This window comes from Eucyclogobius newberryi, unplaced genomic scaffold (assembly GCF_026437365.1).
Source record: "Eucyclogobius newberryi isolate DKJ021-1_F unplaced genomic scaffold, fEucNew1.0.hap1 SCAF_11, whole genome shotgun sequence".
NCBI classification, from domain to species: Eukaryota; Metazoa; Chordata; class Actinopteri; order Gobiiformes; family Gobiidae; genus Eucyclogobius; species Eucyclogobius newberryi.
This window is the reverse complement of record NW_027315735.1, coordinates 9026590-9098678: the sequence shown is the minus strand read 5'-3', so window position 1 is coordinate 9098678 and position 72089 is coordinate 9026590. Positions and strand designations below refer to the sequence as shown.

The 72089-nt window shown below is 44.1% G+C and overlaps 3 protein-coding genes across 4 annotated transcripts in view; all 3 read right to left on the bottom strand.

Annotated features, from left to right (window-relative positions):
- Positions 1-16610, bottom strand: part of enpp6 (ectonucleotide pyrophosphatase/phosphodiesterase 6) — a 34134-nt gene extending 17524 nt beyond the window's left edge. The window contains exon 1 of the mRNA XM_072435591.1: positions 16318-16610. Within this exon, the coding sequence (XP_072291692.1) occupies positions 16318-16555 (238 nt within the window). The 5' untranslated portion in view covers positions 16556-16610. The remainder of the gene's footprint in view (positions 1-16317) is intronic.
- A 1777-nt stretch (positions 16611-18387) lies between these two features.
- LOC140349225 (storkhead-box protein 2-like) lies at positions 18388-49195 on the bottom strand. Of its 2 annotated transcripts, none has more exons than XM_072435503.1 (5): positions 48297-49195; positions 34329-34481; positions 24695-26951; positions 24500-24622; positions 18388-22228 (listed from the first exon to the last, which is right to left on the bottom strand). In XM_072435503.1, the coding sequence occupies exons 1-5, from the start codon at positions 48634-48636 to the stop codon at positions 22027-22029; spliced, it is 3075 nt and encodes a 1024-aa protein (XP_072291604.1). In that variant the 5' UTR covers positions 48637-49195; the 3' UTR covers positions 18388-22026. The 2 variants fall into 2 exon arrangements, with proteins under 2 accessions (XP_072291604.1, XP_072291611.1); XM_072435510.1 differs by lacking the exon at positions 48297-49195 and adding an exon at positions 39004-39388.
- A 384-nt stretch (positions 49196-49579) lies between these two features.
- LOC140349394 (serine protease inhibitor Kazal-type 1-like) lies at positions 49580-54481 on the bottom strand. Its single transcript, XM_072435708.1, has 4 exons — positions 54336-54481; positions 52932-52996; positions 51713-51822; positions 49580-49691 (listed from the first exon to the last, which is right to left on the bottom strand). Exons 1-4 carry the CDS (start codon positions 54382-54384, stop codon positions 49643-49645), a joined length of 273 nt encoding a protein of 90 aa, XP_072291809.1. The 5' UTR covers positions 54385-54481; the 3' UTR covers positions 49580-49642.
- Between the last annotated feature and the right edge of the window lie 17608 nt (positions 54482-72089).

Genomic DNA, 72089 nt, shown 5'->3' with positions numbered 1-72089 from the left:
AGACTCCTGTTTTCGTTGGCACCCCGACAACTCTGGGGTTTCCCTTTGGCCGAATATAGATTTTGTTCCAAAGGTGATTTTGTCGGAGGGGCACAACCGCCCGCTACAACTTGCACGTTTTGGTGCGGGATCTGCCGCCGAACAGCTGTGTCCTGTCCGTGCGCTTGAGGCATATGTGCGTGCTACAGCGTTGATACGCAAATCTGAGAGCCTGTTTGTTTGTTTTGCCGGCCCGCGCAAGGGCCAGGCTCTGTCCAAACAGCGTCTCGCGCGCTGGATTGTTGATGTAATCACGGAAGCCTATACTCGACAAGGGCGACCGTTGCCGTCCGGGGTGAGGTGCCACTCCACAAGGGGGCTCTCAACTTCGTGGGCCGCTATGAACGGGGTGTCCTTGGACGTGATCTGTGCGGCGGCCTCTTGGACATCCCCGAATACATTTGCAAGATTCTACAGAGTGAATGTGGTTTCTCCACAACCGCTGGAAGAGGTTCTCCGGCAACACTCTTCTGCGTCCCATTGAGGTATGGTTTTGTCTATTCCTCGGGACTCTGCTGGTATTCGTCATCCAGTGCTTTATGCACCGCCTCTGGCGGTCAGTAGGGATGAAATAGAACGAAAGTTACGACTGTAACTACGGTTCTATGAATCGCGGATGACCGCCAGAGCATCCGGTCCCTCGGAATTCTCGTGCTTTGCGAGAAGGTTTCCAGGGATTGAGCTCCCGGTGTCACGTGACTATATAGACTCACGTGAGCCACCGGGGGGGTCAAAGGTGACTTTTTTGTTATTAATTCTCGACCTGTGTATGCGCAAGGATGATCATCCAGTGCTTTATGCACCGCCTCTGGCGGTCATCCGGGATTCATAGAACCGTAGTTACAGTCGTAACTTTCGTTCTATCCCTTATGTGTCTGGCCTGTCGGAAAAACTGCAGAGAATTTTTAGACAACACGAAGTCCCTGTTTATTTTAAACCAGGAAACACTTTAAGACAAAAACTGGTTCACCCTAAGGACAGAGCAATGTAGTTTATTCGATCCAATGCAGTGAAGAAAGCTGTAAAGAACGGTATATAGGTGAGACAAAACAGCCTCTACACAAGAGGCTTTATCAGCACAGAAGAAATACAAGTTCAGGACCTCAGAGTGCCGTGCATCTCCATCTTGAAGCCTCTAATCACTCGTTTGAAGACGGTGAGGTGAAGGTTTTAAGCAGGGAGAAAAGATGGTTTGAAAGAGGAGTCAAGGAAGCTATTTTTGTTAAAAAAGAAAGACCTTCTTTAAACAGAAATGGAGGGCTAAGGTTTAATCTTCCTGTTATTTATAATGGGTTACTGAACCCCTGGAAAGGTAGAGGACCAGGACAAGGACATTCAGATGCTAATCAGGTACTCAGGGTGGTTGAGCCAGGGTCTCACAAAGACAAAGAGGATTCTAATAGCCCATTAAGATTCTGAATAGGCTAGCTCGGTAGATACAAGGGGGGAGTTTCTGTTGAAACAAACAACTCTTTCTACTTCAGGAAGGCTCCTCCCAATGGGTGGGTCTTACCACAGAACAGTATTAATATCGGAGTTCTCGATCTAAATTCGTTTATTGACAATGACTCTTGGATGAGAGTCGAAACGTCTATTTTTTCAAACTGAGTCCAGATGACTACAACTGAAGCTTTTTCTAATATATCTTATATATAAACGGGAAATCAAACAATGTTATTGCTCAATTTTTTCGTTGCCTGGATAGGAGCATGGATGTATTATGGATATGAGGATATGACCGCAAAAATCTCCCACAGAGGTGGTCCTTTTGAAAGCCCCAGTTATCAGTCATATGGTGATAGTGTTTGAACCAATAAGGACTGGCACCATCCCATTCCTTATATCCTTTCCCCCTGTATCTACTGCGTTGTAACACCGAAATTTCCCCATGTGTGGACAATAAAGGATTATCTTATCTTATTCCAGCCTCCAGCGGCGAAGTCTAGCCTCTTTACGACAGCATTAAAAACTGGAAAAGACTACCATTAACGCTACCTCCGGAGGCAAAATATGGCCCTAAATCTCAAATATGTGCCGTAAGGTGCAAAAATCTCATCATATACCAACCAGTTCAAGATTTTAATATATTTTTTGTTAACAAATTTTGTTAGTTAATAATTTTGTTTGTTTTTCCAGGTCATAAGCACAGATTTCACCCAAAGATTCTCCACATGACCCGTTTGTTATTTGCCAGTAAGGCCTGTACAGGCACAATATCACTCTTAATATTTTCCATTGAGCTTCATGTTCTGGGACACACCAGTACAGCAACGCTCTGATTTGAGCTGAAATAAAGAAATATTTCAGACAAAGTAAACCCCTACCTCTTTTTTCCTTTTGATAATTATAAAAATTTGAACCGAATATGGGGTATTTTGCATTGCCATATGAATCTTGAAAATCTTGATTGTCCAGATTTGACCAGTGGAATAAGTCTGTAATGGATATAGAACATATTTTGTTATAGTTTCAATCCTTAGACTTAAGTATGGGATAAGAGGAATGTTATTAAGATCTTTTTTTAGCAGTAAAGAGGGGGGTGTATTTTTTCTCCAAATTTGATCTTTATGGAGGACCACACCTAAATATCCATTTGTTGGCCATTTAAACCAGGCACAGCCCTGTCTCACCCTTCTTTTCAGAGTCAGTGGATCTGTCAGATGACGGTTGATGTCAATTCTTTATGTTGGACCATTGTAAAGAACCCAAATATTTTGATAATGAAATTGTCTATTAGAAATGTATTTAGCACTTTAAATAAATATAGCCAGCCAACAGAAACAAAAGCCTTCTTGGAATCAAAACTAATTATTACAGCTCAATTTTCTTAAAAAAATCTTGTTTGATCATTATGGATTAAGTTTGTGAGTATTTGTTACATTATTTTAGACATAATTGATATGCATATACCACATTCAGAACAGAAATGGGCCTATATGAGGCACAATCAAGTTGGTCCTTCCCCTCTTCAAGTATGAGAGATATGATGGCTTCTTTCGATTTAGGTGAGGTCTGAGTTTTTTAAAGTGCCCTGTCAAAAGCTGTTAAGAGCAGAGAAGTGTGTCTTTTAGAGCTTTTTTTTACCACTCTGAGGTGAACCCATCACTCCCCAGAGATTTATTTTTCTTTTGATTGCATTTTGTATTTCCGACACGGTTATTTCAGCTCCTGATTTTTCACTTAGCTCTTCTGACATAACAGGGAAATTGAGGGTGTCCAGAAAAGAATTTATATCATGCTCTTCATCTCCTGAAATTTTAGAGATTTTTTTTATATAAAAGGATTCAAATGCTGATTGAATTTGGTCTTTTTTGGTTAAGATTGCATTACTTTGCCTGTCCCATATTTTCCCCCTTCTTTCAGCTTGTTGTTTTCTAAGGGTAAAAATTTCAGGGTAAATTTTTTTAACATTTTGATTCACCCTCTACTTTGTTTGGTAAAGAGCATTTTCTTAACTATTTCATGTGAGGTCAGGTAATTTATTTCTCCTTTTATCTTTTTTGATTTCCTGTAGCATTTGAGGACTCCCCTTCTTGGCATGATTTAACTCCAGCAATTTTTGTTTTTTTTCCCTTTGTTACTTTTTTGCAGAGGCTATGGCTATATCTTTTCCACTCATAACTTCTTTAGCAGCATCCTAAATAGGCCATAGGCTGTAGCCTGTATCGTTCAAGTTCGCTACACCTGTCACAAGACTAAAAAAATACTTCAAATATAAAATTATCATTGTACCATTAGCTCATGACAAAAAGTTCTTCACTCGGATCGCGCCAGTTTTTTTACGGCGATAACTTAAATGCGGAACTATATTCTCAGCCTGATAGCGCAATATCCCTACGCCTGAATCATTCCGCCTCTGAATCAGCCAATCAGGTGAGAGTTACAACAACAACATAAAAAATGGCTGCTCCCGTGGAGCGGCATGTTGTCTCTCGAGCCGATAGAAAACGCCATGAAAGTATGGATTACACGTGCATCACACACATTTCATCGGTAGAAAAAGAACAAACACAGCCACAGACTGTTGTCCGCTGGAGGAAGCTGGTGACTTGTGCTCAGAAGTGAATAGAAATCGATGGAATAGACCGCGCGTTAGCGGCAGCTGTTTGTGTACACAATGATGACTTCGCCAAACAAAACTATCCTACGTCTTCTGTGGCTTCTTCGGACGGAAATCTTTCTCATTTTCTGGAAAGTAACAAGCCAGGCTTTCACCCTACATGCTATAGACGTTTCACCCTACATGCTATAGACGTTTCACCCTACATGCTATAGACGTTTCACCCTACATGCTATAGACGTTTCACCCTACATGCTATAGACGTTTCACCCTACATGCTATAGACGTTTCACCCTACATGCTATAGACGTTTCACCCTACATGCTATAGAAAAGCAAAACAGTCGGTATGTGGGCAGCATGGCGAGGGTGAGAAGGTGAATCTACCACATCAACTCTGCCACCTTCTCCCAAACGACTGAGATCTACCACAGATGCAAAGACAAAATCATCTAAAAAGTCAAGCGATGTACTTCCTGCAGTTTGCATAATTTGCAGAAGGTTGATCGCTGTATCAAAGAGGCTCACAAGACAAAGAAAGATAAATTGGTCCAAGCTGAAACTTTAACTGCTGGTGAGTAGATTATATATTGATTCTTGCATGTGTGTTTTCTCTTGCTCGTGGTAAATAGGACTAATCACAGTGAAATAAGTTGGCCAAAATATACATATATAAGATAAGATAAGATAATCCTTTATTGTCCCACATGGGGACATTTCATTGATGCAACGCAGGAAGATCCAGAGGTAGATACAGAAGAAAAGAACAGATCTCTATAGGAATATGTGCCTAGTTTATTACATGTAGGTGTAGATGTAATGTACGTAAGACTGTATGATGATGTGAGTTGAATAAAAGGGCAATACAACTTTGGCGATTGTTTACTGATTGTGCTCACTCTTGATTGAAATTCTTTTACTTATCCTTTACTAGGAAGTTTGGTCAAAGCAGCTGAATCAAGAGCAGATGAATCCATCCTGATGTGTACCAGAGGTAAAAATTGTGTTGCCATTGAAGGCACCTCTATCACAAGAGGTGTTACAAAGAATACACAAGCTTTCTGACAAAGAAGACTAGTGATGAAAGGTAACATTTTGGTAATCAAATAAAATATATATATTTCCATATATTTAGATAAATTCATAATTTAATTGAAAATGATTGTAATGACTACACGATAATTTTAACCTGTTACCACCCACCTATTTTCGCCCTGTGCACAATGGTTGGACATACCCAAATGGCATTGCTTATTAAAAGAGGATCTTATGTTCCACATGCAAGTGTGATGCATAATTAGAAAGCTTAGGCCTTCTAGTTTCTGCAGATGTGCACATGAACACTGTCAGGGCTTCAGAACTTACACTACAGAGGCCCAAACATAAACAAAACATCCTTTTTTAGTCTCGCCTGAATATTGTCAATTTGTAATGGTCCTGAGCATGACATACTTCATTGTGTGCATATGCTGTTCACTGTACATGATGTTTATCTTGTTGACAACAACTGTGTAAAGTTTCAGATCTCTAGGAACAGGCATTTTGGTGCTGTTGACCTTTTTGTATCAAAAAGTATATTCGGAACAAGTGATCCAAATATGTGCCAACTGTGCCAAACTGTTTTATTACAATTTTAGCTCCTCTATGATCATAAAACATACATTTTGATGTTTTGTAGGCCACTAATAGAAATTATAACCGCTAAAAAAAAAATGTGAAAATGTGTAAATATGAGTTTACCCATGAATTTCCCATATAGAGGTAAAAAAAAAAAAAAAAAATTATATTTTTATTTTATTTTTGTATTGGTATAATAATACATACATCTCACAAAATGCACGTCCAAAAGGCTAATAAAATCAGAAAACGTTATGCGCAAAATCCTGCCGAGAAATCTGGCTCTTTACAGCCTTCCCGGAGCCTTACGCACGTGAACAGGGAGAATTCTGTGTAAATAAACCCTTTGTCCCGCCTATCAGGAAAAAGGTCTCCTGACTGGCTAGAATAATATGTCACTCAAAGTCTCCTGCGTGCCTGCTAGCAGAAGCTAAGGGCTAAAAACAAAGATGGACGCGCGCTTCGGAAGAGCCGAATTTTTTTCCTCCGGAGGCTGTAGCAAACAAACCCGGTGACAGAAAAATTCGTGGATGGTCTCATTCTGTAGGAAACAGTCTAAGGAAGAGATTGATGTCAAACACTATCGTATAAGTCAAACAGGTCATTTGTTATGGACGGAGAAATGCGGCGGACAAGCGCATTCTCGTCCGGTGAGAAACGAAGAAAAGTTTGTTTACTTGACAATATCTCGAAATCGGATAACTTCAGGAAAAATACAAGTGGATATTGTTTTTCAATGATTCCTTACGGACAGACTGAGTACAAGGATGTACAGAATTAAAGCCGTTTCGTCCGTCATAAACAGCAAACAGGTAGGACATGCGTTTGTAAAAGTTGAGACTTTCTCACAAACTATTGGCAATTGCTTCTTGGGGCATATTATTCAATGTAAATCAATGACATATTCGTTTTGTTGAGAAAATAAGCTTTAAAATGATGTATGGCTTGCTGGTATTGACCACGGAAATAAGTGATGATGTAAGAGAATATTGGAGATATAGAAAATGTTCGCCGGCGGACAGGTGGGTGGTAACAGGTTAAAGACGTTTGAATCAAAGCAAATTTCTGTTTGTAGTGAGCTAGTATATTTCAATCACTGACCAATCACTGCATTTCCTTGCTTTATACAGGTGACTTAAAGTCTGGGAGTATGGCGATGCATATACAGCATTCTGTGACACTGTCATCCGGACACGACTGATTGAAAACCAGGAAATCCTCAGAATGAAGAAGCTCTTGTCCCTGTTCCAGAAATTCATCAAAAAACACCCTGGTCATGGAAGTTACCGGTAATTAAATTATTCTTATTGTTTATGAAAGAAAACAATAGAAGATCAGATAAACATCACAGCTATGTTTATTCATGAAATCTCATTCAAGATCAAACCAATCCTGTTAGCTACAGGAGTCTACATATTTCCATTCATTTTGTTTATTTATACAGGGAAAACCCAGTGAGAAAAGTGGTTACCCTGTTAAAACACAACACAAAATAAACAACAAACATAGGATACTAAAACACAAATAAAATAATAATTCTAAAACTAAAACACAAATAAAATAGTAATCTATCAATACTTATGAATTTCTATTCCTTGTCTAATTTTTACAGATCCGATCTTCTGAAGAAGAGATTACAGCGAGACTTCCCACAGCTGAATTTCCACAAACCACCAAGAAGAAACCTGAGTGAAATGGTTTCCACAGAGACGACAGGACTTCTCCACCAGGATTTTTCAACTGAAACTGATGTCAGTTTCTGAGATGTCATGTAGTGATGGAGAAATGGTGCCAGAAAGTGGTAAAGATGCAGCACTGTGAGAGCTCTCAAGGACAGTTTACAGTGCAGGTGTATTACTGAAACAAGCGGTCAAGAGTGCCCCTAGTATCACTGAAACAAGCGGTCAAGAGTGCCCCTAGTATCACTGAAACAAGCGGTCAAGAGTGCCCCTAGTATGGATGAAACAAGCGGTCAAGAGTGCCCCTAGTATCACTGAAACAAGCGGTCAAAAGTGCCCCTAGTATGGATGAAACAAGCGGTCAAGAGTGCCCCTAGTATCACTGAAACAAGCGGTCAAAAGTGCCCCTCGTATCACTGAAACAAGCGGTCAAAAGTGCCCCTAGTATGGATGAAACAAGCGGTCAAGAGTGCCCCTAGTATCACTGAAACAAGCGGTCAAAAGTGCCCCTAGTATCACTGAAACAAGCGGTCAAAAGTGCCCCTAGTATGGATGAAACAAGCGGTCAAAAGTGCCCCTAGGATGGATGTAAATTGGCCTCCTACATCAGAGGATCTAAATGTTTCCTCTGCCAGAAAGATTGTGCCAATTGAACTTTATAACTTACTAGCTTGGTGTGTAGGTGCTAGTGATAAATTGACATTGTCTAACATGGCAAATGTATCCGAGGAGGTTGATCTTTGTTTACTGTCAATTTGCCAAGATATATATTTGTCCTCAAAAGGTAAAAATCAAACCAGTCCAATGTCATGGCCTCATGTTAATGTTGTACTTACACATTTTGACAATCATACTTATATCATTCCTCTGTTTGTATGTATATCCTATTCTGCAGAAAGTTTGCCTTATACTAGATCGAAAGATACACATGTTAATTAGCCTGTTTATCACGATGTAAATACTGCTTTTATGATTGTAATTATTCATATTGTTCATATTGTAAATACATTACATAAAATTATATCCGTTCTATAGAATAAAACCTTTACCAATAGCCTGTTTTCTTTCTTCAAATGGGCAACTGGTGTTGAAAGGGTTAAAATACTACTTTTAGATTATGTTTTTATAGTGTAGTATGAATCAAGACTAGAGAATTTGTAATTGTTGAAGCATTCAGTTGAATACTAAATGGTGAGTAAGAGTTTTCAAGTGCGTAACGATAACATGCAAAATTGTTAAAACTGTTTTTTTAACTTACATTTGCACAAAAACTGAAGCACCCAGAGTCTCACCACTTTACATCCTTCAAGAAAGTAGTTATGTCTCTGAGAATCTGAATTTCTGAAGTAATCAATCAAAGAATGAAAAAAATAAGAAGGTATGAAGATGGGTGTACAGCCCAATTTGTCACATATTTGGGTAAACTGGCAACTTCGACACCTATTTTCTCAAATACTGGCCGAAATCATGCGGAGAACTTTTTCCCCCAGCTCAAGTATATCTTTGAGATTGGAAAACCATCCATCCATCCATTTTCTACCGCTTGTTCCCTTTTTGGGGTCGCGGAGAGAGATTGGAAAACCACTTTTGAAAAGTAGTCTTGATGTGGTGGAGCGAAATTCATTTTCTAGCCACATTCTGAGTTACAGCCTATGGCCTAAAAGGTTGGGCGGGGAAGTTTCCCTATTATTATTCTCCACCAGGTAAGTCTTAAAGTGTTTTGATATTTTTTCCTTAGACAAAGGGTCATCAAGCAGACTGGCATTGAACGTCTAAAGTGTTGGCTTTCTTAAAGTCTACATTAATTAAGATAAGATAACCTTTATTTGTCCCACAATGGCGAAATTCACAGATTAGGTACAGAAACAGATTAGGCACAGAAGTATAATAATAAAAAAACAGATAATTTATAAAAGGCCGTGGCTGGAGTGCCGCAGCGCGGTCAAATTGCCGCGCAGTTTCAGGGACCGCGGCATTTCCCTTATAGCCCATTATAGCCTCATGGCTAACCCTAACCCCAACCCTAACCTTAACCCTAAGATTAACCCTAACCTTAACGCGGCGCGGTCTAAAACAGCGCTATAACGCGGTCAAATAATTTCAGGAGCCGCGGCGTGCGGCCAGCACAAAAATAACATGGCTTTTTCGGCCGCGCCGCGGCACTGCAGACACTCCCTTTATAAAAACTCTTGATAAAGGCTCTTGAAGAAAAACCTCTTATACTCTTAATAAAATAACACTCTTATTTACAGCTGTTATATGGCTGTTATTGCACTTTTTGGAAAAATTATTAAATTAACAAAACATGCATATTTGCAATTAGCCATCAAATCTACCCAATCAGAGCACAGTTGTCTGACAGCCCTAAAATAACAAACTTCTACTCAGCAATGACAAGCTGCAAGAACTGCAGAACAAGTGCTGAAACAAAATGTTGTTCTTCTTGCTTCATATGAAGTATGAATGGACCTTTAATCTTGGATTACATTATTACTTTCCAACCATCAATTCTATACGGAGGGCAGTGGAGAACATGTTGGCAGCATTTATAGTCTGTGTGGTTCATGTCAGTAATCGCTGATGTAAAATACAAGCCTGATTGTGCGCAGACCAGGCTTTGCACTGCCCTGCATAATAATTCTCTTTGTGCAAAGTGATATTTCCTAAATTTAAATTGTATGAAATGAATGTAACAGTAAACCATGAGACTGAAGAACAGCTTCTTAGACAAATAAAATACTGCGGACATGAGATGGACAAGAGAAAAGAGGGACACGCTGACCTCGAGCGCCCCCTGTTGTGTGCGGGAGAGAGCTGCAGAGAAGGGAGAGCATGAAGGATCTGTGACACTGAGGGAGGGTGTAGGAACGGATTTCATTTCAAGAACTGGTCCCCAAGAGGTCTGTTTCAGAAAGTATTTTAAATATATTTTATATAAGTTACAGCCTTGGCTCACTACCAAACACTCTTTCACACCGCACTAGGATCATACCGTGTTCTAGCACAGGCCCTTCTCTGCAGCACATGCACAGTACAGCACTGTTGTGTGGCTGTTATGTCTGGCTGCTCTCAGGGTCAGCGCCAGCCAGTGGATAAGTGACACGCTCCGAATGACAAACTGCTGAGTGAGATATTGTTGAGATAAGAGTCCAGCACATGACAGTCTGCTGCCATAACAGACTCGCCACTTTACAAGCACAGGGTTTTGCAACTGCAACAACAGGCCCCTGTATCTAGTGGGCCCTGTGTGACAGTTGGCCCCTACTTGACAACATGAAAAGCAAATGCAGTGTTGGGAAGTAACTAATTATACCTAACAAATATACTTATCAAGAGTAAGACTAATTTTGAGTAACTGTTCATAAGATAAGATAAGAGAAGACTTATTTGTCCCAAAATCGGAAAATTCCAGTGTTGCAACACATATTAGACAGAGTAGGAGCAGAAGTATAATAATAAAAACAGATAACTCTTTTAATCTTAATATTATAATGTATTATGATCATGATCATAATAATGATAATAATAATAACACTTATTTACAGTGCAGAAAATATTGCACCAGGATGATTGACATTATGTCACAGTATTGCACATGATTATGAAGATGAATGACACATGTTCAGGGCTAACAGTGTTTGTTGTAGAGTCTGACAGTAGCAGAAGGAAAGACTTGTGAAACGTCTCCTTCACACAGCGAGGGTGGATCAGTCTGTCACTGAAGCTGCTCTCCTGTGTCCTGCAGGGGGCGACACTCATAGTCCAGCATAGATGTGAGTTTACCCAAGACCCTTCTGTCCCCCACCTCGTGCACCGAGTCCAGAGTGCAGCCCAGGACGGAGCTGGAGCTTGATGACCCAGTTTCTTCCTCTCCCTCTCTGTGATGCTGCTACGCCAGCAGGCCACACCGTACAGGAGGGCTGATGCCACCACAGAGTCGTAGAAGGTCTTCAGGAGTGGCCCTGTCACTCCAAAAGACCTGAGTCTCCTCAGGAGGTAGAGCCGACTCTGGCTCTTCCTGTCCAGTCCAGTTTGTGGTTCAGATGAACACCCATACAGAACAAATGTAATAACAATGCACAACGAATTAGCCTGGTTGACGGTCAAAAGCAGACAGAAGTACTATTTATTAACATTGATAAGACATGTCGTTATAACCAAAATTCCAGCAGTAATTTATGATGAACTGACCTTTTTCTCAGATACTCACAATTATGAAACTCAACAAAGTAGAAATATAAGCTGTGTGCTGCCTGTTTGCAAAACCAATAGAATGCAGTACACTGTTGTTAATCGGGTCATGGATGCATGGAATGCATTACCTGTTTTTTGTTGCTTGAAAATAACAAAAAGTTATTTCAAAAGAAGTTAAAGCTTTTCCTTTTTACACAATGATGCGCTTCAGGGATGGAGTCAAGATTTGATTACTAATTATGGTAATGATAGTGGTAGTATAACTAATAATAATATAATGTAATTGTTATTTTTCTTGTTTTAATGAATGAGCTATTTAGTGCTTTTTTCTTTTTCACTCTGTATGTATACAGGGCCAAGCCTTCACGGGGCCCTGAGCGAAAACAAATTTGGGGGCCCCTCACCACGTTATCAGAATCAGTCTTATTGCCATTGTCAGTGAACAATTCACATATGGGAACTTTCTTCAACGCAAACAAAGCGCACCAAAACGCCAGGGCATCCGTTTGCCATCTAGGTATATTCTCAGCACCTCACAAGCTCAAATATTGCTAACTTAAATCCAACAATGCAACTTGGTATTCTGCTGACAACACCTCTACTCCTTGTACAAATAACACATGTTTTTGTGTGTATTTGTGGGTGTTAAGGGTCTACATTCACATTAGCAGTTTAAATGAATGAACAGGGGGGTCTGGGGGCCCTCCCCCAGAGATTTTCAGACCTTTTTCGTGTATTCTGGTGCATTTTAATGTGGTCCAGCCGGCTAAAGTAAGAGTCAAATGTTGAAGTTGTAATGCTATAAAATGATGATGAGATGAAACTGTGCCAGGAGAAAGTGACTAAAGCCAGTTATTAATACATTAGTGTACTCAATTACTCAATACAATATTGGCTATGAAAAATGATTATGGTCAAATTGTTTTCATAAGAAAATAAATGTACCTTAAACATAACTTTATTGAACATCTATTTGTTGAATACCAAGTTAAATACCATAACGAACTATGAACCACTGGAGGGTCACATTGAATTTGTTAATACTAATTAACATTAATAACTAATGTTCTTATTAGACAATTACAGCAATCACCACTTAACATGGAGGAATGGACTGCAATAGCGTTCACTCATCATAACATAACACAAGGAAGGTCAAGTACAAACTGACCAAACATCAGCAGAACTACAAATATGACATAATTGATATAAGTTAAAATGTACATTCTCTCTTTAACTGAAAATGTAAAAGTAATTCTTATCCTTACTAATTTTTCTTTTACTGCTCCCAACTGTTCCTTCTTGCCAAAGTGACAAAACAAGTTATGTTAAATTAAACAAATGGCATAAGCATTGCTTGATTTACAATTAACACTCATAAAACTACAGAGTGCAAAAATGTTAATTCCCAAAGAATGAACAGAACGAGAAGTGAAGAGACTGTATTTCAAGATAAGATAAGCCTTTATTGTCCACACTTGGGGAAATTTTGGTGTTACAGCGCAAGTAGATACAGGGGGAAAGGACAGATAACTTATAGGAAGTTTAAAAAACACTCTTAATAGAAGAACTCTTATGAACAAAAACAACTCATTGTGCAATTCTGTCATATGTGCAATTGCTGTTGGAATTCATGTGCAATTACTGTGAAATTCATGTGCAATCTATGTGCTGTCGTGACACACATTCATGTGCAATTACTGTCGGGATCACATGCAATAGTATTTATTTATTTATTTATTTATTTATTTGTCTATGGGAGTTTTTATTTGTTTATAGGAGATCTTCTACTGAAAGTGTTTTTCAGACTTCCTATAAGTGATCTGTTCTTCTGTATCTACCTTTGTATCTACCTGCGTTGCACCAATGAAATTTCCCCATGTGGGACAATAAAGGAATATCTTATCTTATCTTATCTTAAAAACTCTTATTAACAAAACTCCTGTAAACAGGACCTCTCATATCTGCAACTTTGCCACTTTTATATAAAAATATATTATTATATGACAGACCTAATTATAATATGTCTGGCTATTTTTCACTATCAATTTATTATAATTTATAACAAATAGTCTAATGATGCTTTTTAAATAAATTGAAATATTTTATTGCTCTATTAAAAGTTAATTACAATATAAATGTTTGTTCTGATCAGAACATCACACACTGGATTCTGACTATCCTCTGCGTGAAACAATGCTGCGATGTGATTGGCTGATGGACCTTACGTGCATAAACCTTTACGTTCCTCTTATTGCAAGTTAAGAAGTCAAAGTAAAACAGACATCATGAGTCACGATTGATCTCACACATGGTGATGTACGGGCAGCGTGTGTTTGGAGAGGGAGAGAGAGAGAGAGAGAGAGAGAGAGAGAGAGAGAGAGAGAGAGAGAGAGAGAGAGAGAGAGAGAGAGAGAGAGAGAGAGAGAGAGAGAGAGAGAGAGAGAGAGAGAGAGAGAGAGAGAGAGAGAGAGAGAGAGAGAGAGAGAGAGAGAGAGAGAGAGAGAGAGAGAGAGAGAGAGAGAGAGAGAGAGAGAGAGAGAGAGAGAGAGAGAGAGAGAGGGGACGCAAACTCAAAAGTTAAATTGAAACAATTTCTTAAAACCCGCTCATCTCTAACTGAGGCTGCACTGTCTGTGTGACTGAGGGTCGCGACCTCACCGGCCTCACCTGCAGCTAACACTACCGGGCGTAAATGTTAAGCTTAATATCTTTCATTCAGACATATTATGCGCGGTGCTCGCTAAGAGCTCTCATCTCGCCGCCAGCCTGAGCGAACTAACATGACAGACTCATGTACTTTGAAACAGCAGCATTAACCGTCTCTTTGTAAAATAAGTTCAGTACCTTGAGCAGTGACTCCAGCCTCACATCAAGCTACAAATGTTGGCCATTTTTTGGATTGATGAGGTTTTAATTTGGGGAATTAATAATATTAATGATTTAACTACTCTCTCATAATGGATAGACTTTTCATTAAGATTGTGCATTAGAGATTCGATTAATTACTAATCAACCTTTTAAAGCAAGAGTGAGTAGTTTACACACTGTTCATCACCAGAACAAGTTCTTATGTTTGTGAATTTTGTTTATTGACAATGGCAATAAACTTTATTTTGATTCTGATTCTGACACGGTCACAAATCATAAACTGAAGTTTTGTTTGAACCACTGTACTGCACTGTTTGTAGACTGTACTACTTGTATCACATGCATACAGTAGGCTGTAGTAGTTGTGTCACAGGCATACAGTAGGCTGTAGTAGTTGTATCACATGCATACAGTAGGCTGTAGTAGTTGTATCACATGCATATAGTAGGCTGTAGTAGTTGTGTCACAGGCATACAGTAGGCTGTAGTAGTTGTATCACATGCATACAGTAGGCTGTAGTAGTTGTGTCACAGGCATACAGTAGGTTGTAGTAGTTGTATCACATGCATACAGTAGGCTGTAGTAGTTGTGTCACAGGCATACAGTAGGCTGTAGTAGTTGTATCACATGCATACAGTAGGCTGTAGTAGTTGTGTCACAGGCATACAGAAGGCTGTAGTAGTTGTATCACATGCATACAGTAGGCTGTAGTAGTTGTGTCACAGGCATACAGTAGGCTGTAGTAGTTGTATCACATGCATACAGTAGGCTGTAGTAGTTGTGTCACAGGCATACAGTAGGCTGTAGTAGTTGTATCACATGCATACAGTAGGCTGTAGTAGTTGTGTCACAGGCATACAGTAGGCTGTAGTAGTTGTATCACATGCATACAGTAGGCTGTAGTAGTTGTGTCACAGGCATACAGTAGGTTGTAGTAGTTGTATCACATGCATACAGTAGGCTGTAGTAGTTGTGTCACAGGCATACAGTAGGCTGTAGTAGTTGTATCACATGCATACAGTAGGCTGTAGTAGTTGTGTCACAGGCATACAGAAGGCTGTAGTAGTTGTATCACATGCATACAGTAGGCTGTAGTAGTCCCTGTACCACAGGCATAGAATAGGCTGTAGTAGTTATATCACAGGCATACAGTAGGCTGTAGTAGTTGTATCACAGGCATACAGTAGGCTGTAGTAGTTGTATCACAGGCATACAGTAGGCTGTAGTAGTCCCTGTACCACAGGCATACAATAGGCTGTAGTAGTTGTATCACATGCATACAGTAGGCTGTAGTAGTTGTATCACAGGCATACAGTAGGCTGTAGTAGTTGTATCACATGCATACAGTAGGCTGTAGTAGTTGTGTCACAGGCATACAGTAGGCTGTAGTAGTTGTGTCACATGCATACAGTAGGCTGTAGTAGTTGTGTCACAGGCATACAGTAGGCTGTAGTAGTTGTATCACATGCATACAGTAGGCTGTAGTAGTTGTGTCACAGGCATACAGTAGGCTGTAGTAGTTGTATCACAGGCATACAGTAGGCTGTAGTAGTTGTGTCACAGGCATACAGTAGGCTGTAGTAGTTGTATCACAGGCATACAGTAGGCTGTAGTAGTTGTATCACATGCATACAGTAGGCTGTAGTAGTTGTATCACAGGCATACAGTAGGCTGTAGTAGTTGTATCACATGCATATAGTAGGCTGTAGTAGTTGTATCACATGCATACAGTAGGCTGTAGTCGGCCCTCAAAGGCGACTGTTGTGATTTTGGGCCTTACAAAAGTAAATTGATTTGATTTAGTAGTTGTACTACATGCAGTAGGCTGTAGGCTGTAGTAGTTGTATCACAGGCCTACCTGTCATCAGGCTGTAGTAGTTTGGGTACGAAAGACTGGGGAAGTCAGGAGTCATGTAGTCCACGGTGACCCCGCGGCGCAGCAGTTCCCTGAAGCCTGGAAGCGCGTCCGGTGCGTCCATGTAGTCATAACGGAACCCGTCAATAAGGAACACGAGCAAAGGGCGAGACGCGGCGCACAGAGCATCCCGGGACAGCAGCAGCAGCAGGAGCAGGGCGCGGGAGCAGGCCGTACTCATGGTGAGTCTGGACCGGCTGTTTAGCCTGTGGCTCTGGCCTAAAGATCACCGCTCAGGGGCCCGGCCCCAGTACACACCGTCAGTACACACAGTGTGAGCGCACGGGCCAATCAGCGACAACTTTGACCAACCATTAAAGGATGTTTATACTTCAAAACTACGCGGAAGTGCTGCACACCTCCCCGAAGCACTGCAGCCAATCAGAACACTTGCCGTGCCCCTTCGTGCTCCTTCGTGCAAAACTCACTTCGCGTCGAGGTGCCGTGGACTGCAAGGGCTGTGATTGGTTGATCCACACGGACAGAAACCTTATTAAATACAGCTTAGAATTGCTGAGGTTTGGCACGGATATGTTTGCACAGGAGCCTAATGTGATATTATTGTGCCAGTAAATATATACATGTAAAATAAAACAGTTTAATTCAAAGCTTCAGGGAGGTCTGCATGGATTTGACTGAGAAGCATAAACCAGCTTGTAGCCTGCACTGCTCCGCGCTCTGGGCCCGACTCTGCAAAGGCTCTAGGCACTGCTTTTTGGCATGAAGCAATGGACTGCAATGGCATTGAGACCCGCCGGGATTCCCGTGGGACCAGTGTAGCACCATTGTGTCACCAGTGTGGGATCAGTGTGGGATCAGTGTGGGATCAGTGTAGGACCAGTGTGGACTCAGATCGGTCCCCTACAGTTCCATCACAGATCACAACCTCCTGTGTGAAAGTACGAAGACATCTAGTGCTCACCAATGAAATCACTTCTCCAAACACAATCAATTCCAGAATTGAAGTGGAAAATATTTAAGAGTCAAAATATAGTTACTCCAATAAGCACATTTTTTTTGTAAATGAGCTCCATCCACCTCTGAGTGGACTGTAATGTGAGTTCATGGAGGGACTGGAATTAAGTCCAGGTGGTTTTGTCAGAAAAAAAAACATGCTAACATGCAAATGTTTAAACATATTTGGATTGTTATGGCATTTGTTAATCTAATTATGAGAAACACTAAAAAAAATTGATCACACAAAATCCTTTTTGGTTTTACTGGAGAAACCCTCAAAAATCTTCAGCCAACATAGTTTTTTATTTTATCTACAGATATATTACATACCTTACACCATAATGTGAAGCTCAAATACAATTTTGATGCAAGGAAAGTGTTTTTGTAATCCCATGAAGTTGAAAAGCACACAAACTCACATTTCTACCCTGAATTGTTGTTATGAAGAAATATGAACAACATTACAGTGATAATGTTCAAAGACACTGGAGAACCAAGTTGTAGCCAAACATTATTTTATTATCTTAAAAAGTACACAGTTCCCATAGGGCATCACGTACACTACAACAGTAACACCAGTACTACACATCAAAGGGACTCTCAGATATTATAGACAGTTAAAAATCCCTCTTCTGTTTTTTTAAGTATTTGACTAGGCATGACATAAACATCATTTACAGTATGACAGAGTGTCGCCTTCAGAAACAATGTTATTGTCCAACCTCCAATGTTAAACCACTGCCAATGTGCAGGGAAGACATCTGAGCGGCTGTGACAGGACGGGCAGGGGCGGGCTCAGGGACAAGTGGAGCAGGACTGCTAATGTAGGGGGTGAGACTCTGGAGTGTTTGACCATGTTTGGACTGGCCCTGATCCCCCAGACCAGTTCACTTTGGAGCGCTTTGGAACGGTTCTGTTAATGATGGTGTCTGTGTTCAGTAAATTTTCTTAATAAATCAAACCTAAATTACACTTTTTAGTCATGAGGCTGATCTCAGAATTACTAAACGTCTTTTTCTGAATTGCTAAGTTTGTGGTGCTGTGAAACGGGGCTACAGCTCAAGTAAACCGGAAACAAATTCTGGTTTATCCTCAGCTTTTACAATAACTATTTCCCCTCTTTTCAACGCCTCTACGCCACATTTTAATATCTATGTTATGCATTGGGTTTGGATCATGTCAGATGCATTATGAACTCTTGACACAAGTGCTGTGAAACCAAAGGTGTTGCTAATGTGCGTTAGCGTTGTTGTGCTGAGTCTGTGGGCTAAACCTATAAAGATCGCATCACTGGAAATATGACACTTTCTCAAAAGATCAAGTAATGTAACCAATGATTATTTTCTGTTTGTGTTCTCTCTTATCGAATCATCTCGATCAAAATCGTTCTTGGAGCCAAAAGAGAACCAGACCACTTAGGAAGCTAGTACTTTTCAGGGTCTGCTTTGGGTTCCTTTTGGACCATCCCGCACAAAAGTGAACCAGTCGAAACGTGACTGTACTGTAGGGGTCTGGGTTTAGGACGAGCAGGACTGGTAGGACAGGTAATGTAGGGGTCTGTCGGACGAGTAACGGACGGGAGATCATGAGTGACAGTCGCTGACATTTCCACAAATCAGCACGCGTCAGTTCGTAGAAGGCCTACTCAGATCATTTACTGTGTTTTTTTTAAACTGGTCGCGCCAAATAAAATGACACACAAAAAGGATCTCGTTTTTAATTCTCGGCCACAATGTTCGGCCCAGCATGAAGTGAAGAGTGGCTCTCTGTGGAAAGGAGCTCTGAAATGCAGCAGGACTCGTGTAGTGGCACACCCCCTGTTAGTGGTTCAAATGTAAACTTAATGTAAACACTTCTCTAAAATAATACAACTTTACAAATATCTCTTTTAGTACCGGCAGCATTGGATAAGGCTCAACAGACTCGAATCCTTATGTAGAGGTAGTACTGATACAGAAAGGACTACATCCGGGTTTGTGAGCTTTATAGTACAACGACGAGCCAGAAGATATTCCAAACCTTTACGTCGCAAGTACACACAGGAGACAGTGCAAGTGAGAGCATGAGCATTCAGTCCAAAGAGCTAAAATAAATAGTACACAGACTTCAAGACAAAAGCCAGTCTGTCTCACTGTGAGCGAGGAGCGCACTGCTGGGACTTATTGCAAGGCTCAGGCCAATTCAAACCAGATAAACCAGAATAGTGCTTTTATCAGTCCTGGAGCTTCACATGTGGTGTTTCTTGTACAGATGAACAAAATATGCAAGGTTATGGGGGTGAGAAAAGATTGGAGACGACGAAGGCAAACTGCAGTGTAGTTGAAGTAGGGTTCAGATGATTGGGATCCTCGCTGGGGTCATGGACAGAAGAAAGAACGGTATAGGCCCTATGTGCTGGGACATTCACAGGCTGAGGCTGATGACAGCGTGCTTTTTGCATGTGTAGAGGTAGTTACAGTGTAGGGACGCATGGAGAACTCCTCACACATACACCGCCCAGTGCCTTCTGTCACTTCTCGCATGTCAACTGTACGTTTCACTTCACAAATGTGGACGGGGAAGGCCAGTGCACTCACCCTGGGCAGAGCTTTGTGGCTGTTTTTCAATCAAAAGCTTATCATTTTGTTCTTGCTAAACTTTGTGTGACATTCTATGATACTGTTCTGTCAAATTACAACCTACAGTTCATTAATACTGAGACCTCGATTTTCAATTCAATCCCATTTATTTTTGTAAAATTAGCATTTGCCTCGAAGGACCTAGCCTAAGTTCTGACCACAATGTAATACTAATGTAGCTACTCTAGTGTGGTTTTGCCCTGATTGGAGAACTTTACTTGGGGATGGATAAAAGAATTGCCAGCAAGACTTATCCATATTTAGTATGTGTTCAAATGAGCAGTGGTGGAAGAAGTACTTCATTTTGTGACTTAAGCAAAAATACAGATACAAGAGCAAAAAAAAGTTTCACACAGATTGAGAACTGCTTAAGTATTAAATGTAGTGATTTTGATAAAGAATTGTGCTAATCTTTGGCCAACAAAAGTGTATTTAAGTCAATTTCTTTTTTTCCAAGTTAATTTTATGTAAAAATGTTTGTTTGCTCAAAGCTCGGGCTTAAACTCAAAACCTTTTGGCAAGCTGCTGGTGTGCCGTCTGCATCTAATTAAAGAGCATTTTATTCTCTCTGAAGCAGGAAGTGCACTTTTAGTATGCCAATTGTTGTTAGATTTACTGACTGGCAACAGAAAGTTGTGAAAAGTGCCTATAAACTAATTAATTCAGAATTGGGTTGCTCAGAATGCATTAGTTAATTGAGAAATACATATGGACTGCTGCGGAGTTCAAAATGAACCATTTCTCTTTTACTGAACTCTTGAAGGATGGAACGTGAGATTGACAGTGGGATTGGTGCAGCGTCTGCAGTGATGCAGTCGCTGTATCGCACTGTTGTGATGAGTCGAAAGACAAAGCTTTCGATTTACCAGTCACAATATGTTCTACTCTCACTCTATGGTCATGAGCTTTGGGCAATGACCGAAAGGACAAGCACACAAGCGGTCAAAATTAGATTCCCCGCTGGGTTGCTCAGAGCTCAGAGTAGAGCCCTTGCACCTCGAGAGGCTATTGAAATCAGCGGTGCAAACGGGCGATCAATCAAGATGAAGTAGCGTTTACTTTGGCTCACACATTGGACTCACTTCTTCTGAAACCACCTCGCAATGACAGGCATGGTCAGGAAATTTAAAGCAATGTCACAACATCAGACAAAGAAGAAAGTCCTGTCTCCGAAACATGTCAGGTATATGAGCTTTCGCCTGTTTAACACTGTTGTATTAGAAGAAAAGGGAAATTTGATTTTGATTCATTTTCCAAACAGAGAGAAGCCAGCTGAGGTGGATGGCTCCCTGGGGAGGTGTTGAGGCATTGGAAGAGAAAGGAAAGTCTGGGCCTCACTGCTCAGACTGCTGCCCCGCAACCTGGCCCCAGATAAGCGGAAGAAAATAGATTAATGGATGGATCGATAGTTCTGTTTTTCACATTTTTATGACGGTAAAAATCAGGTCCAGCACCTTTAAGTACAGTTTTTTACTCTTCTACTGTACTTTCCACCACTGAAAATGAGGCTCTCTCTGCTTTGTAAACATGTACTGAGCACTGGTCACACCATACTCAGAGTGACCCCATACCTTGGACTGGACCAATGCAGTGCGATGCCAGCTCCGCATAAAGGATCACAGCTCAGTGATACAATGAAAGCCCTTTGTGCCCACTTCTAGCTTTGAATGTAATTAAATAAAGTCAAATCTTAGGAAGCTCAAAGCACGACCTTCAGCATGATAAAAACATCTGTCACTAACAGCGGCGACACAGCAGTGTTAGGCTAGGTAGTCTAGTGAGTGAAATGAACCCAGCCCAGGAGAAGTGAAGCAGCTGAAAAGGAAGGACAGTTGACCTGAGACTATGGACACACATGGCCCACACGTGGCTCACACACGGCTCACACACGGCCCATTCATGGCCCACACAGACTTCACATCGCAGTGTGCAGAGGTGAGCATGGCCTGACCCCAGTGTGTGTGTGTGTGTGTGTGTGTGTGTATGTGTGTGCGTGGGGGGGGGGGCGGCTGGGCTGAGGGGCCGTGTGGCAGCTCTGTGGTTCTCTGAAGCTCCAACAGTCCTCGCCGTACTGGGGTCAGACACTGGTAATGGAGGCCAGGCAGGCACTGGGCTTCTGGAGCTTGTCGGCCTGGGCTCCTGCAGACTCCGAGATGGCACGGAAGGAGAAGGGCGGTCCCGCTGCAGTCAGGCCCAAGTGCCCCGGGCTCAGGGCCAGATTGTGTCTGCGGTTGCTCTCTACGATAGAAGAAGTGTTGGATGCCAGGCTCTCCCGTGTTCTGTTCAGGAGAAAAAGAGGATCATTAAGGGTTGCACTGTATACAGAATAAGAATTCAAACAACGTTCTTTTCATCATTATTGGGTATTGTTTGTAGAATTTTGAGGCAGATCATAAATGTAATAAATTTTGGAATAAGGCTGTAACATACCAAAAATGGAGAAAAAAAATGAAGCACCGGGAATACATTCCAAATGCACTGTATTTTGAACACAAGGTAGCACCAAGAATCAATCTCACTGTGGTAAAGAAGAAAAGCAGCATCAACCTTTTATTTAAATGTTCTTTGTATGAATTACACAATACCTGTTATGATTAGAACTTAGCACTGCTTCCTGTAATTTGTATTTTTCAAAATGTCTTCACAACTATGATAAATATTTATCAGAAGTGCCACCCTACCAAACTCATAATTAGAAAAACAGGAAAACCTGTCATATAGTCTTTAATTTATACAAATTAGAACATTCAAAGGAGAATAATGTCTAAATTATATAATCTGGACAACCATTTAAATGTGTCAAAAATAAATGGGAAAGACCGATGTTTTGACCGATGAAGAATAGGAAAATATATGTACATCCCAATGGTCGACCACAAAATGTATAATGTTTGGAGTTCTGTTGAAAAAGGTGCTCACTATTCCTAAGGAAATACTAACTGCTGGATAAACTTTGGTTGCCAGGAGGCTCACTATTACTTGTTCTTTGGGACTGTCCTGTTGCTCAGAAATATTGGACATGAATGAAAAAAAGCATTACAAACCATCTTTGCCACAGGCATCCCACTGGACTTCAGAACTACAGTATGTATTTAAATTCAATTCAATTCTATTTATTTTTGTAACGCCCAAAATCACAACAGTTGCCTCTGAGGGCGACAGTAAAAAATGAATAAAACAATGTCTGTGGTGGCGAGGGACGATGTCCTAGAGTCCTCTGTCCTTAGACCCTCCTTCTCAGCCAGGAAAAACTACAAAAAACCTCCTTGGGAAAAGTAGAAACCTGGAGGAGTTCCAGAGTGAAGGAGAGATGTGACTCTCACAGACGGACAATCTGTATCTGGACCTTGAAACTCCTGCCATGGACACAATACCTTTGGAGCACACTTATGGCAGCGGGGAAGAAGGCCATCACCAAACACACAAACTGAGCCAACAATCAAAGACACAGTAATACACATTTGACAAATGGAAAGAACGACATTCCAATTGAATTTGAAAATTTACATATTTGATAGACTTCGGACTAATTGGGACATATATACTAGACTAAATTTTTAGTACTATTTTAGATGTCAATGACTGTATGATACAATTGTATGTTCCCTGGTCCATGTACTATGAAATTAAATCAATTGATTTTCAATTTAAAAGAAAAAAAAGAGGTTCATGTAACAAACTAACTTGGCTTTATTCATTTTGCGAGACTCGGACGTTGATTTTATGGGGCATTATATATATATATATATATATATATATATATATATATATATATATATATATATATATATATATATATATATATATATATATATATATATATATATATATATATATATATATATATATATATATATATATATATTGGATAATGAACTTTCCACATTGGGTGACCACTATCACAGAGGGCTCCAGAAGCCTGGCACCGGAACAGCAATGAGCCACTCACTCGTGTGACTGTGCTGTTGCTTGACCCGGGAGACTGGGGATTTCTTAAACAAATACTGTGCACAAGCTCCTAACCTTACAATACCGCATAGAGCTTGACAAGCAACTGCGATCAAGTTAGTTTCACATAAGAACAGTGGAAGCATCTCCTGACTGTGCCACATCTGCTATAGCATGGTGCAAGGGGGGTGCTCTCTGAAGTGCCACCGTCTGGCTTTTCTCTAGTGACTGGCCACAGTGATTTCACAGATTTTCACAGCACATTTCCGGGTCACATAATATTAATATAAGTTAGAATAAGTTATATTAGGTAATTAATCCACATTCAGATCCTCGTTTTGAATTTTGTATTTTTAAACCAAAGATCAAATGAAAAATCAAATCTCTTGTTTCCCCTTATCTTCATGTTCTGTTTTGTTTATATATTATAAAAGTTAATATTGTGAGGGCGCCCGCCTCTCAACAAATCTGACCTGTAACTTTGACCGATGGCATCACCTGCTTGTCTCCAGCGATAACATGCCCATGGTGACAAGCAGGTGGCAGAGCCTCCAGTAGAAAAGTTATAGGATGCACCGTTCAGTGAAAGTCCAGATTCTTACCGTGGAGAGTTGAATCCACTGTCCACTGTCACAGAGCTGGAGTCCATGCTGTCCAGCCTGGCCGAGTGCGCCGACTGCTGGTTGGGACCAGGTTCTTGGAGGTTGTCTTTAGCACCAGGGAAGGTGAGCCTGGCCGAGTGCGCCGACTGCTGGTTGGGACCAGGTTCTTGGAGGTTGTCTTTAGCACCAGGGAAGGTGAGAGTTCGTTCAAATCTCCTCTGTAGGTCTCGCTCTTTCTCTCGGTCCAGGAGCCACTGCATGGTCCCTGTGCCTCCCACCTTGCCCACACCTCCCTCCCCAGCTTTCTCTGTTGCTCCTCTGCCTTTAGCTCCACTCTCGTCCAGCTCATCATCGTCCGACACATTATAGTAGTCAAAAGACGCCTCTGCTGCACTAGGGGTGGTCTCAGGACCCTGCGGGGGGGCCGAGGTGGTGGCCACCAGTGGCTTGGGGGCATCATACGCCTCCTGCGAGTCCAAAGCTTCACATGATGACGACAGAGTGGTGGAGGCCAGGGCCACAGGTTTCCTTAAAGAACTATAGCCAGGCAGAGGCAGACTGGGAGGGGGTTTAAAAAGAGTGTCTTTACTAAAGATATCTTTACGTTTGTCTGGACCAGAAGAGGCACTGTGGGAGAGTCTCCCATTTGTGAGAGGGGACTCAGGAACTGACAGAGGGATTGGGGGCAAGCTGCCTCCTTTAGGTCCAACCTTTGTCAAGTCCTCTTTCATTTCTGACAGGTGTGGTGTCTGTCTTTCCAACTGTCTTTCAGAACTGCTTATTTTCAAGCCATCATGGCTGCTTTTGCCTAGAGTTCCCAGAGGATTGAGTGATGTGACAGCATCAGAGGAGCCAGAACACTGGAAGTAGTCATCGGGGGCCACAGAGGTCACCAGAGTTTTTGGTGAGTAAGCCGGCAGACTGTCTCTGCTCTTACTCTTCTCCAAGCTTCGGGCTATGTCCATCCCCAGAGCCTCAGCAGAGGCTTTAGCTGAAGGAGGCGTGGTCCGGGAGTAGTGTGAAACGCTCTGATTGGCTCTCAGCGTGCCATCATCAGTGTAATAACGACTCCTGTCATCAAAATAGTTCGGAGGTCCTATGAGCCCCGCGCCAAGGGGCCCTTTGGAGTTGTCCATGGAGCGCGAGCGCTCCTTGGCCTTGTCGCTGCGTTCGTGCCTAGACTTCCTCTCCTGGGTATGGGAGTGGGAGCGGTGGACTTTGGACGGTTGTGCGGACGGGCCGTGGCTCGGCTCAGGAAAAGGCATCTCTGTTCTTCTTTTGGCCAGCTCTCCTGACACGTCCCATTCGGGCGTGATGGGCATATGAGAGGCCTCCAGGATGTTGGGGTTGCTGTGGGCAAGGTGAAGCCGAGCTCGCTGGCGTTCCATGGCCAGGGCGTGCTCTCGTGGTGATCGTGCCAACGATGAGGAGAAAGCCCGGTAGTCTCTGTCCACCATTCCCAGATGAGAGCCGTCGCTAGGCTCTCCTCGTGATCCTCTGGTCTTACTGTGGGACCGGCTAGCTTTGGTTTGCGTTTGTTTTCGGTGCCGGCCGCCACTGCGGCGGCTCCGTGAGCTGTGATTGGCCGAAGACACTTTACTCCTCTGAGCGCGCTCCTCCTCCAGCCTTTTCATTACAGCCGTGTGGCGGGCTAGATTCTCTACTGTGAGGTCAGGGTTGATTCGACGAATGATCTCCATCTCCACATGGCGGGGCAGCTGGGTCGGCACCTCTTCGTCTCGCAGGGGCCACTCTTCTGGAGGAAACTGTGCTGAGAACGTAGCTAGCTGCTTTGTTTTGTCCTTTTTAAAGCTCAGACGGAATAACTTCAAACCAAACTTGCGACTCCCCATGTTTCCCGTTGTTCCAGATTTCTCAGTGTCCCCTAGCGTAGCACTAGCCGCGCCGCCTCCGCTCGCAGCCCGGTGTTTAGTCAGCGTATCGGTTTTGAAGGGGAAGCTTAAGGTGGCCCTGCTCTTTTCAGGGGCCCCTGACTGCTGCGGAGGGGTCTGTGGGGAGTGAGGCGAGTGTGGAGAGGGGTGAGAGGGGTAGTCGCGGTGCTCCTTGGGCGAGCGCCGCTGCAGAGTGGTATGGTGACTGGGAGGCTCGTCTCCTCTGTAGTTGTAGAAGCAATCGTTGTGGTTCTGGCCTGACTTGGCGTGTGTGCGCTCTCTGACGCCCCCTGCTGTGGATGGGGTGATGGTGCCGGACAGTGGAGAGGTGCACTGGGTTTGCTGGTGCTGCTGGTGACTCTGCAGCTGCTGGGCCTGGTGCCGCTCAGCGCGTTCGTCCAGGTGGTACCACTTGGAGCTGGTCCGGATCAAACTGGGAGTGATGAAGTAGGTCTGAGGAGTCACAATGAAATATCCATCCTGCGTCGGGTAGATCTTCCGGTCACGGACAAGCATGCTCAGCGTGTGGTGCAGCACCTCCTCTGTGGGAGTTGGAACCCCTGGGGAAACAGAAAGAGAAACACAAGTTTTATTGATAAAGCACTCTCATGACTATACAGCGCTAATGGCAGTTGTTATTTCTCTTAAAGCAGCTTCATTGTGCTACAATTGTATTATACTTTGTACAGAGCAACATCCAAAAATAAAAAATGAGTTAGTATTTTCTTTTTGTGAAAAATCCAGGGGTGACCATGGGTATTTTTTTTTTAATATCAGGACTAATGTGGTGTCCCTGCTTCTCTTCAATAGCTGCTCTTAAGTATTACTGCCAGTTACATCATGAATGCCTTTCAGGGTGAGCAGAATGATGCAAGCACATGCAGACAGACGAGAGGCTGATGGAGAGGCTCACACAGCGTCTGTGCAGGATCACATCTTAGGCCTGGACTCATCCATCGCTGTTGGGATGTATCATGACCAACCTCTGGCCGTTACAGGTATTGTTTCTTTTGTAAGGTAAACTAAACTTTCTATTCTAGTTTAAACCTCCTGCAGTTCAACAGACTGAAAATGTAAATATTAAAACGTTTGATTTCAAAAAGCTGTGACAGTATTTTTTTAATCAGGCAATAATCAGGGATATTTCGTTAAATTCTGATGTTACTTCTCACAATGATTGAAACTCTAAAATTGAATAGAGTGAGATCCCTTTTACAAACATATTGCAATATGTTTCCGATCAGGTGATTGGCCGTGTTATCATCACTACTCAACACTGTTCTTCAGCTAAATAAAAAAATTAAAAACATGGGTCTTTTTTATAAAATTGCACCGGGATGTGTATCTTGTCTGTGTTTGGGATATGAATATGAATAAATACTTCTGACTCATAGATACAAACTACCTACAAAAGTGTTTTTACTGCAATATTAATTTATTGGGCTGCAATAAATTAATATTGCAGTAAAATCACTTGTGTTTTGTACCAGAATTTTATATTTAGTATATTTTGGGGGGGAAATCCTGCTTTAAGAATATTGTGTCAATGGCATTAATTAGTTTTTCTATTAATTTATTGTTTGTCTTTATAATTATCAGCAATTTACTTCATAATGTGTTAAAGTGGCAGGGCTTGTGCTGCATGCCTTCAATTTTGTTGCAATTAAAGATTTTATATAATATCTAAATTCATATTGTAGTGCATTTTTAAAATCTTCTTAATCTCATAGCCCTACTTTTTAGATAATCTTGCCCGAGTAGAACACTGGACTTGTGTACAATGTGCTATTTCATTGGGAGCTTGAACGTTTGGAAATCTGAAACCTGTTAAAGCAGTGGATAGGAAATGATTAAGCAGTATTTTGATACACTTTGCCATTGTTAGCAACCCCATATTGGCTGCAGTACAGGCATCTGTCCAACAGATGGCACTGTGCACCTCCTGTCCCACAGTAAGTGCAAGAAATAAAATGTCTTGTTTACAACTTGGGGCAAGTGGTTTTCTGCTCACGTGTTGTGTTGTTTATTTGTGAAAGTTGTAGCTATGTAAAGCCACTTAGAGTTTGAAATTACATTTGGTTTTGCTGACTAAAATAAAAGGCAAGGCAAGACTAGTTGTAGAACACAATTCGTACACAAGGCAATTCAAAGTGCTTCACATGACAGGAAAACGCATTCAAATCCCAAAACAGATAAGAGACATAAAATAGAAGAGTGCAAATAAAATCGTTTGTCATGTGCACAGCTAAACAAAACTGTTTTAGCTTAGATTTGAACATCGTCAGAGTAGAACCTGTCTCACATCTTCAGGAAGATTTTAGCTGCATAAAACTGAAACGTAGATTCTCCACATTTAGTCCCGACTCCAGCACCAGCAGGAGGCCGGTCCATGCTTAGTACCGACTCTGGAACCAGCAGGAGGCCGGTCCATGTTTAGTCCCGAATCTGGAACCAGCAGGAGGCCGGTCCATGTTTAGTCCCGACTCTGGCACCAGCAGGAGGCCGGTCCATGTTTAGTCCCGACTCTGGCACCAGCAGGAGGCCCAGATTTCTACCTTGATGCGTGGGGTTTAGAGTGGAGGTGACCGCTAAGACCTTCTCTTTGTTTCTGTGGCCAAAGACGATGATTTCAGTCTTGTCCGAGTTCAGCTGGAGAAAGTCATTTTGATTTGTTCTGGTAAATTACCACCAGAGGACGCTCAGAGTCAGAGTATTGGAAGAAATACCAACATGGTGGCAGCCAAGGCAGTTTTTAGACTACATTTGTAGGAAGAGAGCCAAGAAAATGAGGTGAAAGTAGCATTTATTTGTGACCTGTTAAATGTGAGTGAGTGGTGCTAACAAACTGACTTTAGCAATCTGGTGGGTAACACATCGGGGCGTGTGGATGGATAGTTTTGTCAGTTACAGGTGCAAAGTGAGTTTAGCGCCTAAGGCTCTAGGTGGTTTTAGGGTTTTTATTTGCACAGGCATGTGGAATTTATAGCCGTTTGATGCCCTGAACCTTGTCATAAAAGAATAATGCAAACTCATTACACTTGAATGTGGAAAAAATGAAGACATACAGTATATGAGACAGCAAAATGAACATTGTCATGTCATCAACGGAAAATCATTTAAAGCCCTCTGCAGATTACTTTATTCTTAAGATGAGTTCACAGCGCTGCGTCCAAATCCGCACTGGACGCCCGTACATTTGAAGGCATCTGCCGCAAAAAAGTTCAGCATTATCCAACTTCTCTGCGTCTGCCGCACGTCCAAAACGTTCAAAACGCCCGACACTCAAACGCCCCAGATGCGTCCAACGCTCAAAACGCAGGAATCGCACCGCAAAAGCGCTGGACGCCCAAGACCCACGTCCACATAGACTTTGAATGTAAACTGGACGCTTTGACAGGGCGGTATGACCGGCCTTTAGGAAGATTCACTGCCACAGTGCATGCACATGTACTGTGGCAACACTCCTAAATGCACATTTCTTATATAAGATAAGATAATCCTTTATTGTCCCACATGGGGAAATTTCATTGGTGCAACGCAGGTAATTATTAGGAACGTCTTTAAATTCCTTTCCTCATTGGGCTCTGTACATCTTTTGCAGCTTAACACACAGATTTAGATTAATTTATTTAAAAAGGGACAGTGCATATTAATGGCCATACAATGTAAATATGCCAGAAGACTTTCCATCTGTCGTCCCTGGCAGGTCAGGACGGAAACAATATATAACATGAAACACATACACAGCACAAATGAAATGTGCTTAATATCAAGACTGTCTCTGAGAGCAGCTGGGATGCTGTTCCAAGTCTCTGTGACTTACAGCACTTGCCTTGAGTGAAGGCAGTGGGTCTCAAATGAAGGCACTGTTACTTGTTCCAGATATGATTAATAAACTTATTCTGGAGTGGCAGAGAAAGAGCACGTAAACTTTTTTATAAATTAAAGACGCAAATTTGAATTTTTTTGGAATTGTCAAATCTTAGATTATTATTTTTGACCATTTTGTAATGGAATATTAAAAAACAGAGCAAAAAAAACATTTTCGCAGCATCTTCTTAAAATTACGAATATTTTTATTTTTTTGAAGTCCGAAAGTCACAACAAGATACTTGAATTAATTTACAATTTGAGTCTTTGAGAGTGGCTTTACTGTTGGGCGTTTTGAAAATACCACAGTAACAGTCTTGTTAGAGTCAGACGACATGACTTTCTGAGCCACTCGTCAGTACAAGTCACTACTGCTGTCAGTTGTTCAGAGAGTTCAACATAAAAAGTACAGCACCGTCTGCATAAAGCTGAGTATTAATATGTGGACAAATGTTTGGCAAGTTATAGATCATTTAGCCTTGTTTCCTATTTGTAATTACTAGGGCTGGGTATCATGGCCAATTTCCTAAATCGATTCGATTTCGATTCATAACGTCCTGAATCGATTAATCACGATTCGATTCAATTCAATCTGCTCTTAAATAATGAAAATGGCTCAACTGTGTTACAAAATACAAATGTACTTTATTTTTTCTTTTCACTATAAACTGGTTTTAAGTACAAACTTGTAAATTGAACAGTTTAAACTTCAGCTGTAAACAAAACTGTCTCAAGTCTCAAAAGTAAAATTTTGAAATATAAAGTAGTTTTTAGACCTGCTTGTGAGGCTCAGTTCAGTGTGTTCGACGTGCATCAGCTGCATTATCTCCACTGCACCAACCATTATTTGTAGCGTTGTCCGTCACGACTGCTGGGTCTTTGCTGGTCAGCCCCCACTCCTGTATGGCCCCCGTCAACATATTAGCTATATTATTAGGGAGTGTCTACAGAGCCGCGGCGCGCGGCCGAAACTGCCATGTTATTTTGTGCCGCGGCTCCTGAAACTGCAGCGCTATTTGACCGCGCCATTTTAGACCGCGCCGAGTTAAGGTTAGGGTTATGGTCAGGGTCAGGGTTAAGGTTAGGGTTAGCCATGAGGCTATATGGCAGTGCCGCAATTCCTGAAACTGCTGGGCCATTTGACCGCGCCGCGGCTCTGCAGCCACGGCCATATTATTAGCGGTGTGGCTCGTCAGGAGTACGGGTGCGTAAATCTTTGCAGGCAAAAGTTGCGACAGCTTCTGTTATCTTTATGACCCGCGGAGAATCGGCTGTAAGTGATTCCCTCAGTTTCATTTTGTTTTGCCCCGGACGGCTTGTTGTCGGAAGCTAACGTTAGCGTAGTGTGATACCTGGTCAAGTGGTTTCTGAGGTTTGTAGTATTTCCACAATAACTGACCTCCGCGTCGCAGATTTTGCAAACCACTTTGGTTTTATCCGGCTCTTTGTTTTAAATCCGAAATGGTTCCAGACGTCAGACTTGAGTTGGGACGGCTCGCCGAGCCGAGTTTTACCTGCGTCTTGCACGCTTGACAGGCGGACGTAAACGCACCACTGCTGCACCACGCACAAGACTTGATGGGGAAAAATCGATCTCATGCCGTATGAATCGATATTGCAAAATTTGAATTACACCGATTTTTTTACCCGGCCCTAGTAATTACACAATTGCGCAACCAGATGGTGCTCATGTGCCCTCATGCAATAGTGACATCTTAGTCTGGGTGGACAAAGTTAGCTGGTGCTGCTCGGTGGTCGAGTGGTTAAGGCACAACACACATATAACAGGCTCCAAGTGCAGCAGGCTGCAGTGTCATAGTTCGATTCCCGAGTCCAACAATTTACTGCGTGTCCTCCCCTCTCGTTCATCCCCCATTTCGCTCTCCTGTCTAATAAAGCCCAAAAAAGGCCACAAAATCTTTTTTTTTTTTTTAATAAAATAAAATAGGCTCGAGTATAGAGACTTGGGGTACTCCAACTTGACATCCTAGATGTGGAGAATTAATATCACTGATTGACACAATGAGATTGGTCTAGGCTCCTCCCCGTGTTGGGCTCCTGTGTTTGGAGCAAGCAAGGTGGTGAGGAAGCAAGTGAGAGGGTGAATGCAAAGGAAAGACGCAGTTCATTTCAAATTTGGAAAAAACGCATCACTTAAAACCTACTCATCACAAACGAGAGGATGTACTGCTGCGTTCTACGAAAATGAGGGGCTTACATGGTACAAGAAAAGGTTTCGTGTCCGAAATTTAGTTCCGGACAAGACGGCGTTTGACGCAAAACAGACAGTGGAGCTGGAACCACTCAGGAGGAGAACCAGTTCTTCAGGAGGAGAACCAGTTCTTCAGGAGGAGAACCAGTTCTTCAGGAGGAGAACCAGTTCTTCAGGAGGAGAACCAGTTCTTCAGGAGGAGAACCAGTTCTTCAGGAGGAGAACCAGTTCTTCTTCGTGCCAGATGAAGAACCGTTCATATGGCGTAGAGACAGTTTCTCCAGGCAGGTGTATTGAGAGATTTTTAATTTTAGTCAACTAATCAATGCACAGAGCATGGCTGTACCTGCTTATCAATGCCCAATCTTGTCAGCTCTCTGAAGCTAAGCAGGACAGGGCCTGGAGTGCTTGGTTGGAAGACCATTGGAACACCAGGTGCCACAGTGAGGAGCAAGAGCAAATGTCTTTGCTTCCTTAGGCAAGACACTTGCGCTTTGAGTGGTGTGAAGGTGGAAAAGCACTATATAATATATATATAACACTGTCTTTAGTTGATAAAGAATGACTACAGTTGTGATGCAGCACATCCTGATCAACACAAATGCTTACTGATGGATTAAAGTTTCCTTAGCTGGAGGATTTGTCCAAAGACATGCATGTATTAGGTAAAATAGACAACTCTAAATTGAACAGATGTTGAAAATTTGCATATTCTGCTATAACACTTAAAACATTGCATCTGGTTCGTCCAATGTAAATGCTATGTCCATATTAAATAAATAAACATGACCTATGGTGCATGTTTCAGGGATAATGGGGGAAACTCACCCTGACACAGCGAGAAACATGCAAACTCTGCACATAGTCAAACCCAGGACCTTCCTGCTGTGAGGCGAGAGTCCTAGCCACTCTGATTCCTAAATATTTTGTCCCTTTGACTTCTTCAATCATTCCATCATTTATGTACACTTTAAAAGGGCTATCTGAACAATGTACAGATAGAAAAACAAATGGCAACAATGTTCTTAACGTTTGGGTCAAGTGGGATTGCTCCAATTTGGGTCATGCCAGAATTAATTGAGTTCTAAACATTTATCAATCTTCAGAGGCTCCCGCTGAAAGCGGAGGAATAAAAACGTAAGGTTATGACAAATATTTGAATCTGATTAGTCAAATCATAATACAAGCCAAAAAATTTAACTTGTTGTTGAATCCAGAAAAGCACAGACTTCTCCAAAGTGCTTCTAAGTGCATGTTTCTAAAAAACTATAGTGTCCTTAAATCTGCTAAAATAGACCAAAATACATCTGTCAGCATCATCATGTTTGTGTAGATTTGTCCTTTTGACCAGATCAAGAGTTTGTGAATATCGTGGGAATTCATCTGGCTGGCCAGGTTAGGATTTATCAAGCCAATCGGATTGATACCCCATCTTTTCAAATGAGGATTTTCAATGGACGAGTCCTGTGGTCGTAAAAGTACTGTATTTTCCGTATATATATATAGCCGCACCTTTTTTCATAATTTTGGCCGGGGTGAGACTTCTACTTATATATATACACTTTTACTCTGGAGCGACTTATATGTGATAGTATTTGTTATTTTCAACTGCATTTAATACTGGTGCGAGTTATAGTCCGGAAAATACGGTATGTGGTTTGCACTAATTCAGTCAATGGTCATGAAGTTAAGATTTAAAGCCAAATGTATTTGTTTTGAATAAACTGATCTGAAAACTGTGCTCAATCAAAAAAAGTTTAAAAAGTGCCAACTTGTCTGCCGTGCCACCTTGCCCAGTGCCCTGTGCAGTTCTGGGCTTTCTTCCTCCATAAAAAGGTGATGATGACGAGCTTACCTGGGAAGCATGTCTGGAGGTGTTCGGTCAGGGCCTCCTGAGTCACAGGTTTGTGGGCGGAGTTCATAGCCGAGATAGCCAATAACAGTACTTCTCCCAAAGGGATGAACTGTGATTGGCTGATGGGGGACATACTGATGGGCGACACATCACCTGATAAAGACAGAAGAGAAGGGAAAGGGGTGAAAAGACCGCAGGCTGATACTTCGCTGAGTGGGACAAGAGCAAGCATATACTACCTGTACTGATATTAATGATAAGGGCCTTGGAAATGCCATCAAACACCAAAGATATTTGTGATTTCATTCATACATTAACAGTAGTTATTTACAAAACAACACACAGAAACACAACCAGAAAGAAAGACAAGAGAGAAAAACCATCAACAATAGTAATAAATTATAAAGAAAACACAAACGGCACAGCATGATAAAACAAATGAAATGACAGCACATTATTTACCTTTTTCAGATATTTAAATACACCTGACTGAACAGAAAAACTCACAATTTGAACTTGTTGAATCACGAGCGACAGTGTCTCAGTGGTTAGAGAAATTGTCTTTTTGATTTTATATTAGGTTATTTTTTTCATTGTTCATAGTTCAAAGCAACTTCCTACGTTTGTGAATTCTGTTCATTCATGGGCAATGGCAATAAACCTTTTCTGATTCCGATTTGTCCACTAACCGAAGCTCCAGAGGTTCGATTTCCGCTCAAACCAAATCATATAATTGTGTCTTTAAACAAGACACTTAACCCTCAGTGCCCAAGTATGAGCGAGTGGATGAAAGAAGAATGACAAGCCTGTAAAGACTTATCACCATGTCCAAACACATCCCGCTGTGAGCTTCAGTCAGTCCTCACTTTGACAAAAAACAAACAGTATTCAGATTTGTGTTTTCACAATACTACAATTTCAAACTCAATTTCAATGCCAAGGAATATACTCAATTCTTGATACTATATATACACTGAAATAATAAAACATTTTCTTTAAAAGGTTATGGTTGAGCTTTTGTCCAACTTTACACAAGACTCAACACAAAATACCTTTATTAAACCTTATGGTCTTCTTTGCATTATTTTAAAGTCTTATTCTGCTTCTGATAAAGCCCAGGCTCATTCTAAAGCTGCATTCAATTCGCGCCCAACGCAGGAGTTCGACACCTGCACATTTTAAGGCAAACGCCTCGCACATCCAAAAAATAAACTCACAAAAAAAAAAAAAAGGGTGTCCGAGGCGTCCAGTGCACATGTGCAGTGGAGGGGTTGTTGTGTTTCCCTGTGTAGCTGTGCGATGGCACAACAGGTGGAGAAGGTGGAGAAGGTGTATTTATTTTACGTATTTACTGGTGTATTTCATTTACTAAGTCCAAAAACTGAGGCGATGGGCTAAAACGCAGGACGCCCAAGACGCGCGTCCACATGAGACTTTTCAATGTGAACTGGACGCCGCGGTGTGAATGCTGCTTTAGGCTCATTTATGCCCCATAATAAAACTGGATATTTTGTCATTTGCTATAGCAGTTTGCTAATGACGCTCAATAAAATTGATATTTCGATTTAATTGGTTATTGATCATGTTGATTAGTTTGGCCAGAATAAAAACATAGCAAAAAATGTATAATCGTGACAATTTTAGAAGCAATAATAAGTAATTTCAATTCCATGATACTTTGAACGATAAGCTTTACTTATCAATTAGAAAGTTTGATTTGATAAAGCTGGTCACATACAGGAGGAATTGTAATGTCAATAGACAATGTGAATGAAAGGATTTACAATAATTATAACACTAACATTTTATCCTCTGGCATTTCTAACTGTGACGTCTCTTCTGATTATGAAGAATTGGTGGCAAAATAGTTGAGAAAGCACAGGGCCGGCCCAGCCTATAAGCGAACTAAGCAGCCGCGTAGGGCCCCGAGGCGTTAATAGGGCCCCCAATTTGGCAACCCGTCTTATGCGAAGTGCAAACGCAGCGTGTGCCACTAGTGTAGTAGCGCTGCTGGCGCGGCAGCGCACACAGCTGTAACATAACGCACAAACCGCATTTATTTGTAATGACAATCTGGCAACCAAGACACCAAACCTGCGCTGATTGGGCAACTTCATTGTGCGCGAGCAGAAGAGCAAAACATAAACACAACACAACGTGGTCCTCATGTCCAGAGGAATATACCCCGATGCCGAAAAACGAAAGAAGAAACTTCTTGACGATGTAAAGAAACTGCAAACTCAACAACACTCTCCAGGTATTGAACTTCTCTTACAAAGAGACGGTTAATGCTGCTGTTTGAAACAACACGATTCTGTCACGTTAGTTCGCTCAGGCTGGAGGCGACGAGAGCTCTGCCCCGCGCATAATATGTCTGAATGAAAGATAATAAGCTTAACATTTACACCAGCCCGGTAGTGTCAGCTGCAGGTGAGGCCGGTGAGGGGCGTCTATGGTCCGGGTCACTAAGAGGCGGAGATCCGGTCCGGACGAGCGCCGTCTCGTCCAGAACCTCTGATGTGAGACTTTGGAGTGAACAGTGTGCGGCCCCTGTCCCGGGCCCCTGTGCAGCCTCAGTTAGAGATGAGCAGGTTTGAGTTTGCGTCCCTCTCTCTCACATCACCATGTGTGAGATCAATCGTGACTCGTGATGTCTGTTTTACTTTGACTTCTTAACTTGCAATAAGAGGAACGTAAAGGTTTATGCACATGCAATCACATCGCAGCATTGTTTCATGCAGGAGTCCAGTGTGTGACGTTCAGATCAGATCAAACATTTATATTGTAATTCACTTTTAATAGAGCAACAAAACATTTAAATTTATTTAAAAAGCATCATTAGACTATTTGTTATAAATTAGTAATAATAAAATAATAAATTGATAGTGAAAAATAACCAGACATATTATGATTACGTCTGTTATAGAATAATACTATATATTTTTATACAAAAGTGGCAAAGTTGCAGAAACGCAGTCTCTTCACTATAGCGAGGTTTGGACCTTCACTTAGTTCTGTTCATTCTCTGGGAATAACATTTTTGCACTGTTTTATCAGTGTTAATTGTTAATCAAGCAATGCTTATGCCATTTGTATAATTTAATATAACTTGTTTTTTGTCACTTTGGCAAGAAGGAACAGTTGGGAGCTGTAAAAGATAAATTAGTAAGGATAACTATTACTTTTACATTTTCAGTTAAAATGAATCAATTTGATCATAATTATTTTTCATAGCCAATATTGTATTGAGTAATTAAGTACACTAATGTATTAATAACTGGCTTTAGTCATTTTCTCCTGGCACAGTTTCATCACATCATCATTTTATAGCATTACAACCTCAACATTTTACTCATACTTTAGCCGGCTGGACCACATTAAAATGCACCAGAATACACGAAAAAAAAGGTCTGAAAATCTCTGGGGTAAAGCCCCCAGACCCCCCTGTTCATTAATTTAAACTAATGTGCTAATGTGGCTGCCGACCCTTAACGGCCACAAATACGCCCAAAAACATATCTGGGACGTGTGGTATTTGTACAGGGAGTAGAGGTGATGTCAGCGGAATACCAAGTTGCATTGTGGGATTTAAGTTATCAATATTTGAGCTTGTGAGGTGCTGAGAATAAACTAACTGACAAACGGATGCCCTGGAGTTTTGGTGCGCTTTGTTTGCGTTGAAGAAAGTTCCCATATGTGAATTGTTTACTGACAATGGCAATAAAACTGATTCTGATGACGTGGTGAGGGGCCCCCAAAAATGTTTTCGCTTAGGGCCCCCTGAAGGCTTGGGCCGGCCCTGAGAAAGCATGGAGAGAGTTAGCTGGAGTTTTAGTGGTTTAATTTGTCTTTACACTCGCTCAGATAATTTTCATCATACCTCTGTACATTTTTGTCTTAGCTTAAGATCCAAATCATTTTGAGAGCTTCTGAAATTAATTCATTAATTGCCCCATTTCAGCGGGTCAGCTCAAAAGACAGCAAAAACTACAACTTCAAGCAGACAACTACTGTTGACTGCTTGAAATTGTGACGGGGCTGTTTGGCCCCGTGTCACCTCCCAGTCAGAGCCAGACCACAGCACGCACACACATACACAGCACGCGCGCGCGCGCGCACACACACACACACACACACACAGCACGTACACAGCGTGCGCGCGTGCACACACACACACATCACATACACAGCACGCGCGCGCACGCTGTGTACGGGCTGTGTGTGTGTGCGCGCGCGTGCACACACACACATCACATACACAGCACGCGCGCGCACACACACATCACAAACACATCACGCACACAAACAAACACACCAACACATCACACACGTACACACACACACACACACACTGCAGTGGTAGTAAACAATCAGCCAGTCAGTCCCCTTTGTCCACACACTAAACCACACCCCCTCCTTTTGTCATGCTCTCCCCTCTGCTCCTCCATGTCTGCTGCCTCTGCTCAACAAACGCTCTTTAACTTTGAAACCACTGTCTCGCCACACGCCTGCGCCACATCTGCTCCTCACACTCTGCTCGTGCACTACGCGCTGCTACACTGTGCTTTATGCTGTGCCTAATGGTGTAACGTTGTGCTGCTAAAGCTAACTAGCAGCAGCTAACAAGCTAAGGCTTCCCGTAGCAGAGATGCAGAAGAACAGCTGTACTCTGTACCTTAGCAGACAGTTCCCTCTGTTCTAGACAAAAGTGTGGTCCGGTTGTGATCCGACTGGCCTCTGGTTTGGGTCCGGTCCTCTCTTTTTGCAGCTCTCTCTCTGTCCTTTCTCTCTTGAGCACTCCTCCTCCCTCTCACACTCAGGCGTCGTCGTCCTCCTCCGTTCTCTCTCACACACACACACACACACACACAAATGAGGATTGAGCCAAGGCCTTCCCACAATCCCTTGCAGCACACAAAGACAAGGGGGTGTGACCAATCACAAGCTTTAGACTTCCCATCTCTACGATGTCTCCTCCCTCCTGGAGTAATGGCCACTGGTCCTTGTGGCAAACTGCTGGAGGGGTTGCCATGACAATGTGCACCTCATGTATGATCCTGGAGGTTTCTCTGTGTCTGTGTGCATCTGTCTGTGTGCGTTTGTGTGCGTATGTCTGTATGCGTTTGTGTGCGTATGTCTGTGTGCGTTTGTGTGCGTCTATGTGCATATGTCTGTGTGCGTCTGTGTGCATCTGTCTGTGTGCGTTTGTGTTTATCTGTCTGCATCTGTCTGTGTGCGTTTGTGTGCATCTGTGTGCGTTTGTGCATGTCTGTGTGCGTTTGTGCATGTCTGTGTGCATCTGTCTGTGTGCGTTTGTGCATGTCTGTGTGCGTTTGTGCATGTCTGTGTGCATCTGTCTGTGTGCGTTTGTGCATGTCTGTGTGCGTGCATTTGTGCATGTCTGTGTGAACATGTGTGTGTGAATCTGTCTGTGTGCGTTTGTGCATGTCTGTGTGCGTTTGTGCATGTCTGTGTGAACCTGTGTGTGTGCATCCGTCTGTGTGCGTTTGTGCATGTCTGTGTGAACCTGTGTGTGTGCATCTGTCTGTGTGCGTTTGTGCATGTCTGTGTGCGTGCATTTGTGCATGTCTGTGTGAACCCGTGTGTGTGCATCTGTCTGTGTGCGTTTGTGCATGTCTGTGTGCGTTTGTGCATGTCTGTGTGCGTTTGTGCATGTCTGTGTGCGTTTGTGCATGTCTGTGTGCGTCTTTGCGTTTGTGCATGTTTGTGTACATCTGTCTGTGTGCGTTTGTGCATGTCTGTGTGCGTGCATTTGTGCACGTCTGTGTGAACATGTGTGTGTGCATCTGTCTGTGTGCGTTTGTGTATGTCTGTGTGCGTTTGTGCATGTCTGTGTGAACCTGTTTGTGTGCATCCGTCTGTGTGCGTTTGTGCATGTCTGTGTGAACCTGTGTGTGTGCATCTGTCTGTGTGCGTTTGTGCATGTCTGTGTGCGTGCATTTGTGCATGTCTGTGTGAACCTGTGTGTGTGCATCTGTCTGTGTGCGTTTGTGCATGTCTGTGTGCGTGCATTTGTGCATGTCTGTGTGAACCTGTGTGTGTGCATCTGTCTGTGTGCGTTTGTGCATGTCTCTGTACATTTGTGCATGTCTGTGTGCGTTTGTGCATGTCTGTGTGCGTTTGTGCATGTCTGTGTGCGTTTGTGCATGTCTGTGTGAACCCGTGTGTGTGCATCTGTCTGTGTGCGTTTGTGCATGTCTGTGTGCGTTTGTGCATGTCTGTGTGCGTCTTTGCGTTTGTGCATGTTTGTGTCCGTCTTTGCGTTTGTGCATGTCTGTGTGAACCTGTGTGTGTGCATCCGAGTGCGTGCATTTGTGCATGTCTGTGTGAACCTATCTGTGTGCGTTTGTGCATGTCTGTGTGCGTTTGTGCATGTGTGTGTGCATTTGTGCATGTCTGTGTGCGTGCATTTGTGCATGTCTTAGTGAACCCGAGTGTTTGTGTTTGTGCATGTCTGTGAGCGACGGAGTGTGAGCGTTTGTGCATGTCTGTGTGCGTCTGAGTGTGTGCGTTTGTGCATGTCTGTGTACATTTGTGCATGTCTGTGTGCGTCTAAGTGTGTGCATTTGTGCACGTTTGTGTGCATCTGTGTATGTGCATTTGTGCATGTCTGTGTGCGTCTGAGTGTGTGTATTTGTGCATGTCTTTGTGCATCTGTGTGTGTGCATTTGTGCATGTCTGTGTGCGTCTGAGTGTGTGTATTTGTGCATGTCTTTGTGCGTCTGTGTGTGTGCATTTGTGCATGTCTGTGTGCGTCTGAGTGTGTGTATTTGTGCATGTCTTTGTGCGTCTGTGTGTGTGCATTTGTGCATGTCTGTGTGCGTCTGAGTGTGTGTATTTGTGCATGTCTTTGTGCGTCTGTGTGTGTGCATTTGTGCATGTCTGTGTGCGTCTGAGTGTGGGTATTTGTGCATGTCTGTGTGCGTCTGAGTGTGTGTATTTGTGTATGTCTTTGTGCGTCTGTGTGTGTGCATTTGTGCATGTCTGTGTGCGTCTGAGTGTGTGTATTTGTGTATGTCTTTGTGCGTCTGTGTGTGTGCATTTGTGCATGTCTGTGTGCGTCTGAGTGTGGGTATTTGTGCATGTCTGTGTGCGTCTGAGTGTGTGCAATTGTGCATTTCTGTGTGCGTCCACCCCGTCTCTCCCTGTGCCCCTCAAAGATCCCAATGGGGTGAAGTTGGCGTGTAGTCCTAACTGCATGTAACAGTGTCCCGTCTACAGCAGGTCAAAAGAACCGATTAAGTGCACGTGGCAGCTGAGAGACAGAGATGTATAGTTTTTTAGAGTTAGCACAGAAAATGTAAAGCTGTAATTCCTAAATCTATAACCACACTTTTGGCAAACGGATAAGCTAGATAAGTCAGCATTTGATTTGATGAGGAACTAAGTATTTTTTTCTCCGCAGCACAAACGAATTGAAGCTCTGTTAGTTTTAACTTGACTGTAGCAGACTAAAACATAAGCACATGTGGGAAGCCTGAGTGTAGTTTGTCTTTTCTGCTGGTATTTGTCTGCTTCTTCCCTGGTGCAGGTGCCTCTCCTGGTCTGCTCCCAGTGTGATGGGACTGCACTGTTACATGCAGCAGGAACAACACTACACACACACACACTGCTGCACATGTGTTATTTGGGATGAGGTATTCAAACCAAGACGCTTCATTGATACTTCCTGGGTTTACATGCATTTTGAAAAATCAGTTTGGACTAGGCCAGTTATCTGGTTTTCCTGCCATGCATGTAAACATGATTGTTGTAGTAAAAGATTCAGTTATCATCTGGAGTGTTTTTAGAAAAACTACTATCTATCTATCTATAACTATTCAACACCAGGGATGTCAAAACTACAGCCCGGGGGCCAAATGTGGCCCTCAGACCAATTTTTGTTGGCCCTCCGGCGTCCCGCCAAGCTGGTCCAAACCACAAAAAGCACTTTTGACTGTAAAATTGGAGACAAAAAAGACCATTGTTTTAAGTCTTATTAAAAGGTGTGGAGGCTTCAAAAAAATGTCAAATGCAAAATTTCAAATGATTCACCTCGACATTGTCGGGTTGTTTGTGGCCCTCTGCTCCGTGTAAGTTTCAAAATGCGGCCCTCTGTGAAAAAAAGTTTGGACACCCCTGGATTACACCGACTTAGTGAGTGTGTTAGTTTGTGCTGCGGAGAGCGAGGACGCACTTCCTCATGTCTGAAAACCTAATGCTCACTGTGTATGTTTGTTTGCCAAACATGTGTATGACATGACATGTATGACATGTATGACATGTATGACATGTACGACTGCTATTTTATTAGCAATGGAGCTGCAACATTTTAGATTTACTGCTAAATTACTAGAGACCCCTCTCTCACTCCCTCTCACTCCTTGTCTCACTCCCCGTCTGTCTCACTCCCTTTATCACCCCATCTCTCACTCCCTGTCTTACTCCCTGTCTCAATCCCTTTATCACCCCCTCTCTCACTCCCTGTCTTAATCCCTGTCTCAATCCCTTTATCACCCCCTCTCTCACTCCCTGTCTTACTCCCTGTCTCAATCCCTTTATCACCCCCTCTCTCACTCCCTGTCTTAATCCCTGTCTCAATCCCTTTATCACCCCCTCTCTCACTCCCTGTCTTAATCCCTGTCTCAATCCCTTTATCACCCCCTCTCTCACTCCCTGTCTTACTCCCCGTCTCAATCCCTTTATCACCCCCTCTCTCACTCCCTGTCTCAATCCCTTTATCACCCCCTCTCTCACTCCCTGTCTTACTCCCTGTCTCAATCCCTTTATCACCCCCTCTCTCACTCCCTGTCTCAATCCCTTTATCACACCCTCTCTCACTCCTTGTCTTACTCCCCCTGTTTCTCTCACCCCATGTCTCTCTCCCCTTGTCGCTCTCTCTCATATCTCTCCCTTTCTCTTTCTCTTTCTCCCTCCCTCTCTCCTACCCCATCTATCTCTCCCTTGCTCTCTGTCTCTTTTCTCTCCCTCCCTGTTCCCTGTCTCCCTCTCTCTCCTGCCTTTCCTTCCCCGTCTCCCTTCATTTCTTGCTCTGTTTCAGTCTCTATCTCCCCATGTCTCTATCTCTCTCCCCCTGTCTCTCTCCCCCCTGCCTCTCTACCCCTCTCTCCCTTGCTCTTTCTCCATCTCCCTCGCTCTTTCTCTAACTCCCTCTCTCTTTCTCTCTCTTTCTCTATCTCCCTCTCTCTATCTCCCTCTCACTTTCTCTATCTCCCTCTCACTTTCTCTATCTCCCTCTATCTTCCTCTCACTTTCTCTATCTCCCTCTTTCTTTCCCTCTCTCTTTCTCTATCTCTCTCCCTCTCTCTTTCTCTATCTCCCTCTCTCTTTCTCTATCTCTCTCTCTCCCTCTCACTTCCTCTCTTTCCCTCTCTCTTTCCCTGTCTCCCTCTCGCTCTCTCTTTCCTGTCTCCCTCTCTCTTTCCCTCTCTCTTTCCCTCTCTCTTTCCTGTCTCCCTCTCTCTTTCCGGTCTCCCTCTCTCCCGCTCTCCGCCTCTCTGTGGTGGGTGGAGTCTGAGGCTCTGCTGAATGGCCGTGCCGCAGTACTACAGCTGGTTCTGCTGTGACCCACTTAAGAGTGCACACAGAATGTAGGACACGCCGGTACATGGGCACACATGCACACAGGCACGAGTACTACAGCATCAAGTACTACAACACATATAAACCAGTGTATTCTACAGCCGGTACTACAGTACAAGAACACCTGCACTACATTTAACTTACTACAACATACTAACATACTAACGTTTTGAATCCCGCTCTCTCAGAGCGGTCAGATCCACTGACACACAGGTCGGTGCGATCGCAGTTGCCTCAGGTGAATATTGCCGTTGTGTCCTTGGGCAAGAAACTTAACCCGACTTGCCCCCAGTGTCTGCGCACATCTGGTGGGTGATTGTGTGTGTGTATGGGTGACTGGTTCCTTGATGTAATCCTTTGATGCTTTTTGATGCCTTGACAGAAGAAAAGCACTATATAACTGTGACATATGCCTGTGTACTATATCTAATGTACTTACAACACATGCTTCTGTCACTGTATTACAGAAGCAAGCTACAAGAGTACTCCCACAAAAACTACAGCATGTAGAACACAGGTTGTGCTGCCACAAATACAACAGCACATACAGCCTTAAGCAGTGGTTCGTAACAGGGGGATCCCCAAGTGGCCACACCCACAGTCTTCACAGAAGGTCAGATTCTTACAACGTGAACTTTTTAGAAGTTTTAAAACTTCAAAATGCTTAAATTTAAAATTAAAAAGTTTGCTTTGTAATAGAGATGCACTTTTTAATTTTTTTCTTTAACCGATAGTTGGAGGCCTTCACAGTGAGTTGGTTAAACAATTACTGCAGTATGCCTTAACCACTCGACCACCAGGCAAAAACAACTTTTTTCACTCAGACTGAGATGTCACAATTGTATGAGGGCACATGAGCACCATCTGGTGTGCGCAATGTTGTAATTACAAATAGGAAACAATGCTAAATGAAACGTGCCAGTTAACCAGGCAAAATATCTTCCTGGTTCATCTTCCAACAAAACAACCTAAGCACAGCCAGGAGAACAAAAGAGTGGCTACAGGAGAACATTTGAATGTCCTTGAGTGGTCCAGCCAGAGCCCAGACTTGAACCCAACTAAACATCTCTGAAGAGATCTGAAAAAGCTGTGAACCGGCACTCAGCTTGAGACGTTCTGTAAAGACAAATGGGAGAAACTGGCCAAAAATAGGTGTAGCAGCTTGTAGCATCACCTCAAAAAGACTTGAGGCTGTAATTAGTGCTAAAGGTGCTTCAACAAAGTATTGAGTTTAAACTGACTTCTTTCACGTTGTTATTATGTGGTATTGTTTGTAGAATAATTAATTTGATCCGTTTTGGAATAATGGAAAAATATGATAAAATACTTTCCGGATGCACTGTATGACTAAATGTGTGACCTCTCATGAATAGTTTTAGAATGATTTAGATTGTTATCAGATCTTATAATTGATAAGACCAATCATGTATTAGAAAAAATATTTTGTGTTGTAAATGACAGTTGGCTGTCTCATGAAAGAGCATATTTATTGTATACCACTGTGGTATCAAAATCTATTTAGTATAGAAATAAAGTTTGAAATTGTGATGACCATGACCACCACACTTATACTGCTATGGACACTGAAAAGAAGACATGAGTGAGTTACCAAAAGATCTGCGAGTGAATGAGTTTAATCTGCCTTTACATATACAGTGGTGTGATTCTCAATCAAGAAATCACTTACCAGTAAATAGGACCTGCCTGAGAAAGTGAAGCACACCAAAAGATTCTCAAAAGCTAGACGTCATGCTGATTTCCAAAGAAATTCAGGAACAAATGAGAAAGAAAATAAGTGAGAGCCATCAGTCTGGCAAAGGTTATAAAGCCATTTCTAAAGCGTTGGGACTCCAGCGAACCACAGTGAGAGCCATTATCCACAAATGAAGTAAACATGGAACGGTGGTGCCCCTTCCCAGGAGCCAACCAAAATTATCCCAAAAGCAAAGCGACAACTCGTCCAAGAAGTTACAAATGACCCCACAACAACATCCAATGAACTGCAGGTCTCATTTGCCTCAATTACGGTCAGTGTTCATGACTCCACCATGAGAAAGACACTGGGCAAAAATTGCTTGCATGGCAGATTTCCAAGATGAAAACCACTGCTGAGCAAAAAGAACATCTCGTCTCAATTTTGCCAGAAAACATATTGATGATCCCACAGACGTTAAGGGAAAAAAAATGTGATGAAAGATAAAAGTTTAACTTTTTGGAAGGTGTGTGTCCCAATACATCTAGTGTTGAAGTAACACCGCATTTCAGAAGAAGAAAAGAACATCATACCAACAGTACAATATGGTGGTCTGGTTGTTTTGTTGCTTCAGGAACTGGAAGATTTGCTGTGATAAATGGAATCACCGCTGTCTACCAAAAAATCTTGAAGGAGAATGTCCAGCCATCTGTTCGTGACCTCAAGCTGAAGCAAACTTGGGTTCTGCAGCTGATCCAAAACACCAGCAAGTCCATCTCTGGAAGACTTTAGAGTGGCCTAGTAAAATCCTGACCCGAATCCTATTGAGATGCTGTGGCATGACTTTAAAAGACGGTTCATGCTCAAAAATCCTCTATTTGAATTATAACAATTCTGCAAAAATGAGGGCTAAATTTCCTCTAGGGTGCTGTAATAGACTCATTGCAAGTTATCGCAAACGCTTGATTGCAGTTGTTGCTGCTAAGGGTGGACCAACCAGTAATTAGGTTTAAAGGGCAATTCTGCATTTTAACAATATTTATTTAAGTTGCACCCTCCCCATCTGTATTGAATATTATTGATCAATAGAATGTTTTGAAGTAATTCTAAACCCAGCGATTGAATTTACTTTCCACAACTGTTACCTAGCAACAATATTGTAAACAATATTATACAAAATTACATAATTATACAATATATATATATATATATATATATATATATATATAAAAAACATTTTGTTCTTGTTATTCGTTCTTTTTTTTCCCAACCGCTTTTTCCCGTTAGGGGTCACGGGGGATTCTTGTTATCTTATAGTGATTTCTAGGGTAAAAAAAATAATGATCAGGTTTAAAAATGTGTCAATTTATCTTTTGGATTTTTCATGACATGACATCTGGCAGTATGACATCACATTCTAGAATCTGAAAACAACCAAAGGCCAATATTATTTCATATGGATGGGGGCAGCTAAAATGAATAGCGTTAAAATGCCATTTTAGTTGTAATACACAGTTTGAAAAAAAGATCCAAAATAAAAATCAACAAACGTTGAACTTTATCAATATTTGTCAGAGATTAGGTCTACAAACCTGTAACATTAATCGTAAAGTCCATTAAACTGACACCAATTAGATCTTTGCAGTTGTATAATGGCACCACTTTCTGAGGCTATTGTGACACAGGTATTTCACTTTTGTTTATTTGTGCTGACAGAGAGGACATTGAACTTTATGGCAGTTTATAATTACAGAGATCTGAACCATAAACCAGGTCTGCAATCTTACGTTCTGACCTGACTTCCAGAGTTCTATTAAGAGTGTGTTTTGAAACTTAATCTGTCCTTTCCTGTTCTACTGCGTTGTAACAACGAAATTTCCCCTTGTGTGGATATTAAAGGTTTATCTTATCTTATCTTATCTTTGCTCAATCTCAAATTACAGTGGTTTACAAAAGTCTTCGTACTCAAAACAACAAAAACTGTAAAAGTATTTAGCCTCCAAATTACTTTTTTAACATAAAGAGGAATGTGTCGCGTTAGTTTTGTGCACCCATGTAATCTACTCCTCAAGTTACTTTTTCAACTGAGTACCTCGTTAGTTTTGGTTATTTCAACATGTCTGTGCCGGTCTAATCTCCTCATCACAAACCCAGAGCCAACACTCAGCGTGTTGTGAGCATGCGTCTTGTCCTTAAGAGGATTAAACGTTCAGATGCATGTTTTTAAAAATTACTTCTCCTTTGTCATAACCACTATTTTGTAGCCAAGGAGTAAATGTAGGGTAACAGCGATGTGGCGATTTAAATAAACTTCAGAGCTAAAACTAGGGCTGTGCGTCGGCGCTCTTGCTTGTTTTATCGATATTTTTATTGCTTGAGGACAGTTGAGCTGTTGAGGTGCTGAGAATAAACTAACTGGCAAACGGATGCCCTGGAGTTTTGGTGCGCTTTGTTTGCGTTGAAGAAAGTTCCCATATGTGAATTGTTTACTGACAATGACAATAAAACTGATTCTGATGACGTGGTGAGGGGCCCCCAAAAATGTTTTCGCTTAGGGCCCCCTGAAGGCTTGGGCCGGCCCTGACCTCAAGCCAAGAGTTCAGTCACAGCTGATGCTCTGCCTCCAGCTCCCGCAACACTCACTCCAGCCTGCGCCGGAGGAGAGGCCTTACCCAGGTACTTGATGGTGAATCCTCGCGGAGGGTTGAGAGACCTCCGCATCCATCCCTCCCTCAGGACCTCCAGGTGGTCCTCCTTTCCCTGGATCAGCAGCACATGCTCGTCTATCCATCCCAGGAAGAAGGTCTCGGAAACGGCCTCGGTGATGCGCTGGTTCCACACGCGTTGCTGCGCGTTCTCCGCTTTGAAATCGGCGAAGATCTCGTAGCCCGTGTGGTGTCTGGGCAGCTCGTCGCTCTCAGACACACGGCTCGTCCCCACTCCCCCGTCACAGCCGTTTCTGCTCAGCACTATAGCCAGGGAGTGCGGGGCTATCTGTAAAAAGGACTCCATCGATGCTCGTCCTCCTAGCTGCTCACAGGCTCCATTGTGCGAATGTGAAAAACATGTTACACCGGGAAAGGCTCCATCGTCGCGAGTGTACGCGCTGCTCTCCGGAGGAGATACGTGAAGCTAGCCCGCTAGCTTCAGTTAGCCTCTCCGCTTTTCACCAAAGCCATCTCCTCGGAGCTCCGCTATTTCCTTAGGACGAAGCCCGTAACGATACACGGCTAAACCCGACTCCCGCATTTACACACCGTGCCCACGGTGCTCGGTCCCGACAGAACGAGAGCTGTCAAACGCGCCTGCGATAAAGGTCGTTGTTAGATGGAGCAGCCTTCGATTAGCTAGCTGCTAACAGGATCAGAAATGAATTGATCCGATTGAGACGCGCCGAGGTGTCATGCCCGTGCGTACGCGGCGATAGGCTGGCACCGGGGCACCTGTTTGTGGCACAGTGTGTCCTCGCTCCGAGTGTTCTTGCTCCGCGGCACAGCGGCAGAGATGCTCCAGGTGCGGTGATGACAGCAGCACATCTGGCTCTGAGCATCAGCACCTCACCGCCTCCCGACGCAGGCTACGCGCCGCCACCACACTGTACTCTGCACATACACACCGGCTACTCCACTGTAGGCTACTCCTCTGTAGGCTACTCCTCTGTAGACTACTCCTCTGTAGACTACTCCTCTGTAGTGCGGAGTCAGTCACATGGGGGCGTTCACGGGACAGGAGCAGGTTCAGGAACTGTCCCACTTTGTTTGCGAGGCACAGGACATTATGCAGTCGCCTAATGATCCATTCAGGATAAAGCCATAGAGCAAAATCTTCCACAAAATTGGTTTGTTAAGAGATAATGCTGTAGGCCTATCCTGCTGTGCTGGCTCTCTGTACCTATTATTGTTTTATTGATGAAGAGTAGGCTGTGATAATAACATAAAAGACCGAAGTGAGACAATGATCTGAAGAATTTTATTTTCCAGAGTGAGATCCATGTTCAGTCCTGAAAGAACAGCTCCTGTCAGACACAGGGGCCCTTCCTCGCCACCATCACGTGCTGCTTATGTTTTCTAGAAAGAAGAAAACAGCCTTAATTAAACCTATTCAGTCATAGCGCAACACAGACGCAGTATTTTACTATTTGTGATGAAGTGAATATAGCCTATAAACTGTGGAAAACATTTTTTTCTTGAAGTTACTTAGTATTAAACAAATAAACAAGTGGATCACCTAAAACAACTTCATGATAGACAGGTTCATTGAGGGTTCAAAACTATAGAATTGATAAGCCCCGCATGTAGCAAGCAACAGATTGTAATTGTGTTTTTAAAAAGTGGCTACATGACATTTAGGAAACTGAATGTATCACTCGGAGTTTTCATTTTTCATATAATTGCAACTAAGTACAGGTATTTGGGCGGGGATAAGGGGGTAGGTGAAAACTTACAATACAATACAGGTTTGCTCAAACTTGAAGGAATAAATCCAAATGCAACTTTCAGCAAACTAATGATGAGGAAACACTGATTTTGCATAATATGTCTCCTTTAAGGTGCATTTCTCTAAACAAAAATGTTCTGGCTTTTCCTGAAATGTTTCTCAATATGGCATTAAACTTATCTTGCTTGCATTTATTCAATTACATAAGAATACATATAAATAGGGTCGTCTCTACAGATCTGACCTGCAACTTGGGTGTCATCTCCAGTGTTGGGAAGTAACTGAATACTGTACCGAAGAAACATATTCAGATTGCTAAGTTTGAGTTACTTTTTTAAAACTCAGAGCAATATATTTTGATATTAAATGTACTGAATTTGTGATAATCTTAGAAAATGTAGCTGTTATAGTGAGTGCATGTCCAAATTTTCCTTCTCTTGTGACAAAAGTTCACTTATCTCATAAATAGATGGATAACAAATGATGAAGCTGTTTTATGTAATGTTATTTGTTTTACTGTAATACAATATAACTCAATGTAAAAGTGTTCCAAGTAGTCAGACTACAGTACTCGCATAATACCAAGTAACAAAATACGTTCCGAAATACAGGTATTCAGTATTCTGTTACTAAATACCCTTCACAAGTATTCCTCCCAACACTTCTCCGCCCCATTCAGATTGGAATTGTCTGAAAGAGTCTTTACTGTCTTAAGTCCATTTATGGGGTCCTGGGGGGGAGTCAGGCTTGCTTTTGGCTCCCAAATCACTTTTGAGCTATTCAGTTGAATTTATTTTCGTAATGCCCAAAATCACAACATCAGTTTCCTCAAAGTTTGAGCAGGGTGATAGGATAAGAGAGAACTCATACTCAGGTTAAAACAAGACGGCAAAAAGCAGATAGCAACAGAAAATAACTATTTCTCATCAAACGCTGACTTGATCTGAAGTTAACCTGTCATATTTTCACTGATTTTAACTTTATTTGTTGAGCCGAATGACAAAAAAAGCTAGTGCGTCCTAGTTACTAGTTGCTAGTTGCTAGTGCGTAAGACCAACAATATTCTATTTCCAACGCATCTAACATTAACCAGACCCAATACATAACACAAAGAGACATTAAAGGTGGTGTAGAGGCATGGATGGTGTATGCGGTGGAGGTTTGCCGCCTCTAGCTGCTGAGTAGAGCTCACTGATGTGGAACATGGCGTGGCCCGTTCACTGCAGCCAGACCCTGAAACTGACGAGAAGTTCCAGAGATAGTTTCCTGTGTACTCTAGCTTTAGCCACATCTCACAGACACACAAATACTAAACGTGGAATTCGAGTATGATTTAGATTTGATTTATTAAGAAAACTTTAGTTATGTTTAGGTGACATCAGTTGCTCACATAGCGGAGCTCGGCCTCCGGACATGAAACACAGGCCAGCATGACAGGAACTGTTCAAAATCACTCTGATGCGAACCGTCTGAAGGGCTGAGGCCAGTCGAAACATGACTATAGTGCACCTTTAAGGTCTCTTTGGGGAAATTGAATAGCTGTAAATAAGTAATAAACTAATGACATGAACACACAGTATACAGTATGTTTTCATTGCATCTGAGGGCTCCTGGATCCCAGCTTGGCTTTGTGACGGTGAATGAAACTCACCTGTTGTGCTGGCAGAGCAGACACTCTGTGCTGTACGTGTTTCCATCTGAGCCACACACTGGGTCATACTCCTTAGTGCAGCTTCCATCCTCCCACCTGCCACATTTGGCCTGCACAACACAATGTGTTTAAACACTGCACAAAGCCTGTTTGAGAATGGCATGTAAATACATACATACCAATCTAGATTACAACTGAATATAAAATAAATAAATGGTGTTTAACAGTTCTGACCACTTTTTTTAACTGTTCTGACTTCCCATTAATCTTCCCATAACTTTTCTGAAAAAGCATGCAGACAGTTACTTAAAACAAAAATAAAATCTATTAATAATAAAACGTTTTTTCATTTCAATTAACATGAGTTGTCTGTGTTGATGTTCAAATCAAATACTTTGAGTTTCCCCCCATATTAAGTTAAGTTAGTTTATTTACTTGAGACAGGGACAGTGCATTATATACTTTAACAGGAGAGAGAGAGAAGCGAGGGCACTAGCCTCTGCGCTACCGTGTCATGATATCACCTTTGTACATCATGTGTCATGTTCTAGTGACGGAAAAGGAGGATCGTAAGATTGTAAAAGAAGAAAGGGGAATTTGTATGAGTGTGTAATGTGTGTTCATGTAAATGTGATGGTGTAGATGTGTGTTTGTTGTCAAGGGCTCGTCAAATGTAAAATGTAAAGATAAACGAGAAAGGAACAAATGGTAGAATAAGGTTTTGTGACTCAGACTGTCCCAATGCATTAAAAAGAAGAACACTTTAGCTCCTTAGTGGACCTTTGCCAGGAGAGGAGGAGCCTCGCTAGCTTTAAATGCATTGCAAGACAAGTTAGGAATATACTAGCTTTTTGGATTTAGGTAAATTTATTTGTTTATAATAATTGATATAGTTGTATTTTTTTATCATTAGATTTGATAGTTATTGTTTCTTTGCTGTGTTCTCAATGATGGTCTTTGCTTTTGGTTACTAGTTTCTAACTAGTAACTGTAGAGGGCGCTGCAGACTTGAAAACAAAACCTCTATGTCCCCCTGGTCTATTCGGGAGTGTCTACAGAGCCGCGAAACTGCCATGTTATTTTGTGCCGCGGCTCCTGAAACTGTTGGGCTATTTGAGCCACGGCCTTCATATTCAGACATAGTTTTTTGCTTTTGATTAGCAACGACCTCTGCTTTGATTGCAGGCTTGTTCCATGTTAAATGTAACCACAGCCTTACCTCTCGTGGCTGAGACGGTGTTACTTCATCACCACTGATATCAGGCTCCTCCTTTGCTGCAAATACTACATGGCAAACAAAGTCAAATTCAAAGTACATATTTAAACCTGTGGGTTGCATTTTCATGTTCAAAGCAGGGTTATTAATCCATTTACTCACTGACTTTGGGCAACTTTTACTACTTGGGTGACCTTCAGATCATTTACTTTTTCTCATTTTTGTGGTCTATTCATTGAAAACATATTTTCACATTAAGTCTTGAATCATAAATCTGATGGTAAAGCCAGAAATGTACAATATTTTTTTCTTAGGTAGTTCCCTCAACTTCTTCTTCTTTGGTGTTTTATGGCAGTTGGTATCCAAGTGTTACATTACCGCCACCCACTGCATTTAGACTTTAGACTTTGTTCACCAGACTTTATTCTTGGTAATTCGTCTCTAGCCTAAAGAATAAAGTCGGATGGGGAGACGAATCTTGAGAATAAAGTCTAAAGTCTAACTGCAGTAGGTGGCGGTTATGTAACACTTGGACATCAACTCCCATAAAACACCGAAGAAGAAGAAGAAGAAGAAGAAGAAGAAGAAGAAGAAGAAGAAGAAGAAGACCCCTTAAAAGCTTTTTTTCTCTCATTCTCTGTCTCCTTCTCTCTCTTTCACTCTCTTTCATTCTCTTTCTCTCTCTCCTTCCCTCTCTTTTTCACTCTCTCTAGTCTGTATATGCACTTTTTTATGCTTTACTGGACGTATACAGAAATGTTGACCCCACAATATATTTTTTTATCTACAACTTTGTCACATACTTTACCACACATTGAAATAAGTGTTCAGGCTCATTAAATGTCTGCTCCCACGTAGGAACATCAAGTCTCTCCAGGTGAACTCATAAATCCAACAGATTTGACCCCAACCCAGTAAACACTAGCTAGTCCTCAAATACATTTTTCCATCCTTTTTCATAAAAGCAAACTAAATTACATTTCTACCCTGAAATTCCAAATTGTAGCTTATTTTTGTTATGAAGACATAAAATCATTGGCCTTTTGTTTGAGCAGATGGTTAATTGTTGAAAATATTATAAAATATCATGGTCAACTATATTTTGCCTCCAGAATTTTGAACATATAGTATTAATAATAAGCAGATTTGGTGACCTGGTTTATTACTGGAACAACATATTTTCTGTCAGTAGAAATAATCTTCTTCATATACAGTAGCTTCAAAAACGTCAATTAAAAGGACTTTAAGCCAAGAGATTAATATGACACGTTTGTGGAGCCAAATCCAATCTAATGATGAGAAGGTTCAGCGTTTGTGGATCATAGAGTGGCCGTACCCTCCATCTGAAATGATTAAATTCTCGAACTTGAACTTTTGCGTGTCTTTGTGTAAATGTGGTGGACGTACCAGTAAGCAGCAGGAGCAGGACAGAGCAGAGCAGTACGGTCAGCTTCATGATGACGACTGGCCCTCTCTCTGGGGTCTGGACATGTGCCTGCAGGCGGTGCTGGGACCAGCTGGACCTTTCCCATGCTGTTTCACTCACGTCAAGGTTAGACAGGTTTGCACAGCTTGAGCTTTACACAAAACAAGCTTTTCCAGATTTTTGCTCAGGGTTGTGGTTTCAGAAATGTTATGGCACCTTTAGTGTTCATGTGTTGTGTTCTAGTGCTGTATTATTTATACTATAGCCGATACGTTTACACATATTTTATACTTTTATTTGTTAGAATTATTCTTCCTTGTAAGTCTTACTTTTTCTTGTCTTCTTTTTGATTGCACATTTTTCTACTTACAGCACTATTTGCATATAAAAAGCTGACTTTACAAGTGAATACATTGCTCTCATATCAGACTTCAAGGGGCCTATTTTGTCCCTGATCTTAGGCTCGGGCTCGGGCGCTGCGACACTCATTTCCTGGCATTTTGCGTCAGTGCAATTGCTGACAGTGCAGCGTGTGGAATTCTATACAAGAGGTGTGATCATGCTGAAATATGAGGTGGTCTAAACTTGAGGGTGTGGTCTGGCCAGAATCGTAACTAATAAAGTTAAAAACTAGTGCACTGCAGTCATGTTACTGTCCCCATATGGACGAGATAATCATTGATTATAATCATTGATTATCTCGTCCATATGGGGACAGTATCATGACTACAGTTTATTCATGCCCATGAAAGCTGTTTATTATGATTATTATTAATCATAATAAACAGCTTTCATGGGCATGAATAAAATGATTAGTTATAGAATAATGAACACCGTCCAATTTTAAGTGATTACATTTTTCTAATACATAAACAGTGCAGCACCGTTACGCACTCACCTCCAGTGGACACCTGTTACTGCGCAGTCTGGGCCAGACTGGACCTTGCAGACTTGCAAGTGCTCAGCCCAGAGGGGAACGTCTATTTGGAAAACTGGATAAATCCTCACTCACTGTCACCATCTCATTCACCCAAAATCCTTGTCCTAAAACTGGCACGGACTGACAGCACAACATGAGAGTACTTGATCAAGCTTTAGGCTCCGGCACTCGGCTCCGGAGCTGACCACAGTGAGCTCTGTCCTCGTGCCCTGTCTGTAAACTCTTTACACTGGGTGACAACCATCACCGGGGACTCAGAGGCCTGGCACCAGGACTAATGTGGGTCTTCGCAGCAGTCTGGGGGTTTGCACTTCAGGATGATCTGCTCGTGTGGCCCTGCTGCTGCCTGCCCTCTTTTATGGATCACAAGTCAAGTTTATAAGCAGAGATGTGTGCGGCACATTCTGAGCTCTGCTTTTGTACTGAATTAATTTTAGTTTTGTGTTTTATGTCATATCAAATGTGTGATTGTAGATTAGTGACCAGTTGAGTATTTGGTTGTTAGTGTGTATGTTATTGATCAATTTATTCATGGAAGGGTTATGAATTTAGCGTTAGAGATTAAATTTGGAACTGAATGGTGATGTGTTGTACTGGCGTTTATTTACAGGTAGTTTCAGTTTAATAAGTTGTTTTAATTATGTATACCGTATATTGAAGAATACACTTGGTTGAATGCCATGAAGGCACTGTTTTATGAACAAGGTGGTTACTCCCCTCTCCCCTGGAAGGTGAGGTACTGCCAAATTGGGGTTGAACTGGATAGGAATGAATTGTGATCAAGTATTTGATTGGCTTTCCACCATGCAGAAAGAGCGATGTTGATTGAGGGTCATTTGAAATATTGTTGTGTACAGATTGATTTGTCATTAAACGGGAGGTGTTGAGAGTGAGAAGTGGCCACATGCTGTCTGAGCTATGTCGAGGTGGGAAAGTGGAGAATTCATTAGTTCATTTATGGAAGTGGAGTGAAGTTAGATTTGAAATTATGTTTGGGGTTATTTGAGATATGAATTTCTAGGTATTTAACGGGTTTGGATGTATGTTAAGTCCGTGATTTTCAGGGTCCCAGTTAAAATTTGACAGATGCAGAATCTCCGCTTTGGACCAGAATCCTAACCAACGTTCTCTGAGTGTGGATGGACGGGAGAGTTTGATGGGTTGGTAATATAGAGTCATATGTCATCAGTGTATAGCGATATTTTGAGGTGGTATTATTTGGTTTGGATTATTTTGTCTGATGGGAATGAGAACAGAAGTGGCGTCAGTGGGCAGCCTTGTCTTGATCGTGTAGGGTTAATTTGTGATATTTGACCATTGGTTATTACAGATGCAGTGGGTGAGTTGTTTAGTATTCATCCAATTTATGAAGGTGGGTCCAAGTCCAAAATGAGGGAGGTGAATATAAAAGACCAACACCAAGGTTAGTATGAGAGCAGAGTTTTGTAGATAAAACAGTTACATTTCGGGCTAACCAACATACTGAAACCTGTTGTATTACAGTGTCTGTGTGTGTGTGTGTGTGTGTGTGTGTGTGTGTGTGTGTGTGTGTGTGTGTGTGCGTGCGTGCGTGCGTGCGCATGCGTGCGTGCGTTCAACATTCAAATACCAAGAATGCAACCATTCTCTAAAGTAGTTTTTTTTTCCACCTCAATTCAGTTCTGTTTCTTTTTTTAAAGCTTTGGTTGCCCATAGGCTTCATTAGACAGGAGAGGACAGGGTGAGACGGGAAGACATGCAGTAAATCGTCAGTCGGGATTCGAACTCACGGCACTTAAGACAGACAGACCATTCTGTATCAGAAACATGAAAGCACTAACACTATTCTGCATTCCCAATGACAAATCACCTGGACTTGATGGCCACTCAATTGAATGCTATGAACATTTGGTCCTTATTCGCTCCCCCCTTTCTCAGAACAATCTCCGTAAATGTACAGCAATGGTAGAATACCCCCACAAAGAACACAGCATTCATCACTGTCATCCTCAAACCTAATAAAGACCCCATACCTTGCTAAAATTACAGTTAAAATATCCCTAATAAACGCTGATGTTGTTGTTGTTGTTGTTGTTGTTGTTTTATGGCGGTTGGCATCCAATTGTTGCATTACCGCCAGACTTTATTGTTGTTGTTGTTGTTTTATGGCAGTCGACAGCCGAGTGTCGCATTACCGCCAGACTTTATTCCCCAGACTTTGTCGTAGTCTTAAAAGTTGTTCTTACAGTGCTTTGACCTCCAGTGCTTTGACAAAGCCCAAGAGGTCATGAGATGCCTTTGTCATTGTTGTTGTTGTTGTTGTTGTTGTTGTTGTTTTATGGCGGTTGGCATCCGAGTGTTGCATTACCGCCAGACTTTATTCCTCAGACGTTTCGTAGTCCTCAGACTCTGTCGTGGTCCGTAAAAGTACTCCTCCCATTGCTTTGGCGTTACAAAGCCCATGAGGTCATGATGTGTTGTTGTTGTTGTTGTTGTTGTTTTATGGCGGTTGGCATCCGAGTGTTGCATTACCGCCAGACTTTATTCCTCAGACGTTTCGTAGTCCTCAGACTCTGTCGTAGTCCGTAAAAGTACTCCTCCCATCGCTTTGGCGTTACAAAGCCCATGAGGTCATGATGTGTTTTTGTGACTAGAATAGTTGTTGTGTCAGAGACCAACCGGCTTTATTCCAGGGAGACTCTTCTTCACCTTCCTCGCCCTCTTTGACGTTCGGTGCTTTGGAAGTACAAAGCCCATGAGATCATGGGACGTCTTTGTTGTTTTACAAAGCCCATGAGGTCATGGGACGTCTTTGTCGTTTTATCCTTTAGAAGTCCTTCTTCCATCACTTTGGCGTTTCTAGGCCCATGAAGTCCAAGCGCGTTAGAACATCCTCTTGCTCCTCATCCTCGGCTCAGTCTCCAACACCCCCCACCTCTATAAACGTTTACCCAGCCCTGTGCTACATAAGTAAGCAACCACAGCCTGACACAAACCCTGTGACTGGATCGCCAGAACGTTCCGCAGATTGAACTCCCGCCCATTATTCCGAAACCACAAGGCCAACCCGGCCCTTTCCCTATCATAAGCCTCACAGCAAATCAGCACATGCTCGACAGTCTCTGGCACCCGACAGTGACCACACAGACCGGTCGGATGTTTGCCTATCCTACTTAGTGACCAATTGAGTCCAGTATGGCCAATCCTCATGCGGGCGAAGGCCCTTTCCTCCCACGCGTTCCTGCCCATAGACCCGCAAGGACCCACACTACCCTGTATGTGATAGAGATGCCGTCCAGTAACACAGTGGCTCCAAAATTCCTGCCAAAGGCCGACCACATGACTCTTGATAACAGGCTTGATTTCAGATTTGCTTAACTCAACCGCCACATCAATTGATGGCCGCCGAAGGGAACGTTTAGCCAGTGCATCAGCCATTTCGTTACCATCCACCCCCACATGCGCAGGGACCCAAATGAAGGAAACCCTCACATCCTTCCTGGACAGGGAGAGCATCAGACAGAAGATGCCATTCAACACATCCTGTCTGCAATCCGATTTCCCAGATTTAATGCTTTGCAATGCAGAAAGGCTGTCAGAGGCCACCACAATGCCGCAACACTGCAAAGCAGATTCCGCCCATTCCAACGCCAACCGTATCGCTATAAGTTCCGACGTGAAAACAGAAAGGCGATCTGTCAACCTCTTCTTGACCGCTAGCCCCAGGTCAGGCACAAAATAAGCGGCGCCAGTACGCCCACTCTCAGGATCCCTAGACCCGTCGGTATAAATAAACACATCACCTGAGTGCTTATCGATGAGCGCTTGAACGGCAAACTGCGGTGCCCTCCCAGCGACTCCTCTAAGCTTGCCATGCAAGCTAACATCAACAGGAGCCGGGACAAACTTCCACGGAGCTATAGCAGACAAAGCCACCGACGGGCTCACACGCAGATCACCAACCCCCGCAAGCCGCGCCTTCGCATTTCCTACCTGGCTGAAAATCATACCGCCAGCCTCACTCTGCCCCCCATCAACCCTGAGAAAGTCCCTCACCGGGTGAGAGCTCGTATGACCTTGCACATTCACCCAGTAAGCCAACAGAAGTTCTAGCCTCATGATGTGTTTTTGTGACTAGAATAGTTGTTGTGTCAGAGACCAACCGGCTTTATTCCAGGGAGACTCTTCTTCACCTTCCTCGCCCTCTTTGACGTTCGGTGCTTTGGAAGTACAAAGCCCATGAGATCATGGGACGTCTTTGTTGTTTTACAAAGCCCATGAGGTCATGGGACGTCTTTGTTGTTTTACAAAGCCCATGAGGTCATGGGACGTCTCTGTCGTTTTATCCTTTAGAAGTCCTTCTTCCATCACTTTGGCGTTTCTAGGCCCATGAATTCCAAGCGCGTTAGAACATCCTCTTGCTCCTCATCCTCGGCTCAGTCTCCAACACCCCCCACCTCTATAAACGTTTACCCAGCCCTGTGCTACATAAGTAAGCAACCACAGCCTGACACAAACCCTGTGACTGGATCGCCAGAACGTTCCGCAGATTGAACTCCCGCCCATTATTCCGAAACCACAAGGCCAACCCGGCCCTTTCCCTATCATAAGCCTCACAGCAAATCAGCACATGCTCGACAGTCTCTGGCACCCGACAGTGACCACACAGACCGGTCGGATGTTTGCCTATCCTACTCAGTGACCAATTGAGTCCAGTATGGCCAATCCTCATGCGGGCGAAGGCCCTTTCCTCCCACGCGTTCCTGCCCATAGACCCGCAAGGACCCACACTACCCTGTATGTGATAGAGATGCCGTCCAGTAACACAGTGGCTCCAAAATTCCTGCCAAAGGCCGACCACATGACTCTTGATAACGGGCTTGATTTCAGACTTGCCCAACTCAACCGCCACATCAATTGATGGCCGCCGAAGGGAACGTTTAGCCAGTGCATCAGCCATTTCGTTACCATCCACCCCCACATGCGCAGGGACCCAAATGAAGGAAACCCTCACATCCTTCCTGGACAGGGAGAGCATCAGACAGAAGATGCCATTCAACACATCCTGTCTGCAATCCGATTTCCCAGATTTAATGCTTTGCAATGCAGAAAGGCTGTCAGAGGCCACCACAATGCCGCAACACTGCAAAGCAGATTCCGCCCATTCCAACGCCAACCGTATCGCTATAAGTTCCGACGTGAAAACAGAAAGGCGATCTGTCAACCTCTTCTTGACCGCTAGCCCCAGGTCAGGCACAAAATAAGCGGCGCCAGTATGCCCACTCTCAGGATCCCTAGACCCGTCGGTATAAATAAACACATCACCTGAGTGCTTATCGATGAGCGCTTGAACGGCAAACTGCGGTGCCCTCCCAGCGACTCCTCTAAGCTTGCCATGCAAGCTAACATCAACAGGAGCCGGGACAAACTTCCACGGAGCTATAGCAGACAAAGCCACCGACGGGCTCACACGCAGATCACCATCCCCCGCAAGCCGCGCCTTCGCATTTCCTACCTGGCTGAAAACCATACCGCCAGCCTCACTCTGCCCCCCATCAACCCTGAGAAAGTCCCTCACCGGGTGAGAGCTCGTATGACCTTGCACATTCACCCAGTAAGCCAACAGAAGTTCTAGCCTCCGGAGCCGTAACGGCAATTCCCCCAACTCAACCTGCAGCGCCGAGACAGGGGAGGTCCTAAAAGCCCTACAGCAGATGCGCAAGGCCTGGGCTTGCTCCACATCAAGCTTCTTTAAGTTAGTCTCAGCCGCAGACATGTAGGCTATACAGCCATAATCAATAGCCGCCCTCATGACGGCCCGATAAATACCCAGGAGCGACCTTCTGCTGGCCCCCCAGTCCTGGCCGGATAGACAACGAAGCAAGTTATTCACCCTTTTGCATTTACCACTGACCTCATCAATGTGCCGACGCCAACTAAGCCTCTCGTCAAAGGTGACCCCCAAGAACCTCACCTCCCTGACCTGTTCGAGCACCTGCCCATGCAGTCGAAGGGAGACGTCCCTATGCCCATTGAAGAAACAGATCACTTGAGACTTCCGTACGGACAGTTTAAACCCCCACTTCAGGGTCCACTGCTCCACCTGCTGTATTGCCCTTTGCAGTTTCGCCTCGTAAAACCGGAGATTCCTCCCTCTCACCCATAGAGCGCCATCGTCAGCATAAAGGCTCCTCCCAACAGACCCATCCACGTCGTCAAAGATGTCCTTAATCATAACATTGAACAAGATAGGGCTACACACACTCCCCTGCGGGATCCCATTCTCCACCCCATAGACCCCAGAGTAAGCAGCGCCCACTCTGGTTTGGATACGCCGGCCAGACAGAAAGCTCCGGACCCAGTTAAACAGTTTACCCTTCACACCACACTTCCGCAGCTTAATGAGGAGCCCATCCTTCCAAACCATATCGTACGCCTTCTCCACATCAAAGAGCACCGCAATAACCTTTTCTTTCTGAGCCCTGGCCAGCTGGATATCAGATTCCAAACACAACACGGAATCCATGGTGTTCCTGCCCCTACGGAAACCACTCTGGTGCGCGGGAAGCAAACCCTGACTCTCCAAGAAGTATTCCAACCGCTCGGTAACCATGCGCTCCATCGTTTTCCCGAGCTGCGACGTCAAGGCAATCGGCCTATAACTTGAAGGGTCAGACGCTGGCCTACCCGGCTTCAGAACCGGCACCACCGTAGACTGTTTCCACGCAGATGGAACACAACCTGAATCCCAAACACGGTTGAAAAGACCCAGGACTAGCCCAAGCGTGTCATCAGTCAAATGAGAGAGCATGTCATAGCACACCTCATCTTTACCCGGGGCTGTCTGTTTCGCCTTAGAAGGTGCTCTCCTTAGCTCAAACAAACTAAACGGAAGGTCAAGGTCATCTTGAGTCGAAGGCTGGTGCCCAATCAGCTCAGAATTCTGGGCCAAAGTACTCTCCCTGTAGTGCCTTTCCGCAGGTGAGAGATTGTCAGAGCTGTGCACCGACACAAAGGTGCTGGCCAACAGTTCAGCTTTGTCAACGTCGCTGACTGCTTCAACACCATTCAGTATTAGGACCGGGGTCCCATGACGGCGCTCAACCCCATGCATCCGCTTAATCATCCCCCAAACATCCCCGAGACGCGTTTCTCTCCCAATTTTGGAACAATACCGCCTCCAATAGGCACTCTTGGCCGTTCTCACAGTTTTCCGCACAACAGCGCGGGCCCTCTTGTAGTTTCAGAGACCAACCGGCTTTATTCCAGGGAGACTCTTCTTCATCTTCCTCTCCTTCTTTGACGTTCGGTGCTTCCACCGTACAGCTTTATTCTTTAGGCTTCATTCTATAGGCTTTAATATTTCCACTGATGTCGCTGCTTGGTAGCCGTGCGTCTACGAGACTGGACGAGGACAGGAGACCACCCCCACCCCCATCTCGTCACTCTGATCACCCTGACTCCCCAAAAGCAGACCCCCATCACTCCGACTCCCATTTAGCGCCTTTAGCCTGTTTTCTATATCTGCCCAATCAAGCTCCTTTGTTCCAAGGAATCTCCCTGCAGCTTTAGCAATGATCCTGATCCTTTCAGTTCTGCTTTGAGTCTGAGCAGCACAGTTTACAACATCCACCATAAAGAGTACAAAATCCTCTCTATCCACAACCAGGGTATTCTCATTAATTCTGGAACCTGCACACTTGGGACCTCCACTCTTGAAACCTTCACACTTCTTGGGAGCCACGCTGGCCTTTCTCATTTCGCCCTGGCTGGGAGCAGCGCTGGCTCCTCTCTCTGTATTTACTATAACTTGTTACTTGAAACTTTCTTGACTGCATCTGCATAGGATATACCTTGAGAGACCTTTATTTTCTGCACCTCAGCAGCTCTTTTGCTAAACCTGCATCCCCCGTAGGCAGAGCTATGTTCTTCCCCACAGTTACAGCACTTCAGTTTTGCTCCCACGTCACACTTCCCATACTCGTGATCTCCTGCACATTTACCACATCTTTGCCTCCCTCTACAGACCGCTGCAATATGCCCAAAGCGCTGGCACTTAAAGCAACGCAGGGGCGGTGGAACATATTGCCTAACGTCATGGCACATGAACCCAATGAACACCTTACTAGGCAGGCACCTCCCTTCAAGTGTTACCATTACCGACAAGCTGTCACATCTTACCCCAGACCGGGTCACCTTCAACCGCCTAGCGTCCACCACCGTAGCTCCCGTCAAATTCTCCTTAACTTCATCCACAGACGTCGCCGTAGGGACACCTACAATAACTCCTCTGACCGTGTTTCTTTCAGCATCAGACACAAGAATGTCCTTTCCACCCAGACGTTTAGTTCCAATCGCCTTCCGTTGCTGAGCCGCGTCCTTGCACACGACCAGCAGCGAGCCATCTCTAAGGACACTCGCACTCTTGATCACTCCCACAGCTACAGTTAGGCTCTTTGACAATGCCACTGAATTCCACTCCTTAAAGGATGCACTATCCTGTGCAAGCTTTATGATCACCTTGCAGTCTCTGCTCTCACTCCGGATATCAATAGCTTCAGCCTCATCCTGCTGCTCATTCCCAGAACCCTCGGACGAGCTAAGGGACTTTTTACGTTTCCGGGCACGTGCAGCCAGAAAAGGCTGCTCCACGCCGTCCAGAACGTCTTCGACCACCGATCCATTCTCCTCCGCCATCTCCCGTCTCTCCAGACCGGAGACTAGCTCTTCTTCTTCTTCTTCTTCTTCTTCTTCTTCTTTGGTGTTTTATCATTGTTGTTGTTGTTGTTGTTGTTGTTTTATGGCGGTTGGCATCCAAGTGTTGCATTACCGCCAGACTTTATTCCTCAGACTTTGTCGTAGTCCTCAGACTCTGTCGTAGTCCGTAAAAGTACTCCTTCCATTGCTTTGGTGTTACAAAGCCCATGAGGTCATGATATGTCTTTGTGACTAGAATAGTTGTTGTTGTTTCAGAGACCAACCGGCTTTATTCCAGGGAGACTCTTCTTCATCTTTCTCTCCTTCTTTGACGTTCGGTGCTTCCACCGTACAGCTTTATTCTTCAGGCTTCATTCTATAGGCTTTAATATGTCCACTGATGTCGCTGCTTGGTAGCCGTGCGTCTACGAGACTGGGCGAGGACAGGAGACCACCCCCACCCCCATCTCGTCACTCTGATCACTCTGACTCCCCACAAGCAGACCCCCATCACTCCGACTCCCATTTAGCGCCTTTAGCCTGTTTTCTATATCTGCCCAATCAAGCTCCTTTGTTCCAAGGAATCTACCTGCAGCTTTAGCGATGATCCTGATCCTTTCAGTTCTGCTTTGAGTCTGAGCAGCACAGTTTACAACATCCACCATAAAGAGTACAAAATCCTCTCTATCCACAACCAGGGTATTCTCATTAATTCTGGAACCTGCACACCTGGGACCTCCACTCTTGAAATCTTCACACTTCTTGGGAGCCACGCTGGCCTTTCTCATTTCGCCCTGGCTGGGAGCAGCGCTGGCTCCTCTCTCTGTATTTACTCTAAACTCGTTACTTGAAATTTTCTTGACTGCATCTGCATAGGATATACCTTGAGAGACTTTTATTTTCTGCACCTCAGCAGCTCTTTTGCTAAACCTGCATCCCCCGTAGGCAGAGCTATGTTCTTCCCCACAGTTACAGCACTTCAGTTTTGCACCCACGTCACACTTCCCATACTCATGATCTCCTGCACATTTACCACATCTTTGCCTCCCTCTACAGACCGCTGCAATATGCCCAAAGCGCTGGCACTTAAAGCAACGCAGGGGCGGCGGAACATATGGCCTGACGCTATAGCACATGTACCCAATGAACACCTTACTAGGCAGGCACCTCCCTTCAAGTGTTACCATTACCGACAAGCTGTCACATCTTACCCCAAACCGGGCCACCTTCAAACGCCTAGCGTCCACCACCGTAACTCCAGTCAAATTCTCCTTAACTTCATCCACAGACGTCGCCGTAGGGACACCTACGATAACTCCTCTGACCGTGTTTCTTTCAGCATTAGACACAAGAATGTCCTTTCCACCCAGACGTTTAGTTCCAATCGCCTTCCGTTGCTGAGCCGCGTCCTTGCACACGACCAGCAGCGAGCCATCTCTAAGGACACTCGCACTCTTGATCACTCCCACAGCTACAGTTAGGCTCTTTGACAATGCCACTGAATTCCACTCCTTAAAGGATGCACTATCCTGTGCAAGCTTTATGATCACCTTACAGTCTCTGCTCTCACCCCGGATATCAATAGCTTCAGCCTCATCCTGCTGCTCATTCCCAGAACCCTCGGACGAGCTAAGGGACTTTTTACGTTTCCGGGCACGTGCAGGCAGAAAAGGCTGCTCCTCCACGCCGTCCAGAACGTCTTCCATCCCCGATCCACTCTCCTCCGCCATCTCCCGTCTCTCCAGACCGGGTGTTGAGCAAGGTCTCCTCACAGTTGTTTTTCCAATTGTTGCATTACCGCCAGGCGGTTGACATCCGAGTGTTGCATTACCGCCAGACTTTATTCATTGTATCCTATAGAAGTGCTTCCTCCCCTCAGACTTTGTCGTAGTCCTTAAAAATTCTTATTCCATTGCTTTGGAAGTACAAAGCCCATGAGGTCATGGGACGTCTTTGTTGTTTTACAAAGCCCATGAGGTCATGGGACGTCTTTGTCGTTTTATCCTTTAGAAGTCCTTCTTCCATCACTTTGGCGTTTCTAGGCCCATGAAGTCAAAGCGCGTTAGAACATCCTCTTGCTCCTCATCCTCGGCTCAGTCTCCAACACCCCCCACCTCTATAAACGTTTACCCAGCCCTGTGCTACATAAGTAAGCAACCACAGCCTGAGGAACGCGTGGGAGGAAAGGGCCTTCGCCCGCATGAGGATTGGCCATGCTGGACTCAATTGGTCACTGAGTAGGATAGGCAAGCATCCGACCGGTCTGTGTGGTCGCTGTCGGGTGCCAGAGACTGTCGAGCATGTGCTGATTTGCTGTGAGGCTTATGATAGAGAAAGGGCAGGGTTGGCCTTGTGGTTTCGGAATAATGGGCGGGAGTTCAATCTGCGGAACGTTCTGGCGATCCAGTCACAGGGTTTGTGTCAGGCTGTGGTTGCTTACTTATGTAGCACAGGGCTGGGTAAACGTTTATAGAGGTGGGGGGTGTTGGAGACTGAGCCGAGGATGAGGAGCAAGAGGATGTTCTAACGCGCTTTGACTTCATGGGCCTAGAAACGCCAAAGTGATGGAAGAAGGACTTCTAAAGGATAAAACGACAAAGACGTCCCGTGACCTCATGGGCTTTGTAAAACAACAAAGACGTCCCATGACCTCATGGGCTTTGTACTTCCAAAGCACCGAACGTCAAAGAGGGAGAGGAAGATGAAGAAGAGTCTCCCTGGAATAAAGCCGGTTGGTCTCTGACACGACAAGTGATTTGACGAGAGGCTTAGTTGGCGTCGGCACATTGATGAGGTCAGTGGTAAATGCAAAAGGGTGAATAACTTGCTTCGTTGTCTATCCGGCCAGGACTGGGGGGCCAGCAGAAGGTCGCTCCTGGGTATTTATCGGGCCGTCATGAGGGCGGCTATTGATTATGGCTGTGTAGCCTACATGTCTGCGGCTGAGACTAACTTAAAGAAGCTTGATGTGGAGCAAGCCCAGGCCTTGCGCATCTGCTGTAGGGCTTTTAGGACCTCCCCTGTCTCGGCGCTGCAGGTTGAGTTGGGGGAATTGCCGTTACGGCTCCGGAGGCTAGAACTTCTGTTGGCTTACTGGGTGAATGTGCAAGGTCATACGAGCTCTCACCCGGTGAGGGACTTTCTCAGGGTTGATGGGGGGCAGAGTGAGGCTGGCGGTATGGTTTTCAGCCAGGTAGGAAATGCGAAGGCGCGGCTTGCGGGGGTTGGTTATCTGCGTGTGAGCCCGTCGGTGGCTTTGTCTGCTATAGCTCCGTGGAAGTTTGTCCCGGCTCCTGTTGATGTTAGCTTGCATGGCAAGCTTAGAGGAGTCGCTGGGAGGGCACCGCAGTTTGCCGTTCAAGCGCTCATCGATGAGCACTCAGGTGATGTGTTTATTTATACCGACGGGTCTAGGGATCCTGAGAGTGGGCGTACTGGCGCCGCTTATTTTGTGCCTGACCTGGGGCTAGCGGTCAAGAAGAGGTTGACAGATCGCCTTTCTGTTTTCACGTCGGAACTTATAGCGATACGGTTGCCGTTGGAATGGGCGGAATCTGCTTTGCAGTGTTGCGGCATTGTGGTGGCCTCTTGACAGCCTTTCTGCATTGCAAAGCATTAAATCTGGGAAATCGGATTGCAGACAGGATGTGTTGAATGGCATCTTCTGTCTGATGCTCTCCCTGTCCAGGAAGGATGTGAGGGTTTCCTTCATTTGGGTCCCTGCGCATGTGGGGGTGGATGGTAACGAAATGGCTGATGCACTGGCTAAACGTTCCCTTCGGCGGCCATCAATTGATGTGGCGGTTGAGTTGGGCAAGTCTGAAATCAAGCCCGTTATCAAGAGTCATGTGGTCGGCCTTTGGCAGGAATGTTGGAGCCACTGTGTTACTGGACGGCATCTCTATCACATACAGGGTAGTGTGGGTCCTTGCGGGTCTATGGGCAGGAACGCGTGGGAGGAAAGGGCCTTCGCCCGCATGAGGATTGGCCATACTGGACTCAATTGGTCACTGAGTAGGATAGGCAAACATCCGACCGGTCTGTGTGGTCACTGTCGGGTGCCAGAGACTGTCGAGCATGTGCTGATTTGCTGTGAGGCTTATGATAGGGAAAGGGCCGGGTTGGCCTTGTGGTTTCGGAATAATGGGCGGGAGTTCAATCTGCGGAACGTTCTGGCGATCCAGTCACAGGGTTTGTGTCAGGCTGTGGTTGCTTACTTATGTAGCACAGGGCTGGGTAAACGTTTATAGAGGTGGGGGGTGTTGGAGACTGAGCCGAGGATGAGGAGCAAGAGGATGTTCTAACGCGCTTGGACTTCGTGGGCCTAGAAACGCCAAAGTGATGGAAGAAGGACTTCTAACCGAACGTCAAAGAGGGCGAGGAAGGTGAAGAAGAGTCTCCCTGGAATAAAGCCGGTTGGTCTCTGACACAACAACTATTCTAGTCACAAAAACACATCATGACCTCATGGGCTTTGTACGCCAAAGCAATGGGAGGAGTACTTTTACGGACTACGACAGAGTCTGAGGACTACGAAACGTCTGAGGAATAAAGTCTGGCGGTAATGCAACACTCGGATGCCAACCGCCATAAAACAACAACAACAACAACTACGAAAAGTCTGAGGAATAAAGTCTGGCGGTAATGCAACAATTGGATGCCAACCGCCATAAAACAACAACAACAACAACAACAACAACAACAACAACAACTATTCTAGTCACAAAGACATATCATGACCTCATGGGCTTTGTAACACCAAAGCAATGGAAGGTGTACTTTTACGGACTACGACAGAGTCTGAGGACTACGAAACGTCTGAGGAATAAAGTCTGGCGGTAATGCAACACTCGGATGCCAACCGCCATAAAACAACAACAACAACAACAACAACGACACAAACCCTGTGACTGGATCGCCAGAACGTTCCGCAGATTGAACTCCCGCCCATTATTCCGAAACCACAAGGCCAACCCGGCCCTTTCTCTATCATAAGCCTCACAGCAAATCACCACATGCTCGACAGTCTCTGGCACCTGACAGTGACCACACAGACCGGTCGGATGTTTGTCTATCCTACTCAGTGACCAATTGAGTCCAGTATGGCCAATCCTCATGCGGGCGAAGGCCCTTTCCTCCCACGCGTTCCTGCCCATAGACCCGCAAGGACCCACACTACCCTGAATGTGATAGAGATGCCGTCCAGTAACACAGTGGCTCCAAAATTCCTGCCAAAGGCCGACCACATGACTCCTGATAACGGCCTTGATTTCAGATTTGCTTAACTCAACCGCCACATCAATTGATGGCCGCCTAAGGGAACGTTTAGCCAGTGTATCAGCCATTTCGTTACCATCCACCCCCACATGCGCAGGGACCCAAATGAAGGAAACCCTCACATCCTTCCTGGACAGGGAGAGCATCAGACAGAAGATGCCATTCAACACATCCTGTCTGCAATCCGATTTCCCAGATTTAATGCTTTGCAATGCAGAAAGGCTGTCAGAGGCCACCACAATGCCGCAACACTGCAAGGCAGATTCCGCCCATTCCAATGCCAACCGTATCGCTATGAGTTCCGACGTGAAAACAGAAAGGCGATCTGTCAACCTCTTCTTGACCGCCAGCCCCAGGTCAGGCACAAAATAAGCGGCGCCAGTACGCCCACTCTCAGGATCCCTAGACCCGTCGGTATAAATAAACACATCACCTGAGTGCTCATCGATGAGCGCTTGAACGGCAAACTGCGGTGCCCTCCCAGCGACTCCTCTAAGCTTGCCATGCAAGCTAACATCAACAGGAGCCGGGACAAACTTCCACGGAGCTAATGCAGACAAAGCCACCGACGGGCTCACACGCAGATCACCAACCCCCGCAAGCCGCGCCTTCGCATTTCCTACCTGGCTAAAAACCATACTGCCAGCCTCATTCTGCCCCCCATCAACCCTGAGAAAGTCCCTCACCGGGTGAGAACTCGTATGACCTTGCACATTCACCCAGTAAGCCAACAGAAGTTCTAGCCTCCAGAGCCGTAACGGCAATTCCCCCAACTCAACCTGCAGCGCTGAGACAGGGGAGGTCCTAAAAGCCCTACAGCAGATGCGCAAGGCCTGGGCTTGCTCCACATCAAGCTTCTTTAAGTTAGTCTCAGCCGCAGACATGTAGGCTATACAGCCATAATCAATAGCCGCCCTCATGATGGCCCGATAAATACCCAGGAGCGACCTTCTGCTGGCCCCCCAGTCCTGGCCGGATAGACAACGAAGCAAATTATTCACCCTTTTGCATTTACCACTGACCTCATCAATGTGCTGACGCCAACTAAGCCTCTCGTCAAAGGTGACCCCCAAGAACCTCACCCCCCTGACCTGTTCGAGCACCTGCCCATGCAGTCGAAGGGAGACGTCCCTATGCCCATTGAAGAAACAGAACACTTGAGACTTCCGTACGGACAGTTTAAACCCGCACTTCAGGGTCCACTGCTCCACCTGCTGCATTGCCCTTTGCAGTTTCGCCTCGTAAAACCGGAGATTCCTCCCTCTCACCCATAGAGCGCCATCATCAGCATAAAGGCTCCTCCCAACAGACCCATCCATGTCGTCAAAGATGTCCTTAGTCATAACATTGAACAAGATAGGGCTACACACTCTCCCCTGCGGGATCCCATTCTCTACCTCATAGACCCCAGTGTAAGCAGCGCCCACTCTGGTTTGAATACGCCGGCCAGACAGAAAGCTCCGGACCCAGTTAAACAGTTTACCCTTCACACCACACTTCCGCAGCTTAATGAGGAGCCCATCCTTCCAAACCATATCGTACGCCTTCTCCACATCAAAGAGCACCGCAATAACCTTTTCTTTCTGAGCCCTGGCCAGCTGGATATCAGATTCCAAACACAACACGGAATCCATGGTGTTCCTGCCCCTACGGAAACCACTCTGGTGCGCGGGAAGCAAACCCTGACTCTCCAAGAAGTATTCCAACCGCTCGGTAACCATGCGCTCCATCGTTTTCCCGAGCTGCGACGTCAAGGCAATCGGCCTATAACTTGAAAGGTCAGACGCCGGCCTACCCGGCTTCAGAACCGGCACCACCGTAGACTGTTTCCACGCAGATGGAACACAACCTGAATCCCAAACACAGTTGAAAAGACCCAGGACTAGCCCAAGCGTGTCATCGGTCAAATGAGAGAGCATGTCATAGCACACCTCATCTTTACCCGGGGCTGTCTGTTTCGCCTTAGAAAGTGCTCTCCTTAGCTCAAACAAACTAAACGGAAGGTCAAGGTCATCTTGAGTCGAAGGCTGGTGCCCAATCAGCTCAGAATTCTGGGCCAAAGTACTCTCCCTGTAGTGCCTTTCCGCAGGTGAGAGATTGTCAGAGCTGTGCACCGACACAAAGGTGCTGGCCAACAGTTCAGCTTTGTCAACGTCGCTGACTGCTTCAACACCATTCTGTATTAGGACCGGGGTCCCGTGACGACGCTCAACTCCATGCATCCGCTTAATCATCCCCCAAACATCCCGAGACGCGTTTCTCTCCCAATTTTGGAACAATGCCGCCTCCAACAGGCACTCTTGGCCGTTCTTACAGTTTTTCGCACAACAGCGCGGGCCCTCTTGTAGTCAATGAGGGCACCCTCAGTGTGGGTAACCCTTAGCCGGCGAAACGCCGCATTTCTTGCCCTAACAGCATAACCACATGCTTCATTCCACCACGGCACCCGCTTCCTATGTCCACTACCACCACTCTTAGGAATCGTGCCTACCGCTGACTGCGTGATGAGCGAGACAATTGCACTATTGAGATCATCCACCTGAGTCAATCCTCCTTCCTGCAGAACCCTAGAACCATCATCAGCTTTCCTCAGGAAAGCCCCCCAGTTCACCCTTGCCAACTGCCACCTCTGGATCCTCGTCCCCCTGACCACACAGCTCCCAAAGCCAATCTCGGTGCGGACTAGATAGTGATCGCTACCAAAAGAAAGATTACCAAGAACCTCCCAACTACAAACACCAGCTAACTCCTTAGACACAAGCGTAAGATCTATTGCACTTTCCGTACCAGTCCCCATATCATAGCGGGTCCCACTCCCATCATTCAGACAAACCAACTCCCT

Coding starts and splice junctions, on each gene's coding strand:
- LOC140349225 (XM_072435503.1), bottom strand. CDS start 48,636: ATGGAGTCCTTTTTACAGATAGCCCCGCACTCCCTGGCTATAGTGCTG. Junction 26,952..34,328: donor CCTCCAGACATGCTTCCCAG/GTAAGCTCGTCA, acceptor CTGTTTCCCCAG/GGGTTCCAACTCCCACAGAG. Junction 24,623..24,694: donor AGATTTGAACGAACTCTCAC/CTTCCCTGGTGC, acceptor GGCCAGGCTCAC/CTTCCCTGGTGCTAAAGACA.
- LOC140349394 (XM_072435708.1), bottom strand. CDS start 54,384: ATGAAGCTGACCGTACTGCTCTGCTCTGTCCTGCTCCTGCTGCTTACT. Junction 52,997..54,335: donor CCTGCTCCTGCTGCTTACTG/GTACGTCCACCA, acceptor TTTGCCATGTAG/TATTTGCAGCAAAGGAGGAG. Junction 51,823..52,931: donor CACCGTCTCAGCCACGAGAG/GTAAGGCTGTGG, acceptor TGTGTTGTGCAG/GCCAAATGTGGCAGGTGGGA.